We start from the raw sequence: 72,089 nt of genomic DNA, 5'->3' as shown, positions 1-72,089 counted from the left end.
GCGCACTTAAAATCCTTTAATTTTCTCAAAAATCAACAGTGTGCTTTATGTATGAATTCTGGTTGTGCTTACTGACCTCGAACCGATTTTATGTGTAAAAATCAAAAATCTGTCAACAATGTTTTAGTATGACTTTGGTAGCTATGAAGCTGCACCGCTTGATGGATGGTCGGAGCATTACGGCTGCCACAGTCAGGAGCCTCACGGAGTAATCTGGGTCCTAAACTCCGTCGGCTTCAGGTCCCAAGGTCAAACAATCACTGCAGCATCACTGAGAGTTAAAAACTGTCTAAATTCTTTCACCTTTAATAAAATGATCAGTGTTGCTGCTTTACCAGGTGTAACAATTAAGTTTAACATCCAGGCATCCATGAAAACAGAATTTATGACATTTAACAGAGTTAGAAGTTAGCAGGAGGTTAGCTCGCTAGTTTCCACCTAAACATGATATAGCATGTTCTGACTGAGATTTCTAAAAACATTCAAATGTACAGCTCTGCTATCACTTCCAGCATAAATGAAGACAGAAAACTAAAGAGCAGTGATGTTTGTAGGGTTACTGAAGTTTGGCTAGCTGCTATATAATGATGTGCTACGTGATCGCTAGCAACACAGCTATGTTAGCATAACATAAACAGTGAAGCTGGAGAATGAATGCTAACTTTTTTCACTCACTAATGTGAGGATTCCCGATGGTGCAATCGCAGGATGCTGTAAACGGACCAAACTTCAGTCAGGAGAACAACTGAGATAATCCATCCACAATACGAGGTTAGTCATTAATATACTGCTGCAACATGGGAATAGAGCAGCTGCAGAGAATTCAACATTAATGAATCAATGGTACAGAAGTGGAGGAAGCAAGAAGAATGAGTTGAGTAAAGTTTGACTTATCTGACTGTTTTGTTTCACTTAATGAACCTTATGGTCTGAAAAATTCGGTACAAGATTACCTGCTTCGCTGCACAGAGATTTATCCATCCCAGAATTCAATTCATATTTTTTATACAGCGTCAAATCACAACAACAGTCGCCTCAAGGTGCTTTATATTGTAAGGTAGATCCTACAATAATACATACAGAGAAAAACCCAACAATCATATGAGCAGCACTTTGGCAACAGTGGGAAGGAAAAACTCCCTTTTATGATTGTATAGTCATTTAATTTCATGGTCCACTGAACATTTTAAAATATTTCTTGTTCATGTTACTAAGAAGGTCAATGTTGTTAATTTAGCAAATCCTTTTTCATTGTTATTGTTTTCATCTGTGGTATCTTCCATAGTATGACATTGGATTTGGAATTTGGATGTATGAGTGTATGCGTCTGTCAAGAGACACGAGAGAAAAGTTGACAGGAACGTCTGACTTTCCTAAAATTAAATCGGTTCAAATTCTTTAAAGTTACTGAGCAGATCTTGGCCTCTGTCCATGGTGCTGAACCTCCACATGGAGGGAGCCAGCTGTCAAGCCTGTGTTCCATTACCTTCAGCCTGTCAATGCTCCATTACTCACTGTTATAATTATCCCTTCAGATAAGAGGCACCTTTGTTTCAGAAGTTGTAATTATTTCAGAGGGTTGTGAAATGTAATCTGGAGTTTTTGCTTTGGCCTGACAGAATAACCTTGAACTATATAGAACATATAATTAATGTCTTTTGCTCACTTCCAAAAGTTTTCCGCTTTAAAAAAGTTGACCTGATTTCCAGGGTAATAGAGCCACTTCATGCTTAGGTGGCAGAAAAGTTTTCTTTAAAAAGGCAGGCCTGTATAGGACAGTGTGTTATATGTTGGTGTCCAGTTCATTCAGCTTTGCAGGGGAGGACAAGTGAGTTTAATGTAGAACGTTGGGATGTTAGTCCATGAGTGTCTATAAACTCAGGTCCTCTCTTTCTAAAAGTCGCACTGAACCACATGAGAGTTCTGTGTGTGCTCAACAGCTGCTGAATGCAGATGAATGTAAAATAAATGTTTAAACAAAAGCATCTGAAAGCCTAAGATTCTCCTGGCAGGCAGACAGAATTCAGAGAGACTACGAGAAAAGAAAATGACAGGAGTCTGACAGATGTAAGACGGAGCATGGTCCAGAAAGACAGGACATGGACAGAGGCAAGGAAAAAGATCGACAGGGAAGCAAATAGGTAAAGAAATACACGAGGTTTTGTCAGGAATACATTTATGGATGCAGAAAAGGAGATGTCCTAGAAAGAAAGGCAAATAAACAGTATGTATATAAACAGGTAAATGGGCAGATATGTAGACTGAGCCCCCGTGTGGTGTCACCCATGTCCAGCAAAAGGCAGACAATAAACTGACCCTAGTGTAACATCATATTTCATGAAATTCCACGGATTTGTAGCAAATAAGCAAATAATCTGTTTTGTCTTTTTTGGCTCCTTAAGCAAAAAGTCTACTTACCTTGTTAAAAAAAAAGTAGAAACTGTGGGGATAAATTTAAAGGTCTAAATGACAGGCAAATATTTCAGATCCAGAGAAATCCATTATTTGTAAGGATGGAGCGGCACCACTGCATACGGCGCTTCTGGGAAAAAATGCTTCTTAGAAAGACCTTTTCCTGAATCGTGACCATAACGATTTCTCCGTTCATCTAACATTTTAAACACAATAACGAGGGCTTTCATATTTGACATGCAATGAATCCAGCGAGTAGACAGGACAAGAAACAATAAGCCAGTCAGTGCTATGTATGGTACCAACACTTGTTAGCAGGAAAAAGGTGCTGTCACTATAGCTAAGACTGCTGTTTGTGTTTGGACTCCTTTGCTTCACAGCCCAGTCAGTCTGCTTGGACCGCTGCACGTTTCCCTTTTGATCCAGGTGGGATATGTTTCTCTCCGGGCCGTCCCTAACAGACGGAGCAAAGTCAAGTACAAAGAACCCTAAAAATCCTGTCAGATATCAGGCAAAGAGCATTCAGCACCAACACTGAAGCTGTTCTGGAGGCTAACCTTTAACCTTCAGTCAAGATCACCCTACTTATTAAAACAGGATCCTTTGATTGAAAAGATGCAACATTCCTGTAGCTTCTCCTGCCTTTATAAGATAACTCTTACACTGAGACGGGTGAGGAAGTGGCACTGTGCACGTCCTTCATCTTCATCCAGCAACAGGTTAAATAGTCCAGATCATTTAATACAACTTTGTTTAAACTTCATTAAATAGAAATGTGAAAAATAAATGGATACAAGCTTAAGTTGAAGACTTGTTAAGTTGTAACGAAGCATCATGCTAATTTGATACTTCAGTATTTCACTTCATCTCGATTTCCTCTCCTTGAAATGGTCACACAGACGTTTGCTAATCTTGAGTTACTTCTTAAAACTGGATTTTAAATGGAGGGAATGTAAGATGTCAATGAAAGTCATTGTTTTTTAAAGGTTTCATTGGCAGAAAGGTAGACATAGACAGACAGAGACACTGGCTCTGGGGGAGGGACAACAGGAAGCATAAGAACTGATCGGGCAGTTGCCATAAAGGTTGAGGATCAGGTATTGTTGTAGTCAAAGCACTCAACAAAAACCAACACTGACGAGACGTTTTGATGGTATGGTTTTTGTCAGTTACAAAGACAGAATTATGACATTGCCTGTTGAATTGTTCCGTTGCTTTATTGGACAAGGTCTCCTTTTTGCTGCCATTTTGCCGAATTACCAACAAGAGCCTCAGGTCACCAGAGAACATTTTACAACGTTTGTCTGTGGAACAAACAAACAGAAAACACAACACAGTGCTTGATGTGAACTGTAAAAGCTCAGAAACAGTCAGAACCTTTTTCTGTATCCTAGCTATGCAGAAGAAGTAAACAGGGCAGCTTTTCTCCCACAATGGCATCAAAAATCAGTTTGGTTGACAGCATCAAGATGCACACATTCTGCATGTGCAAAGTTCCTGGCATCACACTGAGATGTTGAAGTCTTTCAGCTCTGACAGTTACCTGTGACAGTCAAAGGTACGAGGATAATCTTCCTACAGCCTGAAAGAGCGTGATGCTAAAGTAGCTGTTGCCTTTTTCACTTGCGACTGCCTGATTAGTGTCTGACTCTGACACAAACTAATCCAGACTGGAGGGCTGAGGTTAAAGTCAGGCTGGTTTTGACTAATGACACCAAACAACAGAAACAGCAGGCTAGCAAATCGAGCAAATCCACATCCAGTCAGTTTTCTTTCTATTTAATTTGTATCATAGCTTCCAAATGTGCCACAGTTCCCAGGCCTGTAACTTCTTATGATATCATGCTATCTAGGAATCCAGTGCCCTTTAAAGCAGATTACATGTATCTGTGAAAATCAAACCTTTGCTGTAGCCATAGTTTTTCCAAGTATGACAGCGTTTTAGATAAATTACACTTTGGTAGTTTGGTAAATAGCAGCTCGCTTTTTATTAAATTGACTGTTTTTCCTGTGTGGATGACAGAAAAACATTGTTTTACTGGTGTTGTGACTCTGGGCACAGTTTCCACACATTTCCACAGAATGCTCGTTCCACTTGATTTAAAGGATAAATATCCCCGTGCTAAAAACTTTGATATGTGGTGTATATGAATAAAAGCTCGTAACATCCAGCAGATAATATCTTTAGGCACGTTTATCAAAGAGAGGATGTTTATTAATGACCAACAAACTCCAGCAGTGATGTAGTAAGGAGTTAATTCACTGTTGGACGTCCTCGTCATTCATTAAGAATTATCTGTAATTTCTGAAGTGTATAAAAAACCAAAAACAGCACTGATAGGATGTTGGTGGTAAAGATACTCAAACTTGGGTTTTGATCCAACCTCCAGCTTTCTAGAAATCCACATTCTGTCCGTACATTTGCTACAGCCTCACATCATTTAAATGCCACGAATGCCGGAGAGATTCATCGGTTTTCAGCAGATTTTGAAAACTGGCTTCATGAGTAAATCGAGGATAACGTGACAGACGTGGCACTCCTTATTAATAATAACAAATTGGAATGTGACATTTTCCTGTCACTGTGTGTTCTGTGGATGTGTTCAGTCTCTCAGCATCGTGGATCTGCATTGAGTTTGGTTAAAATCTGCACCGCTGTCCATCTAGGCTGAAGAGCTGCATCGCCTCTGGGTCCGTGTAGGCAGGAGGAGCAGGAAACTGCCTTTGGGTGTGCTGTAGATGTCTTAGGACGTCTTGTGTGTTTAAAGCGTATATGAATATACATATCTGAGAAAGCCAGAGGGAGTTACTGGATGTGGCTGAAACAGCCGAGGGCGTCGGATTCAGATTCTGCATTATGAATGACAACTTTACAGGGAGTGCAGAATTATTAGGCAAATGAGTATTTTGTCCACATCATCCTCTTCATGCATGTTGTCTTACTCCAAGCTGTATAGGCTCGAAAGCCTACTACCAATTAAGCATATTAGGTGATGTGCATCTCTGTAATGAGAAGGGGTGTGGTCTAATGACATCAACACCCTATATCAGGTGTGCATAATTATTAGGCAACGTCCTTTCCTTTGGCAAAATGGGTCAAAAGAAGGACTTGACAGGCTCAGAAAAGTCAAAAATAGTGAGATATCTTGCAGAGGGATGCAGCAGTCTCAAAATTGCAAAGCTTCTGAAGCGTGATCATCGAACAATCAAGCGTTTCATTCAAAATAGTCAACAGGGTCGCAAGAAGCGTGTGGAAAAACCAAGGCGCAAAATAACTGCCCATGAACTGAGAAAAGTCAAGCGTGCAGCTGCCAAGATGCCACTTGCCACCAGTTTGGCCATATTTCAGAGCTGCAACATCACTGGAGTGCCCAAAAGCACAAGGTGTGCAATACTCAGAGACATGGCCAAGGTAAGAAAGGCTGAAAGACGACCACCACTGAACAAGACACACAAGCTGAAACGTCAAGACTGGGCCAAGAAATATCTCAAGACTGGTTTTTCTAAGGTTTTATGGACTGATGAAATGAGAGTGAGTCTTGATGGGACAGATGGATGGGCCCGTGGCTGGATTGGTAAAGGGCAGAGAGCTCCAGTCCGACTCAGACGCCAGCAAGGTGGAGGTGGAGTACTGGTTTGGGCTGGTATCATCAAAGATGAGCTTGTGGGGCCTTTTCGGGTTGAGGATGGAGTCAAGCTCAACTCCCAGTCCTACTGCCAGTTTCTGGAAGACACCTTCTTCAAGCAGTGGTACAGGAAGAAGTCTGCATCCTTCAAGAAAAACATGATTTTCATGCAGGACAATGCTCCATCACACGCGTCCAAGTACTCCACAGCGTGGCTGGCAAGAAAGAGTATAAAAGAAGAAAAACTAATGACATGGCCTCCTTGTTCACCTGATCTGAACCCCATTGAGAACCTGTGGTCCATCATCAAATGTGACATTTACAAGGAGGGAAAACAGTAGGGCTGCTCGATTATGGCAAAAATGATAATCACGATTATTTTCACTGAAATTGAGATCACGATTATTTGACGATATTTATTTAACCCTTTAAGACCTACTATAGAACCAAGTCCACCAGAGCTTATATTATTTTTTTTTACATGCTGTAGTGCCATTTGTGGGAGCATTTCAAGTTGCTATACATCAATGCAACTGTTATAGCCCATATTTTAATAATATGTATGCATTAAGTCCATAGTAATTACATAAATTGCAAAAAAGTGCAATAAAATACAAAAAAAATTGAAAATCGCTTTTGTTTTGTTTACATATATTTCTACTTGGAGAAATTTAAGAGGTTTATCCCTCAAAACTTTAAATACAATAAAGTTGCAAAAAATAGTTTACAACAACAGGAAATTTATTTTGAGTGTCTTCATAGTTTTATTTTGGAGATACAGCAATTTTTATATACTGCAGGAAAAACAAAAAACAATCCTATGATGCAAATTTGCAAAGAAAACAGCATGTGCATCATTTCACTGTGGGAAGTGTTATGAACAGCTGATCGGATCGGCAAAGCGTGTTTCTGGAATATTATGTTTTTGTTCCTGCAAGCGCTTTTTATGCAATTTTTGCAAAGCTATATGTGGAACGAAACCGTGACCGAGGACAAGCTGATGGCATCAGATGTAAGTACAGCTCCTCCGGTTTCATATGCAAAACAAATTATTGCGCTAGCTTACACGGTTCAGGTTCTACAGGGATTTAAAAATAGTTACGCAAAACGGAGCGTGCTGCTCTGACCGGCTTTAAAGGGTTAACAATGACTTTAAAAATTAATATAAAATAGTGTGCAACACCACTGAAGTTTTTTTTTTTTTAAACTCTCTTTTCAACCAACGGCAGTCACTCTCCAAATAACTTCTGCTTAGCTTTCCGAGCTTCCCTCGGGTCCTCTTAATCAGCGGTCTCCAACCTTTTTTGCGCCACGGACGGTTTATGCCCGACAATATTTTCACGGACCGGCCTTTAAGGTGTCGCGGATAAATTAGGGAGGGGCTAATAATCGGCTCAGTCATTTTTAATGATCGTTGAAAGCCCAGATCGTAATCGTGATTAAAATTCGATTAATTGAGCAGCCCTAGAAAACAGTACACCTCTCTGAACAGTGTCTGGGAGGCTGTGGTTGCTGCTGCACGCAATGTTGATGGTGAACAGATCAAAACACTGACAGAATCCATGGATGGCAGGCTTTTGAGTGTCCTTGCAAAGAAAGGTGGCTATATTGGTCGCTGATTTGTTTTTGTTTTGTTTTTGAATGTCAGAAATGTATATTTGTGAATGTGGAGATGTTATATTGGTGTCACTGGTAAAAATAAATAATTGAAATGGGTATATATTTGTTTTTTGTTAAGTTGCCTAATAATTATGCACAGTAATAGTCACCTGCACACACAGATATCCCCCTAAAATAGCTAAAACTAAAAACAAACTAAAAACTACTTCCAGAAACATTCAGCTTTGATATTAATGAGTTTTTTGGGTTCATTGAGAACATGGTTGTTGTTCAATAATAAAATTATTCCTCAAAAATACAACTTGCCTAATCATTCTGCACTCCCTGTAGATCAGACACTTAGAGCTGCTTCATGAGTTGCAGGGCCGCTGGTTATGTTGGTACTTAATAAATAGGAATGAAACGCGCTGTCTCTTATGTGCTGTTTAGGGACATTTTCAAAATTGTCCTTTTTTAGATCATTAAGTATTGAGACAAACTTTGAACAGTTACCTGAAGCGTACAGCCTGGTGTAACACGATGGGCTAATTTTAATACAGAAACCCTTTGACAGCTTTTATTAATCAAAGCTTTGCTGTTATATCAGCATCTTTACCACCAATAGTTTAGTATAATTTTATTTATTGGGAGCAGTGAAACATGGAGTAATGATTAGGATTGAGCTTGTACACTACCGGTATTATCTTTCATTTGAGACAGAATTGATTTTTCATGGACGTCTATGTCACAGTCCTCATTGGTTTCATGGAGCCAAAGTGATAAGTTCAAAAACAAAAACACCTCATTTAGGCATTGAACAAACTTCATACAGCACTGTCCTGTAGCTCATACTAATCCAGCTGTGCACAAGTATTATTACTTATTATGGACAGTTCAGGAGATGATGTGTACTTACAGTGATCAGTCAGCGCATTAAAACCAACATAGTGTGGCGGGGCGTGGTCTGCAGGGCGTGGTCTGCGGTGCCGCTGCAGGGGAGGCATCCGTAATCACGCCTCGCCAGCGTAAAGAATGAGCCAGCTCCCGAATTGTTGTTGTCGTTGGAGTGTGTGGCTGTGAGCTGCAAAGCTGCAGCCGACTGTGTGTAAAATCAACAGGGTAATAATAAAAGAAGTATGCAGCAAAGCATGTACGTGTGGGCGGGTCTGTCGGGGATCATTTACACCCTGTTTCCACCAAAACAGCTTTGGTCTTTTCTGGCTTTGGCATAGGACGAGTGAGCGTCCCACACCAGAGATCCTTGATTAGAGTGGCATCTGTGGCATTTTCAGGTAGGCTAGCAGCTCCACCTTTCAGATTTTCAGTGCAGCTCTTGTATAATTTGGCACATCTCAGCCTTTTCTTTCTCTTCCCTGTCTTTAAGAATGGCTTCCTGACAGCCACTCCAGACCATTTCTGACTTCAGTGAACAGTAGATGGATGCATCCATGGATTTTGTTGATACTTTTAATCTGCTGTAGTTTTTTTAGGCCTGCACACATCCTGATATGTTATCTTTTTGGCTAATAGATCTCGTTTGTACTACTTTAGAGTCAGCTGATTAAATTGGAACAAACTGGAACCAATTGCTCTGAAACTGATCAGGTAAAAGCACTGAACTAAAATGAGTGAAAATTCATCAAATGTCCAAATAAACACTTTGAAAGAGCTTCAAAGAGTCTGGAGGACTATTACACTTTAAAAATTACAAAAGGGTTTGGCTCCTTTGGATGTGAGATTTAAAGGAATGAGGGGTGGCTCGATTCAGATTTTACCCAGTGTCACAAATAAGTCTTCACACTGTCGGTCACAGTTCTGAGAAGAAGAAGAAACGACTATAATCCCCTTAAACAGCGAAACAAAGGACATATTCCCATGTTTTCAGAGCAGTCGGATTTTGCCTGATGCCTGTGATTAATACCAAGACACTGACTGATCTGTTTAACCTGCAGCAACAGGCACAGAAGATTAGTGGAGTGGAGTTCCTTCCCCGTGGTTTCCAGAATATTAATAACGTCCCCCTCCTCGTGCAGACGCACTGTCTTTCACTGCCGTCATCCTCCCTCCATCAGCCCCTGGCTCACCACCATCACTACCAAACACTCCCCCAAACCATTTCTGCCCCAACCCCCCGCTTGGCTGGAGCCAGCAGGCTGATGAAGAAGCCAGTTGCTATAGAAACAAGAGTCAGTTGCTTTGGTGACTAATGTGAAGAAGGGCTACCGAGGAAACAATAGATGTTTAGTGAGAGTCTGGCTGTTGTGATGGGCTGGGAAGGAAATGCGATTGAGCTATAAATAAACTGGACTAAAGACTGTCTCCTTGCATCATCACCGTCTTCACCGACGCCCTGCTGAGATTATTCTCCTCTTCCTCATTATCTGTCATCATCATTCCATCTTTGTATTGCAGTCTGTCAGAGGGGAATTAGCTTACAGAAAATTCCTGGCATATTCAGGTGACTTGAATCCTGCTAATTTCACACAACAGCTCATGACTAACTTGCATAAAAAGCCATATGTAAAAAAACAAGGCTTTTTGCTTGGAAGTAAACTATATTGTCAAAAGTGTTAGCTCATCTGCTTCAAATGCAAATTAACTTGAGTGACGGTCCATTCCCATCCAACCAAACATTTTTGACCATTTGTGAGATCAGACACCGATGTTGGACGAGGCGATGTTGGACGAGGCGATGTTGGACGAGGCGATGTTGGACGAGGCGATGTTGGACGAGGCGATGTCGGCGACCTTTCAGTTCAATGTTATTTACACAGCGCCAAATCACAGCAAGTCGCCTCAAGGTGCTTTATATTGTAAGGTAGAGCCTACAATAATAAATACAGAGGCAACCCCAACAATCACATGACCCCCTATGAGCAAGACCTTTGGTGACAGTGGGAGGGAAAAACCGGTCTCAGGGAGGGGCGGGGCCATCTGCTGCGACCGGTGGGGGAGCACTGTGCACCTCAGCATCTGCTGACCCCAGTCTGGGATTTTTATCTGGCCTACTGCTTCGTGGCAGAGTGGCTGTTGTTCCCAGTCACTTCCACTCTGTTATAATGCAACTAACACTTGACTGTGGAATATTTCCTAGTGAGGAAATTTCATGACTGGACTTGTTGCACACCTGGTATCCTATAAAGGTACCAGGCTTGAATTCACTGAGAGCCGCCCATTCATTCACAAATGTTGGTAGAAGCAGTCTGCATATGTAGGTGCTTGGTTTTATACCTGTGGCCATGGGCGTGATTGGAACAGGCAATACAGTGTATCTATCATCCACCATGCTACCTGCTAATGTGTCTTTTTTGTAATCACTCCTTAAAGAGTAACTCCATGGTTCAGCCAATGACACTAAAGGGGAGACGTTGCATTAAAATAACAAGAAGAGCTTCCAGCTGAAGTGTCGGTATTAGGAGGGAAAACGTACCTCATATGTGACTGGACAGGTGTTAAACGTGAAAAACAGATATATTCAGTGATACTTTGTACCACCTTTCTCTCTGTGGGGTTTCTGTTGCTTCGAAACCTATTTCTACAGAAAAGTTTCATCACTTTTTATCCAGCTTTTAATTTCCTGGTACATCCACAGCAGACCAGCCTGTGTTAATGTCTGTAATCATCAGATACTGCTACAACACGGAGAACTTCCAACGTCTGGTGTCTAAACACCTGCTGGAGTAGATATATGATTTTAGGTTGCCACTGGTTACCAGGCTTCTAGTCCTCTATATGGCCTGAGGGGACAAACGTAAGAGTTGTGCAAGGAAGCAGAACACAAGTGCCGAATGACAGAAACAATATCCTGAATCATACCTCCTGCATGCAGGGCTGTTCGATATAACGATATATATCAGCTGACGATATAAAAACGTCTATCGTTTCATTTTACGCTGTCGTTTGTTTCGTGGTGTCGCAAAATAAACTGTTTACGGGAATATTTGTTCATGGTTCTGATGGTCACTGTAGTGGCTATATTAATTTATTAAAGTTCTCTCTTTCTCTTATATTTAATATAACCACACTACGGACGGACAAGCGCTTGTTTTTATGCGTTGTCGTTAGCAACAACGACGGTAAAACCACCGCCTGTCCGCTTGTTCCACATAAACCTTTCACAATAAAGCTCAAGATCCTGTTGAGACTTTTCAAAATAAACTGAATCACGTGAAAGATGCAGATTATTTACGGATGAGAAGTAAAAATGAGCCGCCAGGTGCTAAAAAATAAACCTTAGAACAGGTTAGAACAGGCTTTTCCCCGCAACACGCCGTGTAATAAATACTCACAAAGAAAACAGCGTACGTTACAACTTATGTCTAAAAATGTATCGTTTCATGCATCGGCTAAAACACTCGACTCCGGACGCCCAGCTGGAAACACTTCACGCAAGTCGAAATTCACAGAATTTACAGAAAATGTTTGTGATTTATATCGTTATCAGGACGATAGATGTCTTATATCGGGATATGAGATTTTGGTCGTATCGCACAGCCCTACCTGCATGTATAACTTACTGCTGCGTCTTCAGGTGCAAAGCTTTGTTACGAAACTGAATTGATCCTGTTTTCTGTTGGTCATTTTTATTTTTGCAATGAAACAACGCCCACATGCCGTCTGGCTTGCTGCTGGTAAATTTATTAAACTAGAATGTTTGGATCATCCAACTTTTCTTATGTTTTCAACTAAAAATGTGAGAAGTTTGACCTTTTAACCTGCTTAAGGCCTCATCAGCTAAGCTTCTAGCTAGCACCGCTCTGAGGCTGTTGTCCAGTGTTGACAGATTTGTGGTGCAGATCCAATACTGGTACCATAGTCACAGCAAGAGGACTGTAAGGCACATTGGGATGTTTGCACGTATATGCAGAAAATCTTGAATTGGTGTTTTATTGATCAATCAAAGCTGTTTTCTGTCACTTTCAGTCTGCGTCACTAAAGCCATTCAAACATGCCACTGAGCTGTTTTCCTGGCCACAGCTTTTGTCCTGTCTGTATGCCATCCTAGTGGCCTGCACGGGTTATTAGGCACAGCCTCTCTGTCACCCAGTGGGATTATATAACACTGTATAGTGAGTGTGTCTGCGTATCTTTGTCAGCCAACCAGTCAGACAGGGTGAGGTCATCAGTTTGTTGGTGTGTGTGTGTCGTTGTCCCCATGGGACTCTGGCATCAGTGTTGTACTTCAAGAGGCAAGCAGGCAGGGAGAGAAGAATTGTGCCCAAAGCAAACATGACACATGTGATGCACAGAGGCAGTGACGGTCCGTCAGCCTCGAGCAAGTCTGTCTACCTGCCTGTCTGTCTTATTTTCCAGGTGCGATGTGGAAAAGGCGACAGAGGCGCCGACTGTGGTGACATTTTGGGATGCAGAAACAGAGGCAGGCTGTGTCTGACGTTCCCGTAACGCGACGGAGGTCGTTGGCATTCTGGTGGAGACGTGCTTTCTCGGTTTGGCGGCAGGCTGCTTTTTAATGGAGGAGCCATTTTAGTTAATTGACGGGTAGACCGAAGGAAGGAGGCAAACTCGGATCGCTTGTGATCCCATTAACCACATAATGCGTCAGACATACGCTAGACAAACAGGGCAGGAGAGGGGCTGCAGTTGGAAGGCATTCTGGTATCTCTTTATTATTGACCGATCCCCTGAAGTGACCAGAAGTCACAATGAATTGAGTTCTCGCCCTGGGTAGACTCATGCATGATGTAACCTCCTAAGCAATGAAAGGATACGTCAGTCATTGCAGTATTCAAGCATATTTATGCATTTGGCGATGAAACGAATAAAAATCATGCGTCATAAACGATGTATTTGAACTAAAACTGCTAACTAACGAGGAAGGTGTAGCTCAACGCTGCCCACACTCCTCTGAACTCTGGTTTTTCCTCTGTGTTTCCTCTGCTTTTGTGCTGGTAAGGTTTAGTTTTTCATTGAAGGAGGAAGGTCTGCATACCTCTCTGTTCCACATGCCAGCTTGGCACGAATCCTTTTTCCAGTGAGTGGAAACAAAGCTCTCATTCATTTACTGTTTTATGAAGCGGCGCTTCCTCTGGCTATGGAACTATTTGCAGTTGTGCTTTTGTTTAGTAAACCATTGCAGCTCCATCATTTCACTTAATCCTCTCTATTGTTGTGAGACCCACTTGAAGCGGAACATTCAGAGATGACGCTGAGTAGCTGATCGTTAAAGTCACGTTGTTTTAGATGCACTGCCCTCCCAGAAACACCGGGAGGACTGCATTGTTGTACCATCCATTAAGCTAACAGGCAGCTGGTCACAAACTGAGGCAGAGGTGCTTCTTCTTGGCTGGTCGATGGTAAATGCATTGGTTCTTAAATAGCTCTTTTCTGCTCTATCTGAGCGCTGTGCTCAGTATCCTTTCCACATTTCCTTTTCCTCTGTGTTGTTTTCCTTCACTTTTCCAATTCTGATTCCCTTTTCCTGCTCTTGTCTGTCTGCATACTCCTCATCTTCAGCCCTGCCACCTCGCTCTGTCCCCGTGTGCCTGTCTGCTTGTTATAAATCATGGTTTCCTGCTGACACTCAGCCCTCAGTCCAAACCGGCAGCCGCGGGAATGAGTGTAACCGCCGGCTGTTTTGACTGGCACTGGACACACACATATCAAACTAAAACCATCACACTCTCCCTCCAGTCCACCGTTACTTTTGCACCACATTGTGACCTTTACCTCAGATTATCTGTTTACGCACGATAAACTTCATTGTTTTGTCAGGCGATACTAAATAAAGGCGTGCTACCAAAAAAGGCCTAGAGACAAAAACGCTGAAGGGAGCACCGTCTTTGTCACCTGCCGTCTTGTTTTGATCCATGAAGCTGTGGGACATGTTTCAGAGGGATCTATTTATCCAGCACAGGCCGGATTCTTCTGTAGCTGAGGACAGATTTGTGCTATTTTGGATGTTCTTGACATTTTGCTGTGAAGTTGTCACTGTACTGTAAAATAAAACGATAAATGTGATGAATCCTGTCCATTTGTTCAGCCCCAACAGCTCCAGTAACACTGTGCCACGTTTAGTGGAAATTGCAGTTTTTGTGCGATGATGATGATGAAGCGAAATGGAGCTGAAAGTGTTTGCATGCAAGAAGCCAACGCTTACAGGCTCGACTGTTTGTGCGCGTTAGCCTGAAAGTGTGTAACTGTATTTGCATGGCATGTCTGTCTTTAATGACTCCTACATCTGCTGTGACACAAAGCTTACACAGAAGAATGCACTTTTTCTGTAAGTGTGTGTAAAATCATCTTTTTAGAGGGTTGAAAATCTACATGCTTAATGACATGTGACGCGCACGTGTGTGTGTGTGTGTGTGTGTGTGTGTGTGTGTGTGTGTGTGTGTGTGTGTGTGTGTGTGTGTGTGTGTGTGTGTGTGTGTGTGTGTGTGTGTGTGTGTGTGTGTGTGTGTGTGTGTGTGTGTGTGAGGGATAGAAGTGTGGGAGCAGATACACTGTGACAGCCGTGAAGGCCTCTGTACCACAGGCTCGCCTCTCCATCCTGACTCATTTCCCATCTCCTCTTCTTTCACACTGAGCTCAGAGTTGCGATATGCTTGCGCTTATTTCACGCACACACATGCTTGGATAGCTTCCCGCACACATTCTCACACGTTTTTGTTCCTTTAGCTCTTCTGTTGTCACTATCTTACAACTTTCTAATTTTATCCCCCTGCAACTCTTCAAGAACCGTGTGCTTGTTTGTTACCAGGAGGGTTTCACAGCTCAGCCGCAGGGACTGAAAATAGACCCCAAACTTTACATGGATGCTGTCTGCTGAGAGACGTGAGGGGATTTGAACAGGTCATACAGATGGACACTCATTAATAGCAGTGCTCTAGAGAAGTGTGTGTGTGTTCCTGTCTAGCTATCTTTGTGAGGACCGAAACCTGCCTTCTACTATACTTGTGAGAACCAGCAGTCACGTGTGAGGACACAACACGGTCCTCACTAGTTTGATGGCTCAAAATGTGGTTTTAGTGTCAGGGTTACAATTAGGTTAGGGTTAGACATTCATTTTTAAGGGCTATGGTAAGGGGCTAGGGAAACCATTATGTCAATGAGGGTCCTCACTAAGAAGAACGTGTGTGTGTGTGTGTGTGTGTGTGTGTGTGTGTGTGTGTGTGTGTGTGTGTGTGTGTGTGTGTGTGTGTGTGTGTGTGTGTGTGTGTGTGTGTGTGTGTGTGTGTGTGTGTACACGTTGTACTTTTTGCCAAGAGACAGAATAACAGAGAGGGGTCTAGAGGGGGAAAAGAGTGAAAAAGAAAAGTAGATGGGAGGGGGCTTACTCACTCCACCACAGTGGGCGGGTTCCGGGAGCTGGCTATAGCCAATTGACTTCCACAACTGGGTCACATGACAGCTCCAATAATGAGTGAGAGAACCAGAGAGAGAGAGAGGGAGCAGGGGAGAGAGCGGCACATCCAGTTCAGCCTCAGTGTGTGTTTGACTTCAGTGTGGAGACACACAGACACACACCTGGAGTTGCAGAGCGCAAAACGGCAACAGCACAAGACAACAAAGGAAAGAGAGCGAGACAGGCGGAGTGGTAGAGATTACCTCTTAGACACCTGAGACAGCTGCAGGCTTGGAAACAAAGAAAGGGGAGAGAATAGAGAGACAGCATGTCTTCTCTCTCTGATCAGCAGCCTGGCTCTCCTTTCTCAGAGTACAGTGAGCTGTGCAAGGTGCCGTCCCTGTCGCCCAGCGTGCCAGCTCAGAGCTGGGATTGGCAGCACCCCACAGCCAAGGACACGGGTACCCCGAGGGGCTTGGTGGTAGGCGACAGACCTATGGCTTCAGACGGACTCACAGATGAAGACAAGCTTTGCTTCTTTGAGCGTCCAGACAGAGGTGGCATGGACGCAGAGCTGAAGGTGCCGGTCAGAGTTGGGGGCATGTCGGGAAGCACTTCGATGGGCAATGCTTCCCTGGGCAGTGCAGGGGACAGCCCGGACAGCCCTCTTTCCTCCTCGCCATCCCCCTCCCCAGCCTCCCCAGGAAGAATGCCCTCTGCCATGGGATCTGGTGGCAGGGTCCCTCTACCACCAGTTCCTGGATCTCCAGCCAGGTGTATGGAGCTGCCATCGCCTACTAGTGCAGTGCCTCCCCACTCAGTGGGAGCCTCATTGACAGAGGCTTCTCCAGTAGATGGAGACTCTCCATCCGAACACTGGAACAGCTCATGTTTTGCCGAATCAAGCACAAAAGTTGCCATGCCCCAGGTGGCCCCCAACTACTGCGTCATAGGAGTAGTCAGTGACAACCACTTGGAGAGGGCGGATGAGAATGTGGCTGGAGCCGGTGTAGCCTCGGGAGCTCAACAGCTGTCAAAGGGCTCCTCAGTGGACAACAGTGAGGAGGAGATGGAAGAAGAGGAGGAGGAGGAGTTGGCGCCCTGTTTTATTGGGCGAGCTGAGCAGCAGAGGAAGGCCATGAGGCGAGCAATGTCTGAATGTTCCCACCTGTCGGTACCCACCAGTCTACAGCTCCCTGATAAATACCCCTGTGGCGACGAGGCAGGGCTGGACCAGGTGGCGTCACCTTTAAGCGGTCTTCGTCGCTCACCGCACTCCATGAAACGCTCGCTAACTGTTGCCGAAGATCAGCCCCCTCCCCCCACGCTCTCAGCAGCTGGTGCCACACATATCGACCTACGGCAATCCCCACCCGAACCCCGCCTCTGCCTCTCCCCATTTCCTCCTTTGAGGGATGGCAGCGCTGGCTTCCCACTCTCTCCATTAGAAGCCCCAGTGGAGGGTTTTGGGATGGAGAAAGAGGCAGGGGGCATTGTGCTTCCAGTGCCTCTCAGTCCCAAGGGGTTCAGCAGCTTGAACGCTGGATCTGCTGAAGCTCTAAGCTCACACAGTGATGAGAAAGCTGCTAATTCTAACAAGACTGTAGAGTTTGATGGGAGTAAAGAGGATGCTGAACTGAACACTGGTGCAGATTTAACCTTTAGAGTTGGAAACATATCAACAAAGGCACAGGACATTGATGACGATGATGACCTTGACACTGGTGTCTATAGCAGCCTCTGCCTGAACTCCAGCACTAACCCCTTCATGACAGTGGATGGTAGGTGGACACCAGTCTTGTCTTTTAATACCAGTTTTAAAAGACCAGTGGCAGATCTGTCAAATGAGGAAACTTAGTTCTGTTAAACTGGTGCTATGTTAATACAGTGTCATGGATGTAAACGTCTAATATATAGCTATGTAGGTTTTTATGGCTATCTGTTCATTGTTGTCATTTTCAAAGAGGTAAAGTATGCATGGCTGGAGAATGCAGCAGCTGAAATGGAGAGTAGAAAACAAGCAAGAAAATTAGCAGGTTGACATCTTGATTAAGTTGTCTTCTGTCAGACTGCCGTGAATCAGACAGCATGGCTTCCTTGAATGTTACTGTAGTAGAAGGATCTGAGCTCGTGAATGGCTCCGGGGGAAGCTGCCGAGCCAGACGAATAGGGAGAGTGCCAGACGGGAAAGAGATGGGGAGCAACAAAAGAGAACGAAAAGCTGAGAAAAGTCGACAGCAGTGGGAGCAGCTACCCCTCGCACCCCACATGGGCTCATTAAAATTCCACGATGGTAGCATCTGTCTGGTTGTGTTGGTCTAGCACACAGTGTGTATTTTAGCTACAATTGTTGTGCGTGGAGTGAGTGAAGAAAACAAATGAGTGTGTCCGTGCTTGAAACAACAGGTATGGAGCTTTGAATTTCCCCCGTCTGGCTACCTGTACGTGTAAGTGGATGTGCTCGTGCTAATGCAGCACAATGAGCTTGCAGGGAGAGGTTGTGTAGCATCGTTCCCTCCGGCTGACACTGGGATTCGGGGTCGGGATATAGCACAGCTTGTTAAAACTGATGGTTGTTCTGTCTTTGTCCAGACTCATTTCCTCTCGTTCTCTGTGCTTCCATCACGCTCTCCATCTCGTTCTAGCGCTTTCTCCTCTGTTCCTGTTACTTTGAATGCTCATTAGATTCCCGGTGAGGGCCGGCACAGCCAAGATGGCTGAAAACGGGTCACCGTCATATCCAAAGATGACCGTCACCAAAACGGGGTCACAAACTTTGAAACTTGGACCATCAGGGTGGGGCGTTTAACAAGTCTCTCCTTTGCTTTGTCTGCTTTTTCTCTCTGTGGCTTCTTCTGCTCTCTGCTGCTGCTGGCCCAGAGAGTGGCAGAGGCTTCCAGCCAGGCCAATGTAGGCCAGTAATGTTTATTTCTCTGCACCCCCTGAAGTCCAGAGTCATTTAGCTACAGGTTGTGTGTTGTATGCATCTGTTTGTTTTGGTTTACCAAGGTCATGGAGATATCTAAACTTAGAAAAATCGCTTTACTTTCAAAGATTCTTTTTGTTTTTTGTGATACTGTATTTCAGGGAAGTGCATGAATCTCTATTGTATTAACCACAAATCTGCATTGAGCTGCAGCTTGGTCATAGCTCCATCTCTCTGGAGGGGTCATCGGGGTGACGATGAGCAGATTTCATACAGAAAAAGATGAAAGGGGGTTGGGAAAGGGAACAGGCAACAAGGCAAAATGCATGGTGACAGTGATACAAACGAGTGAGTACAGCCCTGACGAAGAGCAGGAAGTGAAGGATTTAGACAGTAAGGTCTGGGATGTGAGTATGGGGAAGATGTATAGAATATGAAGATGGGAAGGAATTTAAAAAGAAGAAAGATTTGTTTTTTGATCCGCTTGTGGCAGAAATATGGCCCCAAGCATCGAGCAAATGGTTCCATGGAGTCTCCAGTGCAACTCGACCCGATCATGTTAAAAGCATGGCGCTGAAAGCATTTACAGGAAAAGCACGTCTTTGATAACACAGACTCACACCCCTCCCCCAGAGATCAGATAGTGCAGCTTTTATTATGTCATTTTTATTAGTAGTTGTTATTGTTGCTGCTTTTGGACAACCTCAGAAGCTTAGTGTCCAAAGAAACTGAGCTCAGTCTTACAGCATCTCAGTTCGGAAAATCAATCATGCAGTTCAAAATACATAACTACGATTTTAACTTGAACCAATTAGTGGTGCTAAGTGCTGGAGGCGCAAACATGGCCACATTTATATATACGGTTGCATTGAACATTACAATTCAATTTTATTTATACAGCACCAAATCACAGCAACGCCTCAAGGTGCTTTATATTGTGAGGTAGACCCTACAATAATACATACAGAGAAAAACCCAACAAGCACTTTGGCGACAGTGGGAAGGAAAAACTCCCTTTTAACAGGAAGAAACCTCCAGCAGAACCAGGCTCAGGGAGGGGCGGGGCCATCTGCTGCCACCGGTTGGGGTGGTTGTTACATAATGATGTCAGCTGGCAGTGAGCTAAAAGCTCTGAATGATGTCAGTGAGAGTACAGAAGCCCCTCCTACTTCCTGTTCAAATGTTCTTTTGTAAGGGGCATCCAATCTGGAGAAAGCTGTCGCAACTCAGTCAAAACACAAACATTGTATCCACATTTAGTATAATTTTTTTCTTTTACCAGGATAAAAAAGAAACAACAACAAAGAAACCCGTTTTCACATTTAGTAATACCGTCGTGACCGTAGTGTTGTTGCTACCATGTGCTTTTTGTTTAGTTTGGTTATTTTACCCCTGCTTTTAATGTCAGTGACCCAGACCTCGATGCAATAACTGAAGAAGGAAGTAATCTAAGATTTTCAAATTAATACCCCAATATGGAAAATATATATATATAAATCTTATAAAGTTTGTATCTGTCTTGCGTGAAACTTATATGAAAAGCACACAAGAGTGAAAACAGATATAAGATCCCTAGAAAAATGATATAAATGAAACTTGTATGTTTTGGATAAGCCTTCTATGATTCACTATATGAAGCAAGCTAAAGCTGATGCAAGTCTTTCACAAGCTTTTTCTGTTTCTTTTCCATATGGGCCAGGAGGCTGGGGGTAGCACAGGTGGCCACCAGCATTTATTTATTTATTTATTGTTAAATGAGGCAGTAGTAACGATATTTAGACCAGAGGATGGAGTGCTAAATTCTTTATTAGCATTAGCATTGACTCCACTTTCACAGGTGGTGGTTAGAGGAACTGCAGTTGTTCCTCTTCCGTGTCATATTTGCATATACAAGCAAACTTTTGTATGCCATAAGAAATGATTTCAAACAGGTCCTTGACTGCAAGTGACAGGATGTGAGAGCAACCTCATTTATGCCAACAGTTAACCTACGCTAATGTAACACGCAGCGGTTATGCCGCAAGCCTGTAAAGGAGTTAAAGCCAAGTGCACACAGTGTTCATTGATTAAGTGGTGTTAGCCTGGACTCTTGTGAGGCCCAAATGTTGCAGAGTAACACAGAGGACAGTAAATCACAAAGTCTGTTTTCTGTGCTGCTACAACTCCACAGCGTGTTTTCTACCAAAAGGCCGAACACAACACTAAAACCATTGTTGACGATCTCTCAGCCACTGAGCTTGTGCTGAGTAGTGAGGTGGAGCGGGGAGTTTTAATGAGGTGGCATCTGAAAGAGCTGATTTACATAATCCACTTGAGGAGCAAAAGGACGGCTTTACACATTAATCCTGAATCGTTTATTAATGGCTGAAGCCTCGGTTATTAACACAATTTCATCTTGAGCGATTCATTGGCTAAAGATTGATTACAGAGTGTAAAATCGAAAGCGTCTTATCTTTAACATCTGAAGGTAAGAAACCTTCATGAACCTTCATGAACCTTCATGAACCGTGCATGTTAGGTCAGTATCCAAAGTCCAAAGAGCCCGGTGGAAATTTTCCCAGTAAGGCAATTTGTGCATAAAAATGCAGAGAAATCCCAGTTATTGCTTTCCACGTGTCAGACGTTTCTGTTTTTACTCTTCTCTTTGAAATTCAGACACTGACTCGTTTTAAGAGACTGGAGTGGGCATATTTTATCATATTAATAAGGCCAGAGGAAAAAGGTTTGAGTCGAGTCAGTTCCTTTCAGGAGAGTCTAAGCTTAACGGCTCTTAATGAGCTGTAAGTGTTATCATTATGTTAATGAAACCTTCAGATAAATTGGCTCACTGCACCCAGATGCTCATTGTTCTGTTGTCCTGAGCCGTGGTTCATACACTTGCAACAACCTGCTAATAAAGCAGGTTGTTGCAAGTCGGGGCCGTGCAACGTAGGAAAAACTCACTGTTCTACTGCAGGAGCAGGGCCTGATACACAATGCAGCGTCCTACCATACAGCACGCATCGGTGAAACCGAAACAAGAACAGCAGTTAAAGGAGCCAAAATGGCCGCCCCGTTACCGTTGTTTTTTTTGTTTTGGTTTGTTTTTCCTCATTTTTCAGGTCAGTTCAGTTTTATCGAGCTAAATCACGACAACAGTCTGCGCGAGCAGAGAAAAGAACGAGAACACTTCGGGTACTGAAGTAGACTGAAATCCTACAACCATGCTTTCCTGTGCCCTGTCAGCACCTCTGTCTGTGCCTACAGTCATATTTGTATCCAGCAGTGTTCTGTCTGCTGTGGCGACAACAGTGAAATAGTGACTAACTATGGCACAATCAGCAGAAATAAATGAAATCGACTGAGGCCTCCTGTGGGAGAGTCTCACACAGTGGGCTGTGGGAGTGTGGGCTGGGAGTCACCTCCTGCTGGCTGATTAAATGAAGCCATTTTCACCACAGCTGTGAGACGGATCACATTTCTGCTCTAATTAGGGGCTCGGGTTGATCTCCTGAGTTGCTCGTTGTTTGCTGTATAGAAAATAGACTTTGGTTTGTTCTTCTCTTGTTATCATAGCTCAGCTTTCAGTTGTGTATAATCACCTCTTTATGTTCACTGGCTCTGCTGTGTGCAGTCCCAGGCCTGAGTAGTTGCGTGTCGTGTGAACTTTCCCTGTCAGTCTGTTCACCCCAAAGCTGAACAGCCTGTGTTTGTTGAGTGCACTATGTGTCCTTAATTTAAGTCCATATTTTGGGGTTTTCCCTTTTTTTGAGGAGACTATTTTGCTTTTCCGGCACCAAAACTCTTTCTTGGACTCCACTAGATTACATCGCCTAGCTTTGCATGATTCCCAGGCTATGTCCACACGTACCCGGGTATTTTTGAAAACGCAGATTTTTCTATGTGTTCGCACCTTTCGTCCACACGTAAACGCAGTTTTTGGTCACTGAAAACGGAGATTTTTAAAAACTCCGGCCAGGGTGGAGATTTTTGAAAACTCCGTTTTTGCGTTTACGTGTGGACGAGGAAAACGGAGAAAACGCAGAAAACGCAGCGTCAAAGATGTGCGCCTTTTTTGACGTCACACTGTGCGCCACGTTATTGTTTCGGTGAAATGAATTTCTACAATACTGTTAATTCTACTCTCTGCAGTGTTTAAATGCTTACATATACACACAGTTACTGTCCCTCCACACATACGACTCGGTTCTGCTTCTATGCCCCAGCTTTGTTTACTTTTTCCCACCGAGGCTTCTAGACTTCTGATTGGCCAACATTTCTGCACGGTTAGGAATCTAGCGCCACCTGCTGCTTTGGCATGTTCATAGCAGCGTTTTCCTTCATTTCTGCCTTTACGTGTGGACGGGATTATTTTTTAAAACGGAAAATCTCCGTTTTCAAAAATACCCGTGTACGTGTGGACGTAGCCCCAGTTTAATATATTCCTTATGTTTCCTTTCCTGGGTGTCAGTGCAGCCTCGTTTCATCCTGTCTGAAACAAGCTCCTCCCCCTGTAAGCCCATCGTCTCTGTAGGCCAACCGTCTGCCACTTGGCTGTCCCATAAAATCCCACTGGTGACCTTACTCTGTGCCAGCTCCTGTCCTGTCAGAGATAGACACAGATCAGGCCTAGTCCCACCACACTCAGGTCTCTACATGCTGACAAATGAGCTACTTATGGCTCCTGAATAATCAAGATGACTCATTATCTCCCCATTAGCCTAAATGATGTGACATTTCTTCATGAATTGCCTATAAAACACAAGCGCGCTCCATCTGACAACCATCTGTGGCTGAAATTCAGTCACAATGGCTTCAGCATGACGGCTGCTCTTTATGCTGCTCATGGATGACTGTGGCCTGTTAAAGGATTAATGCATTTACATGAGAAAACACATTTTATATCAAGCTTCATTCCTTTCTGGTGTCAACACTGATTGTGAGCATATAAAATAATAATTAAACAGTCATTTTGTGAGTACAGGGCACTGATATAATATGCAATATTCTTTAATGGATCGTGACGTCTGCACAGCATCGCTTCTGTCCTCCACAGGAGGTTGGAGGGCAGGACTGAATCAGTTATGTCATGTTCATTTCATAAATGTGGACATGAAGGGATCCAGCTCCTTAGCTGGGACACAGAGTGAGCGGCTCTGATGGGACTCGGTTCACCCCACTGTTGGGTCATCATCACTGGAGGACAAATGATGCACATGTTTCATTGTAGCGAGTGAGCGTGAGGGAAAGCAACATCTCCAGATCTGCAGTCTGCTCCACGTTCACAAGTTCAGTTTGAAAGTTTTCAGTTCATAAGTTTTCCTGTTGCCTTTAAAGTTTGGCTGGGGTTAATTTTGTCTGTCGAACGCTTAAACAAAAATAACATATCAAACAAACAGACCTAAGATTTAGTTTTTTAACCAAACCAAAGAGATCTGTCTTTAAAACAAAAACCAAACAGCTTCCGTTTATGAACCTTTTCAAAATGTTCATTTGCTGGTGGTGGACTGTGAAGGACTGGCACAACAGGTGGGAAGGTGTAAAACTGGAAATTCTACATATATTAGCTTTTTGAAAAAGTCACTTCCCAATGAAAATTCCCTTTAAAGGTGAATCCACTGGAAGCTGATAGGAGGGAAACGCAGGACAGGTTGGATAAGCTGACACAATGATAGAGCACAGAGCAGAGTAACAGACGAGACAATCACAAGGGCAGGAAAAGAGCAAAGACAGGAAGTGAAACAGAATGCACAATTAAAGGTTACTGTCAAAATAAAACAGGAAGTTACTATAACCCGTGAAACACACATAAACAGACAGGGAAGCTCAAGACGGAGAAATACAGAGAGACTGAAAAACCAACTACAGAGTGCTTCAAAAATCTAAACCCGTGAATGAGTTTGTTTTTACTGCTCAGTGAAGTCGGTTTTCAGATGCATGTTTGCTTCTCTTTTCATGTTTTGTTCATAAGCACAGTAACTTCCTCACCAGTGAACTTAAAAGCTGGAGTTCAGTTTTTATTTTAACTTGTGTAAGAGGCTCACTTCCCTCAGAGCTTGTGTCGTGGAATCAAATCACATATTTTTGTGCTTTCGTCCAGTTTGTCCAGTAAAAGTAAACCAGCACGAAAGTTAAAAACAGATTTCTTTTGTTCTACAGTATTTACTGTGATCTCTGTGTTGGTGTGGCCGGAGGATTCAGTGAGAAGCTGCAGCTTTGAACCAACAGCAGAGATGTTTGTTGGTTTTCTTTATGCGCTGTGGACAGATTTACATGAGCCTGAAGTCTGTGGTGAATTCCTGGTTTCTGTCCTGAGCCGGAGCTTGTTCTTGTGGGACTGCGTAACTGTCTGAATGAACTCTGCTATTATTGACTCTCATTTTATTTAAAAAAACATTTTTGTCATTTTTCTTTTCAGTAAAATCAGAAATGACAGAGAAGAAGGAGGAGAAGAAGGAGGAGAAGAAGGTGGAGAAGAAGGTGGAGAAGAAGGAGGAGAAGAAGGAGGAGAGTGTGAAGAAGGTGGACCTGTTTGACCCTGTGGATAAAGTCGAGCAGAAGAGTGTAAAGGTTGAGTTCACGAGCAGTGAGAGTCCGGTTAAGGTGGAGGAAGAGGGAGAAAAAGACAAAATGAAGGAGGCAGGGAAACGGGAAGAGAAGGTGGATAGAAATCAAAAGGAGGCAGAAAATCTGATAGAAAAGGTGGATGAAAAACAAAGGGAGCCTGAAAAAGAGATGGAAACAGAGAAAGTGCCGCCTGTGCAACAAAAGCCCGAGAAAGAGGATGAAGTGAAAGCAGAAGAATTGTCAGACAAATCAGAGATAAATAAAGCAGAGAAGACAGAGAAAGAAGAAAAAGTGGAGGCTACAGAAAAGCTGGAGGCTGACGTCGAGAAAGCACAGAATGTGGGCAAAATCGCACAAAATGACAAGTCCAAAGTGTCCAAAGTGGAGGACAAAGCAGAGAACAAGACCACAGAGAAGCCCGAGATCACAGAAATGAAGGACGGCAAAGAGCAGCACATCAACAAAGTGGAAAAGACCCCAGAGCAACAGCCGACATCCGTCAAGCTCGAGACCAGCTGTGACCAGACAGAGGCCGACACGGAGACAAAGGCGACAGCGGAGCTGGAAGACGCCAAGACAGAAAAGGCTGACGCAGGCGAGGCCAAGAAGACGGAGAAAGACGGTGAGGCGGTGAAGCCGTCTGAGAAGCCGGTGGAAAAAACAACACAGAAGGAAGAGAAGCCGGACAAAACCCAGGAAGACAAAAAGACGGTTGAGAAGAAAGACGAGAAGAAGGACAAGGCTGCAAAGGCAGACGGAGACAAGGCGAAGAAACCTACCAAACCCTCAGCCAATGGAAGCATTTCAACACCAAGCAAAGAGCTGGCAGACAGGAAGACCAAGGTAGGGATCAGTGGAAGGTGTAAGAGTGAAATGTTGCTTTGACGTATGCTTAGGATCATTCTGATAAAACACTGTTTTAGTATCACAGCGAGGGTAACGCCCCACTCAGGGTGGAATTTCAAATGTAATACCCAAATGTTGGCACGCTACAGTAATGCGGTAACAAGTCGAAATGATAGCAGTGTACGATTTCACGGCAGTTTGCATCTTACATCATAAATCATCCAAACTGCTAATAAATATCAGGCTGAATACGGACATGATGGCTGAAAGCATCTGAGACGTGCAGCGTGGGAGCGGACAGGATGGCATGAGCGCATTTTAAAAACCGAGCGTGCATGCTGCCTAAGCGTCTGTCCTGGTTGTGTTTGTTTACTGCCTTGAAGCGACAGAGTAAATGCTAAGTGTTAGTTGTTTTTGTTTTCTGTTTTTTGTTCTCACTTTTTGTGACTTTGTGATGTAATTGCTGCTTGTGCTGCTTGACCCTGCTCCTGTTACCACCCATTTTTGTTAATTTTATCCATTTTCCTTGGTTTCCTTGGTTTTACCCTCCATCCATCATCCATCCATCTCCTGCGTGTCGGTCCTGCATCGCAGCCTGCTGCCGGGGCAACCAAACCAAGCGCAGCTGCCAAAATGCGCCCGAGCACTGCAGGTGCTGCTGGTCCTGCTCCAGGCCTGACTAAGCGTCCCGTATCCTCTGTCGCCACCTCCACCCCCCACACTACAGACAAAAAAACAACCACAGCTAAAGCACCTTCCACAACAGCTGCAGGGTCTAAGCGACCCTCCACCACTTCTGCCAGCCGCCTCACATCATCCTCCACCAGCACGACACGTGAGCTTAAACCCAAGGTAAGTTTTAGCTAACAGGAAGCGGTCAGCGGCAGCAGCCTGCTCAGTTACACAGAGCTGCACGATTGACGTCATCACAATGAGTCCTTCTTATGTTTTGAAGTGATTTCATTAAACCTCATCCACATCGATCAGGACAACAGATTTCTTACTTCTTCGGCTTTTTCTAACTAAAGTTAGGATCAGCGGAGTTTCTAACAACCGTCTGTTTCCCCCGTGGTCATGAATCTTTGCCATCTGGTCTGTTTGCGTGCACAGGCTCACAGAGACGGTGAAAATGTAAATGCATGTAAAGTTTGTGAGCTGGAAATGCAGGAAAAAGCCAAGAGGGTTAAACACGCTGAAACATTTAGCTGTGCCTCTCGTTTGAATGAACAGGAGTGTGTTACTGTAGCCGTGTGTGTTATATGAAAATGTGTTGAATTCAGACAAACACACGAGTGGTTTTTATAATAACTATGCAGATATTGGTTTTTATCCACCGCAGGAGCTGCAAACATGCAGTTATAAGAATTCGTTTGTCTGTATATGGAACTGATATTATGTCAGGACGAAGCTGTGACACTAACCTTTCATGGCTAATGGCCCCGCCCCTCCCTGAGCCTGGGACTGCTGGAGGGTTCTTCCTGTTAAAAGGGAGTTTTTCCTTCCCACTGTCACCAAGTGCTTGTTCATAGGGGCTCATATGATTGTTGGCCTTTTGTATTATTGTAGGGTCTTTACCTTACAATATAAAGCACCTCGGGTCAAATGTTGTTGTGAGTTGGCAATAAAATAGAATAAAAAGTTCCATTTATTAATTGGCTTGTCCACTTTAATGCCTTGTTCCCCAAAAAGAGCAGTCAACCTTCTGTCAGCCTCTTCTGCTGAGCTCCTTAAAGGTAAACACTGTTGCACCAACAACATATTAACAGCCCTGATGGAGCTGCAGGGGTGCAGGGTGACTCATGTTGCAGGACGGCTCGGCTGAATGTGAAGGTTAGCCTGCTCTGAGGGTTACAAGAGGCAAACACGCTGCTGAGTGAAATGTGTAACCATCGTTGAGGGCTTTGGGTCCATATCTTCCGCCAATTGGGGCAAAATCTTTGACCTGAATATCTCAGTGAGGCCAGCGAACATTTGCTGGACTGATCACAACATCCAGGCACACTGAAGATGCTTTGTGACCTAATTTGCTGCTGTCTGTTTTGTTGATTTGATATCCCTCCGCAGATGCTTGCCCATATTCATTCGTTTCTTCTCTCTCTTCCTGGATGACATATTACCTCGCCCAGATTTATTTTTCTCTTTCTTTTCAGACAACAACAGAGAAGCGCCCCCTAGTGACAAAGTCCAGCACTGCTGCCTCAAATCAAACAGGTTCAGCCAGCAGAAACACGTCTGCTGCCACAGCAGCCAGTAAAACCACTGCACCAGTGCGCACGGCAGGATCTGCTCGCACCACTACCACTGCTGCAGCCAGAAAGCCTCTGGGTATGTGTGTGGCTTTCTTTACACTCGGTTTATTTATTGTGTTGATAAATTACACGACTGACAAAGGTTTAAACATTTTCTTTTTAGCCTCTAAGACAGACAGCAAACCAGGAGAGGAGAAGAAACCCAGCGCCCCGAGGACTTCGACAGGTAGAAACCACTACAGTGTCCGACCTTATTAGACTTTGACTTTGTCGTTAGTACGAGCAGAGCAGTTTCATTAGGCCTCGCTCAGAGTATTAGTTATATTCTCTCGGGCTGGCTCAGACGCCTGTGTGTAGTCTCTTTATTTTCCTTTGTTAGTACATGTGTAAGCACATGTTTGTGGCTCGGTCATTCTAAGACTTGCAGATAATACATTTAATAATAATAATACAGTTTATTTATAGGCACATTTAAAGACCCTCAAGGTCACCTTACATTAGTGCAACAAACAAAAGAAGGTAAAAAATAGACTAAGACGGAGTCACAATGAAGTGCATGCAGTTAGAACTGTTGGAGAAAATAAAGCATGAGGACTCAGGTGTGATGGGGTTGAGCAGAACTATCCGTGGCCACACTTATATATACAGTATGGGTGCAGTGAGAGTCTGCCTGTGCCACCTTAGAGCTACCGAGTCTTCTGACACGTGGCACAGACGAGTAAAACACGCCCACTAATCAGCTGAGTGCAGCGAGTACGGGTTCTGTTTGGGTTACAGCACTGCTTTAACTCTTTATGGCACAGATTCAACAAGGTTCAGCTGGAAACGCTCCTCAGAGGGCTTTGTCCTTTTTTAGATGACAGCATCACACAGATCTCCTGCTCCACATCCAGCTCAGAAAGCTAATGCTAAGAGCAGAATGTGCTTCAGCTGTGAACCGCTGATACGTATGGATCCGACCTTTGATGCTGTGTACACCTGTAGTTTAATCCTGACCCTTCTCAGGCTCATCACACCAGGTTGTTGTACAGTCTGTTTGTGAGCTCGTGTGAACTGTAGCCTGTTTTGTGTTCGTTGCTGACATGAGGTGTGGTCTTCTGCATTTTTCAGACCGGTCTCTATAAAGGCCAACCCATCTGGCACCGACAGCCAGGTTCAAGGTCACAGTCGATCATTTTTCTCCACATTCAGATCCTCAGTTTAAACTTCAGCTGGTCATCTTGACCATACCTGCTTGGCTAAGTGCTTTCAGTTAGTTATCTGCATTAACAAGCTGTTGAACTGAAGCCACTGTGTACAGCTCGTCCGCTCGGGGGTCGACACTGTGGTGCATGTTCTGTTCTCAAGATGGGACAATACTTTAGTTAGAGTGCTGCACAGTCCAGTGTAGATACAGACAGTTGTATTGCAGTTGATGTGATGAGGGAAAGGATCCCGTGGTACTCCGCAGTGCTCCTTCCATCTGTGCCGTCTCTTTGCATATGTTTCTCTCCTGTTTCTTCTTCTCTGTAATCCTCTCCTCACTTCGCCTCAGTCTGCCTCTTCTGTGCGTTTGTGGCTTTTCTCCTGCTGTTGACAGAGTAGTTTGTTTTGGCACCAGGAGAGCTGTCAGCAGGACTGCGGCACCAGAACGCACTCATTGTGTCCGACCGTGACAATGCTGGGCAGGCTTATGCAGAGGGAGGCTTTACTGCTGAAAGGCTCTGGAGAGTTAAAAACCTTCACCGCAGCAGCCTGTGGATTACTGTCCTCTTGCTGTTGACAGGAGTTTGCAGCTCTTTGCTGATGCAGCCTCAGCTCGTCTAAGCTGCCAGGGTTCATGCAGAAAGTCAAATTACTCTTTAGAAACATGAAGGCGAGGGGGAGGATTTCCTCCGTTAAATATGTCTTAACGGGAGCCGGAGATATCCGACAGGCTCTCGGGGAGGACTGACAGCAGGACACGTGGTCCAGGATGCCTCAGCGCTCTGAAAGAAGAGTTGGCATACAGTCCAGCCCAAAGTGTGTGAACTGACAGATTTGAATTGGTGCAAATGTTGCACTGCATCAGTGCAGGCTGGCTTAGGATGCTGGAGCTAAAGTGTCTTTACTCAGAGAGGATTACAGCACTGAAAATCAATGGTGTTTGAATATCTCCCCTTTAAAAGATACGTGTGGTGACTGTACCAGAGAAAAGGATGCAGACGGGGTTTTTGCACCGCTGTATATTTTTCTGTAATGTTAATTTTAGGTTTTTATGCTAAGGTTGATAACGGGCAGCGTTGTGTGTTCGTTATTAGCCCTCATGCGTCTTTGAGAAGACGCGGCGCAATAATGTCGGAACTCTTAGTCTTCCTGAAAACGCGTCTTTAAGATGCTTAACAGAGAGTTTAACATCATTGGAAATAACCGAGCTTTACATTAAGAGCTGTGCATTAAATATAAAGCCAGAGGTGATTATCCTAGCTTACAATAAAGACAGGAAGTCGGCTTGTAGCAGTATTTATACACTGCTGCTCAGAAATTCAGGGTCAGATGCTCGAACCACCTCAACTGGCTCCTTTCCAGTTGAGCCCTCCCAGATGGTTGAACTTCTCACCCTCTCACCCATCTGTAAGGGAGAGTACCCGCGATCTCATCCTTCCGGTCACTACCCACAGCTGGTGACCGTAGGTGAGGGTAGGGCTGTAGATCGACAGGTAAAGTGGGAGCTTTGCTTTCACTCTCAGCTCTCTCTTCACCACCTCAGACTGGTATAGCGTCCGTGAATCGCTACCTAACGTGGTGGAGTGGTTTGTGTGTCCGGGGGCTCCTGCCTTGGATATGCATGCCCACCATATTTTATTTTGCTGTTTTACCCTCTTTTTTTTTTTCTAAGTCTGGTTTGAAAAAGCTGCGATCATAACTCCAGTTTGGCAGAGAGATCTATAAAGCTCTGTATAATTATTTTCTCCCTTTAGCTGACTCAAGCAAGCCTAAGACCACCACCACCCGCAGCACTGCCTCCACCACCACCACCACTGCCTCCCGCACACGAACCACAGCAGCCAAACCAGCAACGCCATCCTCCGCCGCAGGGACGGGGCCAGAGAAGAAGCCCCCGGTGCCCCGCGCCCCGCGGGCCGCCTCTTCAACCACAGCGACCACCGCTTCCCGGAGCACAGCTCGCCCCGCCACAGCTCCCGATGTCCGCAACGTCCGCTCCAAGATCGGCTCTACGGACAACATGAAGCACCAGCCCGGAGGAGGGAAGGTAGGTCTTCACCGCTGTAAGAGTGTGGCATGTGCTCTCTGACACCGACTGCACATGGACTAACAGGAAGTGGACTGTGCAACTCTGATTTCACGTCTGACGCTGACCTCTTGTGGGTTCCTACCTGTCCAACCCACTAAAGCCTATCAGCTCACTCACTGAAGTAAAATGGTCCCCATAGTTCTGCTTCTTCTCTTTTTTGCGTGGGATTTCCTCTGCATGTACATCTACTGTCATTGTAGACACACAACTTCCATCAAGGCTCTTTAGAAAGAGGATGGATGTTGAAAAGGTTTACGACACTGGTCTCGTGTAGTTTTCTGTGAATGTCAACAAAATAACAGCTAAGATATGAGATCAGGCGGTCGTTGCTACAGGAAGTCCAACATTTACTTGATGGACAAAAGCTGATTAATTTGCAGTAACACAGAAAATTAACCTTAAATGATCATTTTAAAAATGCCATTTCATTCATTGGTTCTGTTGTTGCCCTGGTTTCACAGTCCGATGGTGTAAACAGCAGAGCACTGAGTACTGTGGAGTCGATGGGGTTGATCGGGTTCTGCTTGTGCATGCACTCTCCACTCTTCCTCGCTCCCCTCCTTCTTTTGTCCCCTCACTCCTTACCTTCACCGCTGTGCTTCCAAACAATCTCTGCACTCTGACCTCGTCCTCCTGTGTTTTTTAACGAGGTGTTGTTGTTGACCCTGTGTGGACTTGTCTCCCCAGGTGCCTCCTTCCTCTCAGAGCAGGGGTTTCACCTCCAAAGAGAGCAGCCAGGGCAAAGTGAGTTCCCTCTCCATCCTCCCACCATGACCCTCTTTTCTGTTGATATATTTTCCGGTTGCCTTTCTCTGCTTCTCATTTCTGTTGTTTTTTTATTAACTCGACCCAGTGAGAGCACAAGAGCAGGCTAGCCAGTATACTGGAGGCTCTTGAAATTGCACACGCCTCCTGTTCTCTCAGTTTCTCCCAACACGGGCATCAGACGTGTCTGTGGGGAAATTAGTTATCGGATTATTTATGGTCAATTTGTAATTAAATTTGAACCCTCTGCTCATTAATTAACCAAGATAATTAACCTTGGCCTGGGGTTTGAAGCAGCTTGTGAGTTAACACAATGTAGAGAAGCTGTTTGAAGCAAGCCGCTGCTCTCCCAGTCTAAATCTGTAGTTTGTGGACAAAGATAAAACGTTCGATTCCAAACGTGTTACGATCCATACACCATCCAGGGAGTCTAAATGCATTTTTCTCAGGTTCATTGCATTACAAAAGTGACAGAAGCACACGAATTATTCTTTGACCTTAACTCATTTAAATGTTAACTGTTAACGGGCGTCCGAGTCACTGAAGTCCAGATAAAGATCAGTCACACATGGACACAGTCACCTGCACATGATTGGTACGTGTGATCATTACCTTAGGCTGTATATAAAAGATGGGCATGGCCAGTGTGGGTCCACCCACTGATCATAATTTACACATGAACACCATGCTGTGTTTAGTGGGACTTTAAAAATAGACGTTTACAGCATAAATTCATCAGGAACGTGCTTACTGAGCTCACAGACTGCAGTGCAACCAAACTATGTTCTGGACCCAGACAGCTACAGACGTCATCTATGGACCTTTCAACTTTTCAGCTTGTTGCTCTTCTTCTTTTGTCTCCGTCTTATTGTAGGTCAGGGTGACAAAACAAATAGAAAAACACCAAAAAACACAAGTTGAATAAAAAACAACAATTGTAGGAAAAACTGCAGCAAAAGCTTAAAATTAAATCAGAAACAAAACACGAGTGTTTCTGGGACACAAAACTAAATGAACTGCACTCATTACAAGTAACATTCAAACATGCTGAATAGAAGCAGAGGACTCATCGGTGCTGTGAGGGAGGTGCAGGTGTGTTTTATCGATGTGTTTCATATAATACTGTAGATACATGTTGACCTTTAGCCTGTTAGCCTGTTAGCTTGTTAGCTTGTCACTTCTCGTGTCCCCAGAAACGCTTCTGTTTTCCTTTGTGATTTAGTTTTTAGCTATTTCTGCATTTCTTCTATTTTTCACGTGTTTTATTCGACGTCTGCTGTGTTTCATGAGCTTTTGCATTTTTCTGTCTACTGTTGTTTTGTTAAGGTGTGTTTGACCTCTCAGGGCCACCGTACTAAACTCATTTGGATGCAGAATGTGTGTGTTGGGTCTAGCAGTCTAACCTGACGTATTGTAAATAATATGTGTGTTTTAATTCTTGGTGTATGTTTAGTTCAGCTAACCAACGTGTGCGGCGGCGTCTCCGTTTAAAGAGTTTAATGAGGGTCCGAGACGTTCACGTCTGTATGCTGTGCTGCATGTGTGCGCTTCATAAAGCAGGTTCGGTGTGCTCTTTGGGGCCTTCAGCTGTCCTTTTCTCCTGGTGCTCTGTTTCCATCTTATTTAAACAGCAGCGATGCTGAACGACCGGCTATGTTTAGTTAAAGAGAACCTCGCTCCGCCTTCTATCCTTTCCTTTCTAACCCTACCTGTGATGGTGACTTCTTCCTCCCTGCACTTTCTCTTCTTGTTTCTGCTTCTGTTCTACCTCACTTCTCCTCTATCATCTCCTCCCCTCTTTTCCCTCGCTCTTCTCTGCTCCCCTCTTGCTGCTATGCTGTGTCCATATAGGTTCAGATAGTCTCCAAAAAGCTGGACTTCAGCCACGTCACATCTCGCTTGGGCTCCAAGGACAATATGAAGCATGTTCCTGGTGGAGGGAATGTAAGTACTGTCTGGCCCACAACCAGAGCCCACATGTCCCGGCCAGTTAGTCTGATATTTAGAGCCCATTAAAATGGCTCGAATGAAGGGAAGGCCACAGATGAAATGCTGTAAGAGAGGCACAGTGTAAAGAAGAGAACTGTAAGACGATGTTCGTAACGTAAATGCTGCTCTTGGCTGGAAAATGGAGCTTTGTAGTTGTTGGCATGCTGGCCAAGCTTAGGTACAAGCCCCTCCCCAGAACCTGCTTCACACTCCCGCTCGCTTCCTTAAAGTTGTCTTGTGTTGTCCCGCCCTCCCACTAACCTACTAAACCCTACTCAACCCAACAGGAGCCTCTGCCCTCTGATTGGCTGTCTTGGTTCTGTAAGGACAAAATCACTGAGAGAAATCTGGGGTTTCTGGTTTCCTGCAATGATGCTGTGCCAAGCTCCTCCCTTTAGTCTCTGTCGTGGGTTCAGCACAAACATATTTCACAAAAAAACATTTTTCTACAACACGGACGAAGAAACTAGAAGATGCGGTTTGTTCAGCGTGCTGTTTGTCCTGATGCTGGTAACTCAAAGTATAATCAGGACGTTGGGTTTCTTTTTTCTGATTGGTCCTTTTATTCAACCACAGTCGAGCATTTTTACACGAATCTGTGGATTAAAGAAGGAACATTTGTGACATTCAACAGGTGCAGATTCTCAACAAGAAGGTGGACGTCAGTAAGGTGACGTCAAAGCTGGGCTCCAAGGACAACCTTAAGCACAAGCCTGGTGAGCTAAACCTGTGTGCTCTGAGTTTGCAGTCATAAAACAATAACAATGAATCAATACATCAGCACTACAGGCTGTCTGTGACTGCACGAGCTTGCATCTGCGTACATGTGTGTGTTGCAGGAGGCGGCGATGTGAAGATCGAGTCTCACAAAGTGAACTTTAGGGAAAAGGCTCAGTCCAAAGTGGGCTCCATGGACAATGTGAGCCATTCACCTGGAGGAGGAAACATCAAGGTGAGATCGCGAGCCACAGCCATGCACGCTGTGTTTACGTCCCTCTGAATCCACTGAACTGTTTCTGATCAGTCAACAAACTAAAGAGTGAAAACGATGAGCGCCAGCTGCAGCTGGGGTGACTCGCTTTCATGAATAAAGAAAGTAGCGCTGTAACAACAGTTACAGTTAATATGAAGGACAACTGGTGAGTCAGGGTTTGGTACAACACGACAGAAAAAACAAAGAAACGTTTTTTTAAATTTATGTCCACAAATGGCGATAATGGCCTTTATCCTTACATTACAGCACTAACACACTCTCATCCTCCCAGTACGGACATCCACTGTACAGTGCTCATATTAAACAAAGTAACAAAAGTGCTTCTGGATGTCAGCGACAGGGTACATGACCTCGTCATGGTCATCCCTGACTGGAAGCAGAGAAGCCCCGCCCACCTGCTATTCACTAGTGTTACAACCCAAAGCAGACCTTCAGTACAGAACGCTGCGGCACCAACAGCTCACACATTACTCCAGTTTTGGCTTCTCTTCATTGGTTGTCAGTAAATTTTAGCTTTCATTTTAAAATAGTAGTTTTATCTGTTAGAGCTCTGCACGGTGAGGCTCCCCAGTTTATCTCTGACCTGCTGAGCACTTAGGTCGTCAGGTCAGAGGTCACTGTTGGTCCCACGTACAGGCACCAAAGCTGTGGAGCTCTGTTGTCTTTAGGCTGTACAGACTCCATCGACTCTTTGAAAGAGCAGCTGAAGACATTTCTATACAAACAAGCTTTTAATTAATGTTTTATATTATTATTTATATTTCTGGTTGTATTGTGAAGCACTTTGTGATTTGTATCTGTGAAAAGTGCCATTTAACTTACCGATGAACTGGGTTTGGTTAAAATCACAACCTCCGATTTACCCTCTCAAGGCCCAAAATAAAGAGAATATTTCAATCATGCAACCTGACACACAGTTTTCTGCTGATTTCATCCATATTTAACGGTGAAAAAAAAACGCTCTTGGTATTAAAATGAAGTGACTGCACCCGTGTTTCTAAATCCCTCATGAGACTAACGACACTTATGATAAATGAATAAAATAAGAACAATATAGATTTTTTTAACCTTATGTATGAAAGCTGCAGTTTCACAGCTTTTTGTGCGAGCTGTCCACTGTCAGCAGGGCACAAGATCCAGGCAGATATGAATCCAGAAGTGAGACTTGAGGCAGGAGCATCAGCCCTGGTCTCAAGGCTAACTTTGCTTGTAGCTTGTAGACAACAACTGTTGTGGAGTTTATGTTCTGGGAGCTCGAGTCGACATAAATCAACTTCTCCTCACAGGGTGAAGCAAGGACATTTCAATAAACAGTCACAACTGAATTTAAGTTTAAAAAAGACCGAACCTGCTTCTTCAGGATTGTCTTGGCTTCATTCTCACAGACGTAGGATCATTTCATCAGAAGAATAATCAGAATAAAATAATAATTTATGAAAAAATCCCGTCCTGAAAATCACTGACACGTGACATCAGAACCTTCTAAAACTGCTTTGCATCTGATGTCTCGCAGCATCGCCCTCTAACCCTGACCTCTGTCTGAAGGACACTGTTGTGAATTCAGTTCCTTCCGGTCTGCATGCGTCTGCATGTTAGTATTTAAAAATGTGTTACATCGTGGGATTACTTGTGTATCGGGGCAAAAAATGAAGACTCTGGCTTTTTCCGTTGGTCTTGTTCGGCCTCTGTGTTGGTAATGACATGTAAGGTGGGATGGCCTCACACACCGGCCTCGAACCCTCCTCCCTGCAGCCAGCTTCCTGTCTCCTGAGCTTGCTGTTGTGAAAGCGTCTGGATGCTCCCCCAGCACATTCAGAGACACAGAAAGCAGCCGTGACAGATAAAGGGCCCATTTTTTGGTTTTGGTTTTTTAATAAAAACTGAAAACGTTCAAAATGTTCATGTTACATAAAAGAATGGATATAAATTCACCAGTTCATCAAATGATAATGATGTCACCTGTCCCCTCAGCCTATGGCAGCCTGTCTGTTTCATGGTCACCACATCGTCACATCTTCATCCTCATTCACTAGTTTGCTTGCCCGGTCATCGTGATCTTCGTGATCATTGCTACGAATAGAACAAACATCAAAATAAGAGAGCCTATTTTTAGCACTGATTTGCACAGCTTTGTAAAATGTATCTTTATTTTGGAAGCAATGAAAGGATACAGTTTCCCCTTTTTCCATTCTGCAGAATCCAGATTTATGCAGAACCTGAACCTTTGCAACCGTTGCACAATCCCATGTTTAGTGTCTATTACTGCTCCTTCATTACAATGCACACACACACACACACACACACACACACACACAGTCTCTTAGGCGTCTTGCCTGTGGTCGTTCCGTGGAAGGGAAACTGTTTCCTGGCTCATTTCTCAGTGTGTTCCCAGCTGTTCAGGCATCTTTGGTTCATTCTGACAGGTTTTGATTTTTGCTTTTGGAGAAATTGTTACAGTGACATTAAATTCGTCCAAGATAGAATAATGTTCAATTCAATTCAGTTTTATTATGTAGCTCCAAATCAGCAGTCAGCAACAGTCTGCTCATGGATCCAAACTGGGAGCAGAAGAGGAAAGCTGAGAGCTCGACTTCAAAAACTGTAGGACCCACGACTAAGGCTGCAGTGTGAGAGTGAAATGCTCTGTTGGGTTGACCTTTAACCTTATTATTAAAGAACTTGTGTGTGAGGAGAAGGGTTTTAAAGTGGGTTTAACTGGGAGAAGCTAATGTTGGCACTTTGTAGAGACGTGTCCTTCACATTACATCAGCTTTGTTCGGTGATGAGTTTGACTTTCAGTTATATTTCTATCATTGCATTCATTGGGCATGCTCAGATGTTATTTGTAATATTGTATTCTTAAGTTGTTGTTTTTTGGGTCTTTTGTATTTCCATCTCTTTTCCACTATGAAAGCTCTGAGTTCCCAACCAAAGGGGAAAGGATCCACTTTCCATTACTGATCCAGTAGTTTTACCTCAGAGTGCAGCACTGGGGAACAGGTGGAACAAGGATTTTGCCGAGATCATTCCTAAAGCTGTTTGCACACATTAACTCAGGACACTGCAGTGGAGTCCTCACTGACAGTCTGACCATCAGGGACAATTTCAGGTTCGTAACCTGGTGAATCTTTGGGGAAAGGACGAGCACACTTCTGGTTCCACTCCTGAATTAATTCCCTTTTGGACGCTTCATCTGAAAATAAGTCACCTGCTGGGGAGACCCAGTTCTCATCACCAGCGCTGATCCTTCACTGAAGATGCTAACCTGTACAAGTCTGAGGACTATTTTACAGAATATCCTGGCAAAATCTGTTATTTCCACCTGTTTTTAAGTCGTAAGACAGCAATGTAGGTTAAGTCGTTTTTCTCGCTGAACCTTTCAGAGCTTCCATACCTCACCTCAGTCTGGCTCCACATCCTTCTAGCTGCATTAATCAAATTCTTGTCATCCAAAAATGTCTAAATAAATTACTCATAAACTGCTGTTTGAAGAACTTCATGTTGCTGTTCACAAAAAAGTTATAATAATAATTAAAACTTATAGTTTTACGTCTCAGCCATGATGATGGAGATTTGGAGCCAGGTTGTTCCATCCCCACCAATTGACACATCCTGCTATGTGTTTCTAGGCTGAGGGGGCACAGGAGGCAACAGAAGGGAGTGGGGACCCCCTGAGTGGCAGCCCTGCCCCGGCCCCAGGCTCCGAGCCAGGGCAGGCTGGGGGCCCCGCTGCCCTGAAGAATGGGTTGAAGGACGGGGCTCCCTGTCATAGTGAGGGCCTCCAGGAGCCCCAGGCTCTGGACTCACACATCCCAGAGACAAGTAAGTATGTGTTGGTGTGTTAGTTTGGGTGGGATCCCCACATAGTGAACCAGGAGGAGGCAGGAAAGGTTTGATGTACTTGTCCTGCTGAGCCGAGTGTCTGATTGTTGTGCTGTCTGCAGTCCAAAGCTCCTGATCACATCACCATCTTTTATCTTACAGGCATCTAATTCTGCTGTCCCTCTGCCCTCCTCATTTCAACTCCCCCCCTCAACGTCACCGCCTCCCCCTCTCCCACCTTGTCTTTCCTGTTTTCCTTCTTTGTTCTTGTTCTCTCCCCCTCTCCCTACCTGTCCTCCCCTCCTCCCCCCAAACGTTTCTGCTTTAGATTGAGTCTTTCAAGCTCAACTTCCGCGAGAATGCTCGCTCTCGCACGGACCACGGCGCTGACATCGTCACCTGGCTAGCCCCACAGGACAACAACAGTAACAGACCCCACCCACACGGCTCCTCTTATTCCCTACATACCAGCTACCACCAACAACAACAGCAACCGACAACTCGTAGTGTCTCCCTCATCGAGTCGCTGGCTTCGGTCGGCTGCGTCAGCTCCCCCTTCGCCCCCTCCTCGCTGCAGCTCCAGGTGGAGGTCCAGGGGGTCGACCGCAGCAGCTCCTTAAAGGGATCGTGACCGTTGTGACCCCTCTCAATATCTCTAACCTGCTATTGCTACATTTTGACCCATCGAGTAGTTCCATCATGCTTTTCCTCTCACACTGATTGTGCGCCGTCACCCTCGCCCTGCTAGATTTGGCTGAGTGACTGTGTAGACTGTGCCTGGTGAGAGGCGAAGGGGAAACGAGGGCACAGTAAGGTTTTCTCACATTCTGGGTTTTTGCTTGGATCCTCTTCACCCCACAGCCTTGTGGCAGACTGTGCTCTCCATCACCCTCCCCCAGTAGCATCCGCACCCACAGCAGCGTCAGCAGCAAGTCACTTCACTCATCTACTAAACAGCATGGAAACCCTGGCTTCTCTTTCCTTTGTGACTCTAGGGGCTGTTTGTTACCTGCATCCACTTACTCTCTGCTTCAGTGACATCATAGTAACTCATCTCACCGTCTCCTCCTCTCTCTTCAGCAACACTTACCATAAACGCGCTGACAAACAAAATAAAGCTAGACAACATGTAGGCTGTTTAACTCTTTATTCTCTGTGTTTGTGATGATGTGTTTGAGTGACACAAATCGTGTAAAAATGAGCTTCGGTGTTCTGCTCATCTTATTTCTTGCGTCTTTCTTTTTTTCCTTTCCTCCTCCTTCATTGATTTTTAAAACAAAGTTGTATTTATTTATAGTGTCTTCCTGCATAAGCAATACAACGGGCGGTCGTTTTTTTTTTTGTCTGATCAGAAAATCTTGGAAACACGCACAGGTTTTTCTAAACCAAGACACACAGTGACGAAAGAGATTCAGAGGGAGAGAGGACGTTGAAAAAGCAGGCGTGGCTAGAAGCGTGAAAAGGGTTGTTTTTTTATTAATGGCAAAATAGCAGGAAGCCTGTAACCTGAACGTTTCTGAAACGTAATAGAGGAAGTTGAAGTTCAGTCTGCAGCCCAAATGTGGATGAGGAAATATGAAATATGTCTGAAGTCGAAGGAGCTGTGTGTATCGTATGTGCCTCCTGTCATTTTGAAGTACAGCGAATGAGGCTGACCCAGGCTCTGACCTAAAACTGCTCAGAGGGAGTGAAAAGAAATGCCAGGAGAAATCTGGTGCTGCTGTTAAAAGGAAATCCTGTAAGTGACCCTTTCCTGATAGTGCTTCTTGTCCCATTCAGGTGTGTGAGGATCATGGTAGCATGTTATTTGGCTAAAGCTTCAGCTGACACTCCTGTGTCCTGTTGGAACAGCAGCAGGGACGATGTGGCTTTATCCTCTTCTATTGTAGCAATGTAATCAAATGTTGCCTTTGTAATGCATGGCCAGATAATATGACTCTAGGTTAAAGGCTGATGTCCATTATGAAAGTGTTGTGGTTTGGTCAATTAGTGTCGAGATTAGCTGATTTATGTTTTAAAGGAAACAGAGAGGAAGAACCAGTTTGTAATCTTTGTTTCCCCTTTTTAAAATCATGATTGAATTTCACAGCTGACCACAGATTTGTATGCACCAACTCCGTGGCTCAAACACACACACAGGTCAGCCACTGTCAGGATTTAAAGAGGGTTTCTTTTGTTTGTTTGTTTGCTCTTTTGGCTTTGTCAAACTGATTCTGTCAGCAGTCATTAAAGTAATATAACAAGGGCTGGGTATCATCTGAAACTGATACCATACATCTAACTGACTGGCAAATGAAAATATGATAGATCAAAACATTATCTCATAAAGTTAGGATGGGGAACGTGTTAGCAAACATAGCATGCCCTTTTCAGTCCATGTAATACGTCTTAGCTTAATAAAAGAACAGCATTTTCTTTTTATCTTCGACTCAACCAACTCTTTAGCTGCTACATGCTACAGTTAATGGCTAGCTTTTTTCACCACTCAGCTGCTAACTGTACTTGCCTCCCATCTGGTGCTTTTTTTAAAACTGCAAACAGCTGTCTGCTGTTATGTCTGAAAACAGGGTTCATGACAATGAAGTAAAACAGCAAAGTTCCAAATTATAAAACCAAAACAATGCGTTGAAAGAAGCTAACAAGCTTCTGGTAGCTAGCAGTAGCTACCATGTTTGAAAATGTTACCTCACTAGCATGAGAGGTTTGTTTGTAATTTTCTGTTGATATCACAATAAGAAATAGTGCTGTTAATCCTTTTGGCCACAATAATCTAAGCTAACATTGTGATGCCGCGAGGTGAAACTCATCGTGTAACTGCCAAAATGTTTGAGGTATACCCGACAGTTTTCTGAAGAACAGTACTTACGTTTGAACTACTCACACAGTTGTTTCCAGTCTGTGTTTGCAAAGTCATTGTTTTTGTCAAATGTAGCAAAATTCCCAAAAAGCAAAATGCAAATTCAGCTTCATTAGGCTCTTCCTAGCAATAGCATCCAACTACAGAAACACAGAGGTTTTCAGTGCAAGCTGACACTAAAATCAGTGATTTGTAGAAAAGCTCTGATGACATTCTTTAGCACCTTAAAGCTTGAGTGTATCAGCGAGGGTTGACTGTTATGGAGTGGAAATAATGAGGAATAACTGATCCTTCATTCTGAGTGAGCTTTTGCAGTAGTGTGAATGCCCATGCCCTCTCTCTTCTTCTTCAGCTGTTAATTGATTTAGTCATCGGTAATTTTTAACAGAAGTACAGGGACGGGAAGTCAACCAATGTCTTTGGAATTGTCTTTGGGAATATTTCACATGCAGATGGTGGCGCGTTAATAAAAGCTGTCATCAAGCAGTTGAATTGCTTTGTTTGCGCCGCAGCAGCTGTCTTCTAGCAAAAAGCTTCCTTGTGCCTGTCCCAACTTCTTCTAGCTTTGCTTTTCTCCCAGAGTTTCTACTTACCAGTACACGGGTGTACAGATGTGCTCTGTAGTCCTCTTCATGGCCCCTAAAATATAAGAAGTAAGCAAAGTAGATACCAAGCAGGGTTGGTTGGTGGGGAGTTTTCCAAGTACCCTTAAGGAAGCATCATAACTATTATGGCTGTTTTTAAGAACTGCAAAAATAAAAAGGTCTACCTGTTTTTATTGAAAGGGGCCACCGAAGTAAAGAATGTCTTTTGAGATATAAGTGCAGTAAAGACACAACGTATGCACTCCTGTAGCTCTGTGGGGGGCGTGCTCATCTGATTGGAGGGTGTAAAATATCAAATTTGTCACAGCCACTTTTACAGACTGCATCTCGCCCAGAATTGAGACTCCCAGTGCAGCACTTCTTCAAGTCTTTCAAATATTATAGCAGATGATTTTATTTTGAGTTGTCGCAGCAGCTCGATTTAGAAACATTGACGTATATATGCTTAATTATTTAATTAACTGCAGCCTTTTTAACAAAATGTATAGTGCACGCACATGTATGTCTGCACACTATGAAATTATGCTTGCAAGCCCAGTCCTAAGAGGTGAGAAACGTTTCTGTAAGCATACAGTGACCTCTGCAGGTTCATATAATAAAAGAATAAAGCTAAATGGGAATGAAGCTAATGCACCTGAATCACATGCCACTGCATAACAGTGGGCACAGAGGTCCACATACAGGCCTGTCATTTGGACATTCTGCATATCAAAGCCTATTAGCCGCTCTGTTACGGCACTCAGAGGGCAGAGACCCTAAAACGTTCTTATTTGAGGCTGAGAAAATGAACCGTAGCTAACATTTTGGCTTATTTAATAAAAGCTCCTCTGAAATCTGTCCAAGGAGCCTCGTAGTACTTCATCGAACGCTGCCACACTCACATCTGACATGCAAGTGTAACACTAGCTAACGAACACCTACTGTACCTGCAGAGCATGCTGAAAAACTATGGGATGTGTTAGGTAGACTTACTCTGTCATTTGAAGAACCTCCTTGTTTTTGTTTTGTTTTTTGCGTGTGTGTGTTTGTTTTTCATAATTTGAATTTTATTTTTCGGTTTGGAAAAAAATGTATTGTGATTACTTGTTAATTAGTGATGTGATAATTAAACAAATAAATTGGACTAAAACTCACATTTGATTTGATGTGTTTTGTGTGTATTTCATTCCTCTCAAGCAGGTACGCCAAAATTAAAACAACAGAATATGCAGAAAGTTTAAAACATGAGACACATCCAGACCATTAAAGTAAAAGTATGTTGCTAGTGTGAATTGTAGGCTTTGTGTGAAATGCTAAACGAAACAACAGCTCACAGTGGACCTTGTTGTGTGGTTGTACCAGGACAGGTAAGCAGACAGCTTATTCTAGTAAAGTAATGAAGATCAATCTGTCACTGGATGGGAAAAGCCAGATCGACGTGAGCAATGTGTTCAAGGGGTTAAAGCCACGATGAGAGACGCCTGCTTATCCACACTGGAGAGAAGCCACACTGATGTCAGCGATGTGGGAAAAGTTTCAAACACACAAAGTGTTCCTGCCTGTCCCCACAGGACAGAAGCCATACCAGCACTTCCACAGTCCTGTGGAAACAGTCCATTGACTCGAGCGCATAAATCAGACATTTGTAGCGGCCTCCACGACTAAGTATACACATCGCTTTAGGAGAGATCGTTGTTGTCGGTCGAGTTCAAGATTTCAAGATTCAAAGATTCAAAGCGTTTATTGTCATGTGCACAAAGAAAAAACATTTCTCTGTACAATTAAATTCTTTCTCTGCTGTCCACACACTGATACTGGTTACTATGTACAAATAAGATAAAATACAAATAGCATGAATAAATAAAATTGAAGTGTTAAACAGATTTATGTGCAAAGAGGTATGAACTTAACATGCTGGTTTGATATGTGAGATGACCTGATGTGCAAAAATGATTACTGTTAAAATCGGTCAGCTGTTCCAGTGTCTGATGGCAGTGTCTGGATTTCACACGTCTGAACCTTCGTTTTGAGGGCAGAAGTGTGAACAGTGTGTTGAGGGTGTGTGGGGTCTTTGAGGATGGGAATGAGAATCTAGCCTGCCCTGTGGCATGACATGCCTTCAAAATGTTCAATGGCTTCTTGCAACAGTGTGTGTGTTGTTCTGTGTATCAGCATGAGCACTTTTTAGCAAAGCATTCTTCATTGTGTCAGCATGTGTCTGTGTGTGTTTTTGCATCAAGGAACTGATGCAAAAACACACACAGACAGCCTGAAGCGTCTCCTGGAGTCCTGCCCCACTCCCCTCAGTCTGCTGCTGGTCATCGCGTTGTCCACCTTGGGTCTGGTCTCAGTTAGGGCAGTTCTTGTGCCAGCGTCCGTGCCGGCCGCAGGTGATACATGCATCTTGACGATTTGGCTTTTGACCTCAAGTGCCCCTTCTGCCGCCGCCACACCCTTTCCCTCTGTCACTCCACGCTGGTGTGTTACGGTCTTGTACATTGTTAATGCAGCATTATGCAGGACGGTGCTCTGTTTCTCCTCTTTTCTGCCTTTCTTTTCATCCAGGCAGTTTTGGGCATGATGGGCATCACGTCGCAGCTCTGCCAGGCGAGGCTCCTCTTGTCCTCCCACTTATGAGTGTTTCACTTCAGTTATTATAATTCTGATCATTTATCAGTACTGATACATGTGAGACTTCATCAGAATTGTGAACATCACAGCAGAGGCCTTTGTGTGAAAGTAACTGAGAATAAAACACAGAAAAACATGAAGGAGATTTTTATGGCCTGACTTTTCATAGCAGATAACCTTAAAAATATTCTGCAATGTTCTGCATAATTTTAAAAAGTTTACATTTCTTCAGTATTGAACAACAGAAAAAAATACTTTGTCCGAGGTCATTTAAGTGAAAAAAGAAAAGAAAAAGACAGCGGCCGACAGCGCTGTAAACAACGGTAGACTGGTGGGTAATAAGCGAATGAATAATGCAGAAAACAGAGACGGGAAACTGTTCTTGAAGTACAGAGAGAGAGAGAGCTGTGCAGGAAGTGTGATTTTTATCGTGGTGGAAGCAAAACAGCAAAACTAAGAGGGAATTCATGACGACATTGATCAAATGTGAAGCGTAGTTTGCTGCTTCCTTTGCTGTTGGCTCTGTGAATTTTGGTTGGAGAGAGACAAAACCTGCAGCTCAGAATCAGCGCAAAAAGACGTAAACACAGAACGGACCCGACGCATCAAATTGGTCGCACTCTAGAGCCCTGCACGACTGTTACGTCCCCTGGCTAGTCTAGGGGGTTGAAGGGACGAACATAAAGGTGGATAGTGAAGGAGGAGCCAAGATGGTAACTTTAAAAAGGTTTATTTAATGCTGGTGATGAGATTTGGGTTCAAACTGAGGTATAACTTCAGGGAGAGCCAAGGCCAACACAACAAACAAAACATCCCTGATGTAAAAATAAAAGAAACTTACCTAACTCCAAAGAAAACAATACACAACCTATAACCATAACCTACCTAACAACACATAAACAGGAGAAAACGGGATGTCAAAACAAAAGCCAGCTCTCCCCTACAAGCAGTCTGAACATGAAAACAACAACGCACATACAAATCACAAAGGCATGCAAGCCTGTACCAGTATGGCAACCAAAATGGCCAGAGGGCACAGAGGCACAGCGCCACAGGCCTTAAGTAGTGCTCTGCTGATTAACAATTAGCCGGACTCTGAGCAGCATCCAATCAGGACAGAGGAGGTGGAGCCTAGACAAAACAAAGAGTTAGTAGGGAGAAGAGACATCCTCCTGGGGGATGTAACAACGACCTTTAACTCGGCTGTGCCGACCGTTTTGGAGGATCCAAATCCCATGTTACTCGCTTATAGTGATGTGTTGATCGCGAACAAAACGGCTCTTACGGTGTGTTCACACTGAATGCGATAGAGGCGGCCAGAGCGTCAGGTTTACATGTAAAGTCAATGGAAAAGCGCGATGACACGCAATTGCAGGTCCCGCGAAAATTCGGAAGCAGATTTGCGTCACGAAAACGCTAAAACGCGAATCAGTGTAGAGTGTCTGGTGCGTTTGACTCGCGAAAAAAAACATTCGCGTCTACCGCTCGAGTTGGAAAAATCTGAACTCCAGCGTCCAATCGCGCCACGACAACCAATCAGGAGCCTGGTGACGTGGCTCTGACCTAGGTCAAAGGGGCAGATCCAGCCAAAGCCCATCATACTTCATTCAATATGGAGGGAAGGCTAATCAACGCAGTTGCAAACCACCCGAGCTGTACGACACCAGCTGCTTTCTGTACCGAGACAGGAATATAAAGGACCGAGCTTGGAGGAAGATATGTGAAGAGATCGGGCAACCTGGTAAGTTCATTCATTTCTCTTTTGAAAGTTTTCGCTGACCTGGGGAAGCCGCACAAAAGCTAGCAAGCCACCGCTATTTTCCCACTGATGTACAAATACCGTTCTGCTTTTATGCATGTTGTCATATAGGAATATATTTTGTTTATTAATAAACAGCACACAGTGGTCCCGCTCATCTGTCACTGCTTCGCTTTTTCGCTGATTTTCTATTGCACCATACAGCACTGCATTCTGCAGCCTGATTGACAAATCTGCTCCGTGTCGTGTCTCCTGCGCTTGCCAAATTTATGTTTGGTTTTGATAACCATCACGTCCAATAGAAAAAACAGCACAAAAACACCCATAACTATGAGCCTCATTCGGAAATAGACACGGAAAGGCGCACGAAAGTGGCAGGCAGACGAAGACAAAACGCAGCATAATAATACTTTTATGATTTGTTATCTACAAAGGTTTGCACTTTGAGAATCAATTGTGAGAACTGTGACCAATGTTCATGTGTGTGGGGAAAACAGTGTATAAAGTGCGTGGCCAGGGGCTAGTTATTCTGAGAACCCCTGCTGCAATAAATGAGGGACCACTGTCTACTCTACGATTATTATATTCAACCTGTTAACATTTAATACTGTATTGATAGAACCAACTGATTCTGCAGCAGAGCATCCCCAGTCCCTGAGCTCCTGCTGCTGCACCCACAGGTATGTAATTGTAGCATCAGATGTACAGAAAGCACTGATAGCTTTTTACTCTGTGGGATTGCCTTGTGATCACCTTTACTAAAAAATCTACAACCAATCTGATTATATCCTGTTTTTTTTTTTTGTTTCAATGTTGAAATTAAAATCTAGTAGCAGCCTTCTCATTTCTTTGTGTTTTGTGCTGTTTTACAGGCCCACAGGGGAGGACGGCTCCGAGGCAGATGAGGAACGGGTCCCAGGACGGTCCATCGGTGGTGGAGCTGGCCATCCTGGTGTCCCTGAAGAGGCCACACCAGTCTCCAATGGAGCATTTCCTCCTCAGCCTGGTTCCTACTCTGGAGAGCAGCTGGTCCTTTTTATTCCTGTCTCTCTGTAAATACTTATATTTTATATATTTATGTTTAATGTATTTCTGTGTGAGAATTTTAATATTATTTCAAATAAATTTTTATAATGACTAATGTCTCAGTTCTACTACACAGCAAATGTTGGCACACGACTTGACACATGTAGAATTTATTTCATATTATACTAATGACAAAATATACTAATACAGTGGGATGCAAAAGTTTGGGCAACCTTGTTAATAGACATCATTTTCCTGTATAAATCGTTGGTTGTTACAATAAAAAATGTCAGTTAAATATCATACAGGAGACTCACACAGTGATATTTGAGAAGTGAAAAGAAGTTTACTGGATTTACAGAAAGTGTGCAATAATTGTTTAAACAAAATCAAGCAGGTGCATCAATTTGGGCACCACAAAAAAGAAATGAAATGAATATTTAGTGTATATCAATGTGTGTGTCTCCTATATGATATATGGGGTGCCTTTGTCTGGACGTGCTTCCCATCCAGAGCTGCACAGCACAGAGGGAAGTTCCAGCGCTCCTGGAATCCCTCTGTGATGGACCGCCAGTCTCCAGGTGAAGTCGCAGCCATGGAGTCGTCCACTAGACAGTCCCAGATGGCCGTCGCTGCCTGGGGGGTGATCTGGCTCACCGTGGACACACTGACTCTGTAACTGAATGCTTGGTCGTGAAGGAGTCCCCGGTGGCAAGGAACCTGGACAAAATAGTTCAAAATCAGTATTATGTGTCCTGCAGTTACAAAATACATTAGTCAAATTCCAAAATACTTTTGTGATGTCAGATTTAAATCACAAAACATAAATCTTACATAAAACATTTTGTAATTATAAGGATAATTACATCTCCATCTCCGTACCACAGTTTGCTATCATTAAACACCGACAGCATTCATTGACGGCATACACTGTTCCAAAAAATAGTAATGTCAAAGTATCCATCCATCCATCTTCATCCGCTTTATCCGGGGCCGGGTCGCGGGGGCAGCAGCCTAAGCAAAGAGGCCCAGACCTCCCTCTCCCCAGCCACCTCCTCCAGCTTATCTGGGGGAATACCAAGGCGTTCCCAGGCCAGCCGAGAGATATAATCTCTCCAGCGTGTCCTGGGTCTGCCCCGGGGCCTCCTCCCGGTGGGACATGCCTGGAACACCTCACCCAGGAGGCGCCCAGGGGGCATCCTTGTCAGATGCCCGAACCACCTCAGCTGGCTCCTTTCGATGTGGAGCAGCAGCTGCTCTACTCTGAGCCCCTCCCGGATGGCCGAACTTCTCACCCTATCTCTAAGGGAGAGGCCAGCCACCCTTCGGAGGAAGCTCATTTCTGCCGCTTGTATCCGTGATCTCGTTCTTTCGGTCACTACCCACAGCTCGTGGCCATAGGTGAGGGTAGGGACATAGATCGACCGGTAAATTGAGAGCTTCGCTTTTACACTCAGCTCCCTCTTCACCACGACGGACCGGTGCAGCGTCTGCATTACTGCAGCTGCAGCCCCAATCCGTCTGTCGATCTCCGGCTCCCTTCTCCCATCACTCGCGAACAAGACCCCGAGATACTTGAACTCCTCCACTTGGGGCAGGAACTCATCCCCGACCCGGAGTGGGCACTCCACCCTTTTCCGGCTGAGAACCATGGCCTCAGATTTGGAGGTGCTGATCCTCATTCCCGCTGCTTGACACTCGGCTGCGAACCGTTCCAGTGCGAGCTGGAGGCCCTCACCCGATGAAGCCAACAGAACCACATCATCTGCAAAAATCAGAGATGAGATTCTGAGGCACCCAAGGCGAAAGCCCTCCGCCACTTGGCTGCGCCTAGAAATCCTGTCCATAAAAATTATGAACAGAACCGGAGACAAAGGGCAGCCCTGGCGGAGCCCATCACCCACCGGGAACGAGTCCGACTTATTGCCGGCAATGCGAACCAAGCTCTTGCAACGGTTGTATAGGGATCGAATGGCCCGTAGCAATGGGCCAGACACCCCATATTCCCGCAACACCTCCCACAGGACACCCCGAGGGACACGGTCGAATGCCTTCTCCAAGTCCACAAAACACATGTAGAGTGGTTGGGCAAACTCCCATGCACCCTCAAGTATCCTGGAGAGGATAAAGAGCTGGTCCAGTGTTCCGCGACCAGGACGAAAACCGCATTGTTCCTCCTGTATCCGAGGTTCGATTAACGGACGAACTCTCCTTTCCAGCACCCTGGCATAGACTTTCCCAGGGAGGCTGAGGAGTGTGATCCCCCTGTAGTTGGAACACACCCTCCGGTCCCCTTTCTTAAAGATGGGGACCACCACCCCGGTCTGCCAGTCCACAGGTACTGCCCCTGATCTCCACGCAACATTGCAGAGGCGTGTCAACCAGGACAGCCCTACAACGTCCAGAGCCTTCAGGAACTCGGGGCGGACCTCATCAACACCAGGGGCTCTGCCACCAAGGAGTTGTTTAACTGCCTCAGTGACCTCGCCCCCGGAAATTGGCGGGTCATTCCCCTCATCCCCAGACTCTGCTTCCTCCTCGGAAGACGTGTCAGTGGGATTAAGGAGGTCCTCGAAGTATTCCTTCCACCGCCTGACAATTTTCTCAGTCGACGTCAGCAGCGCTCCGCCAGCACTATACACAGTGCAGGTAGAGCACCGCTTTCCCCTCCTGAGACGCCTGACGGTTTGCCAGAATCTCTTCGAGGCAGTCCGAAAGTCTTTTTCCATGGCCTCTCCAAACTCCTCCCACACCCGAGTTTTTGTTTCAGCCACTGCCCGAGGCGCATTCCGCTTGGCTTGTCGATACCTGTCGGCTGCCTCCGGAGTCCCACAGGCTAACCAAGCCTGATAGGACTCCTTCAGCCTGGTGGCTCCCTTCACCTCTGGTGTCCACCATTTGGTTCGGGGATTACCACCACGGCAGGCACCAACCACCTTGCGGCCGCAGCTCAATGCAGCAGCTTCGGCAATGGAGACGCTGAACATGGTCCATTCGGACTCAATGTCCCCAGTCTCCCTCGGAATGCTGTTGAAGCTCTGCCAGAGGTGTGCGTTGAAGATCTCGCGGACTGGGGCCTCTGCTAGACGTTCCCAGCACACCCTCACTACGCGTTTAGGTGCACCAGGTCTGTCCAGCGTCCTCCCCCGCCACCTGATCCAACTCACCACCAGGTGGTGATCAGTTGACAGCTCAGCCCCTCTCTTTACCCAAGTGTCCAGAACATATGGTCGCAGGTCTGCTGATACGATTACAAAATCGATCATCGACCTACGGCCTAGAGCGTCCTGGTGCCACGTGCACTTATGGACACTCTTATGTTCGAACAGGGTGTTCGTTATGGCCAAACTGTGATTAGCACAGAAGTCCAATAACAAAGCACCGCTCGGGTTCAGATCAGGGAGGCCGTTCCTCCCACTCGGCGCATAAGCGCAGATGACAGTCAGGACCCGTTCCCCGACCCTAAGGCGCAGGGAACAAACCCTCTCGTCCACCGGGAAAAACCCCAACGTACTGGCAGCAAGCCGAGGGGATATTAGGATACCCACCCCAGCCCGCCGCCTCTCACCAGGGGCAACTCCAGACTGAGACAGAGTCCAGCCCCTCTCCAGGAGACTGGTTCCAGAGCCCAAGCCATGCGTAGAGGTGAGCCCGACTATATCTAGCCGGTCACGCACTAACTCAGGCTCCTTCCCCACCAGAGAGGTGACATTCCATGTCCCTATTGCCAGTCTTGGCAGCCGGGGGTCAGTCCGCCAGGGCCTCCACTCCTGGCCGCCACCAGGCACACAATGCACCTGACCCCTATGGCGCCTCCTGCGGGTGGTGGGCCTGCGGGAGGATGGGCCCATGTCTCCTCTTCGGGCTGTGCCCGGCCGGGCCCTATGGACTAAGGCCCGGCCACCAGACGCTCGCCCTCGGGCACCCTCCCCGGGCCTGGCTCCAGGGCGGGGCCCCGGTAACCCTATCCCGGGCAGGGTAAACTGTTCCCTCAGTGTCCTTTTCATAAGGGTCTTATGAATCGCTCTTTGTGTGGTCCCTCACCCAGGGTCAGTTTGCCATGGGAGACCCTACCAGGGGGCAAAAGCCCCCAGACAACATAGCCCCTGGGATCCCTGTGACACACAAACCCCTCCACCACGATAAGGTAGCGATTCAAGGAGGAGTCTGTTCCCATCTTGTTGCAGTATATTAATAACTAACCTCGTATTGTGGATGAATGATTTCAGTTGTTCTCCTGACTGAAGTTTGGCCCGTGTATAGCATCCTGCTATGCGATTGCATTTGTTCATACAGAATCCCTCACGCTAACTTTTATCGAGTGGAAAAAAAGTTGGCGTTCATCCTCCAGCTTCACTGTGCTAATGTTATGCTAACATAGCTGTGTCGCTAGCAATCACGTAGCACAACATTATATACCAGGTAGTCCAACTTCAGTAACCCTGCAAACGCCACTGCTGTTTAATTTCCTGTCTTCATTTATGTTGGAAGTGGTAGCAGAGCTGTACGTTTGAATTAGTTTCAAAAATCTCTCAGTCAGAACATGGTATGAAATGTTTAGGTGGAAACTAGCGAGCTAACTTCCTCCTAACTTCTAACTCCGTTAAATTTAATAAATTCTGTTTTCATGGATGCCTGGATGTTAAACTTAATTGTTACACCTGCTAAAGCAGCAACGCTGATGATTTTATTAAAGATGAAAGAATTTAGACCGTTTTTAACTTTGACTTTGGGACCTGAAGCAGACGGAGTTTTGGACCCAGATTACTCCGCGAAGCTCCTCACTACGGCAGCCGTAATGCTCTGACAATCCATCAAGCAGTGCGGCTTACCAAAGTTGTACTAAAACATTTTTGACAGATTTCTGCAGCCAAAATCGGTTCGAGGTCAGTAAGCACAAACAGAATTCATACATAAGGCACTCTCTCAATTTTTGAGAAAATTAAAGGATTTTAAGTGTGCCTTATAGTGTGGAAAATACGTTATACAGAAGAAAATAATATATCACAATATATATCGTGACCACACATGCTTCAAATTATATTGTGATATGGATTTTAGGCCATATCGCCCAGCCCTAGTGTTGGTGTTATACAAATAGTGTTGCCCATCATGCTGTTTATGTAGTCAGAAAACTTCAGCTCGAGTAATAATACCACAAATCACATGCAAAGGAAATTCAGAGGAAGTTCTTTCAACAGAAACTCCCACATTAGTTAACAAAATCTTACTTTAATCTCTGGATTATAAAAAGATTATTATCCTGTTTATGAATCTTCCAGTGTCTCCTTTGTTTTTGTTAGTGTTCTTCTTCAGCTTATTTCACTGTATATTCTTCATAACTTGCAAAAATGCTCAAGATTTTCTTTGTGCTTTGTAGTGGTGTAAAAAAGGCGCTTGCCTTGACTACACAGTCTTTTTCAAGTCATAAATAAGATGCATTGGCTCCTCTCAGTGAAGTGTGCACTAGTAAAGCAAAGACAATGGATTTCTGTGAATGTGTGCGATCCATCATGGACTCTCAGGCCATAGTTACTACAGTGGCCAGGGACAGTTTATGTGTTGTTTTGCTTTTTACAAACATTACTGATGCTTCACAGTGTTTGCATGAGCTGGAGGTATATATATTGCAGTGAGCCTGTGTCTGTTCCCAGGGCTTTGTTCTATGTTTGTACTGTCTCCTCCTCTGAGATTTGCATTAACTGTGAGAACCATCTATTATCCCAGTTAGACCTGCTAAGCAACAGTACATCTACCTGCACTCTGTGACTTTTGGTACTTTGCTTCGTATATACTTACGTTAAGATTGTTCGCATAAGTACAGTATGTACAATACTGTGGAAAGTTCTGAGCCACAACTCGTATCATTTTATTTATGAGCAAAAAGGGAAATCGGTGCAGCGATTTATTGAAATGTGCAAACATAAATGGAAATGCAGTATATAAGGTCAAAACTACGGAGCCCCGCAGGGGACATGGGAGAAAAAAAAATTAAGACAGACTTTTGCGAGATCTCACAAAACAAACTCTGGATCTCGCTAAACTTTTGCGAGATCTCGCAAAACAAACTCGGGATCTCGCATTCCCGAAGCTCGAAGCTAACGGGAGGTCGAGACCTACTACAGCCGGGAGGAACACCGCGCACATCGTGCCTCGACCTCCCGGTCGGCTTCGAGCCGGCGTCCGAGGAATGCGGCTAAAACTTTTGCGAGATCTCGCAAAAGTTTTGCGAGATCCCAAGTTTGTTTTGCGAGATCTCACAAAACTTTTGCGAGATCTCGCAAAAGTCCGTCTTAATTTTTTTTTCTCCCATGTCCCCTGCGGGGCTCCATACAAAACAGATCTTTACAATTCAAATCAGATTAAAAGTCAGTATTTGATATGAGTAGGGCTGCCATGATTAGTCGATGACTAATTTAATAGTCGACGCGTCGTTGGAAGCTTTGTAAGATCCTGAAAGACGCAGGAATAAGTAGTAGGATTTAAGAGTGTAATAACGGACTGAAATAGAAGATGGCAGCACTGCATGTACATAGGGATGGGTGCCATCATGGTCCGGTGCCATGATGGCACCGGTTCTGACATAAACGGTAGTAACCAGACCGAAAAGCAGCGCACATTTCAGTGCTTTATTTCGGTGCTTTTTTTTCCTGAGCTGTGATACACTTTAGATTCGAGCCAATCATTTTACGTTTCCGAGGATAGTAGGCGGGGCCAGGTACGTACGTTCTGTTAGAGCAGAGCTACAGATTGAAAATGTCCAAGGCGAAGCGGTCAAAAGTCTGGCTGTACTTCATAGCAAAATATGCAAACTCAGCAGCCTGCAACAAGTGCTTTAAGCTGATACTGTGATACTGTCAAAGGAGGTAACACCTCAAATCCGATGAAACACCTGGCGACGCATAGCGTTTTTTTTAAAAGCCCAGAAATGCGCCGTATTTGATAGCTTGCTGCGAGACCTCACACCGAGCACATCTACTGCGGGTGGGTTGCCTGTTATGCAACATCCCCCAAAAACACGAAGAGGAGAGTCCTGGCCCCTAGCCCTGCCAGTGTAGCAGAAATGATGACGGATGATGGTGGCAGCAGCAGCCGTTCTTCTCTGCGTGAGTAGCTAATTTACGTTGAGTAGGCTAACCACGTTATTACATTAATGCATGTAAGGTGAACTAGCAAACATCATCATAGCTACATGCGGCTGTCCTCTTGTTTGATGGCAGATACTCCCTTCACCCTGGCCAAAAAGACTAAAATGACCAAAGAAAAAGTGGAAAACAGTTAAACATGAGAGGTTTAGGACAAAGTTTGTGTTTTTTCCATTGTTTAAGCACTGCTTCCAGCCAAGAGTGATACCATATATGCCCCATAGCTGCAGAAAAGGCTAACATTGTTATCTTTTTACAAAAAACAGCTGAACATGAGAGGTTTTTGGACCAATTTTGTGTTCTCCATTCTTTAAGCACCGGTTTGAGCACCGTTTGAGCACCGGCACCATTTCAAAAGTACCGATTTGGCACCGGTATCGGATAAAACCTAAACGATACCCATCCCTACATGTACATGTACCAGCTGCTGTTAAACCCCGAAGGGCGCATTTGAAGGCCGATTACATCACGATGCGACGAAGGCTGTCCAAATTTGAAGACTCCTCCAAGATTTGAAGGATGGGTCGGGTGTACCCTCCGTGGCCCAACCTATCCCAGAATTCATAGCGTGGCCCAGCCAATTCCAGTTTTATTCCAGTTTTCCTACTCCAACAATGGCGGCAGCTACTTAGTGTTAATATTACACTTATTACTCTTTCTGGGTCACAAAATAAACTTTTAAGATCTTTTCAGGGGAGAATGTAGCTGTGTAAACTTCAAATATCTGCTCGGTTTATCAAGACATCACATATTTGCAAAAGTGCTCCAACGTATTTGGAGACATCTGTTACCCACCAGCTCGATAGCTAGCCGGGAGGTCAAGGTTCACTAGAACCAGCGAGAACAGCGAACTCCTGGCACATTGTTCCACATTGTTCACAACTCCTGGCGGTCTTTCACTACTCAGGTTAAACATGATATATAAGTTACTTAGATAACTTAAAAATGTTATTGTTTGGTTTTTTTCAGTGTTTTATTAGTTCGTGAGTAAATCGGTTTGGCTGAGATTAAAGTTATAGTTTTTACACAGCTGAATAAACTTCAAACAGAAAACTGATTAAACAGAAGTGTGAGATGCTCGAGAATTTACTCCGGTGTCCTGTTATATTTTAGATAGCAAGGAGCAGACGGCTGAGTTAATTAAACTCCACCTAAACAATCTGCAAATTTCATTCAAAGTTTAATAAACTATCATCCTGTCTTTATTTTTAGTTAGCACATACCTTAAACACTTCAAGCTGTAAGCTAATGATAGTTATATAAGAGCAGATGCTGCTGGTGCAATAAGCTGTACATTTTACGTCCAATGGATGCATGATCTGATTGGTCGACTAATTGCAAAAATAATCGGTGACTAGTCGACCTAGATATGACCAACACAGTCTGGACTCTCATAGTTTTCTTTCAACTTCTACATATAGTCTCAAAATTGGTCCTTCAAGTTTCTTGAAGGACATTCAGTGATCTTTTGTGGCTGTCTCTGTTTTCTCACACTGCTTCGGGAATGTTGAAATCTGGGCTCCTCGTTACGGAGGCTCCGCTGTGTTATGCAGATGGATGCATAAGCTCACTGTTGTACTGCTCACTTGACTTTTTCACACATATTCACAACAATTTGTACCAAAATTTTCAAATTTGGACTATTGATCTTTCACTCTGCTTTTTGTGGAATTTGGTATAGCTCAGTGTTTTCTCCCTGTTTCACTTCCTAAAGAATGGCTGGATCAACAGAAGGGTCAGATGCATCTGTCAGATCCTGTGTCAGGTCTTTGCTGGATTTTTCCTGTTTCTTTAAGGGTATGACTTTCAGATAATTGTCAGTTTGCTGCGGATCGTTTGTTAGGTCTGCCGAATTTTTTGTCCTCCACTTGTCCAGCTACCAAAAGTAGTTCTTGCTGAGTTTTCTCTTATATGTTGAAACACCAGCAGCACGGTGGCACGGTGGTTAGCACTGTTGCCGCACAGCAAGAAGGTCCTGAGTTCAATTCCACCATCAGGCCGGGGTCTTTCTGTGTGGAGTTTGCATGTTCTCCCCTTGTTTGCGTGGGTTCTCTCCGGGTACTCCGGCTTCCTCCCACCGTCCAAAGACATGCAACTTGTGGGGATAGTTTAATTGGATAATCCAAATTGCCACTAGGTGTGAATGTGCGAGTGAATGTGAGTGCGAATGGTTGTCTGTCCCTGTGTGTTGGCCCTGCGACAGACTGGCGACCTGTCCAGGGTGTACCCCGCCTCTCGCCCTATGACAGCTGGGATAGGCTCCAGCGCCCCCCGCGACCCTGAAAAGGATAAGCGAATGGATGGATGTTGAAACACCGTTCATCCATGGAGTTAAATGTCTTTTCTATGCTTGAATCATTAATACACCAGTGTTTGGCAAAACAAAGACCACATCCTCTGAAAATGGTCAGGTATAAGGACCGAACTGAAAATGTATGTGAGAAAAGCAAGCAGTGTGCGCAGAAAAGCTGTTGCTCGTTTTAAATAGTACTGCGCTACATACAAACTGTGAGCAGTTAGGCACTGACAGATTGTATTTGTGCATTTTTTTGAACGTTCTTTAAATTCATAAAATGAGTGCAACATGTAACAGGTCCTTCTTATTTGTAAATGGCCTGTATTAGTATAGCGCTTTACACATTCAGTCATCCACCCATTCACACACACTGGTGATGGCAGCTACATTGTAGCCCCTGGGATCCCTGGGACACACAAACCCCTCCACCACGATAAGGTAGCGATTCAGGGAGGGGGTCAAAGTATCTTACTGTATATTTTACAGTTTTGTACTGTCTTTCTAGAATATCATTAAATTTACATAAGTAGACTATGATTTTACATGTCAAAGGTAAAATAACATAACGTCACTGTAAATATAGTAAAACACAATTTACTTTTTTTTAATATATGTTTTTGTACATATGCATATTTAGATTGTAAAAATACATTCAGAAATGTATCATAATTTCACAAATATTTATCTGTTATGTGAGAGAATGATCTGTTAAATTCAAATGTAATACTATGGAAAAATATATAAAATGATCGAAAATTAATGAGAATAATGAATAATTAGAGTATTTGAATTAGAATTTGCTGAAAATTTCATGTCATCCAGGTCTGATTCAATAATTCAGAGGTAACAAGTGAAAATATAATTATCCATCCATCCATTCGCTTCCGCTTCTCCTTTTCAGGGTCGCGGGGGGTGCTGGAGCCTATCCCAGCGTCATAGGGCGAAAGGCGGGGTACACCCTGGACAGGTCGCCAGTCTGTCGCAGGGGAAAATATAATTAATAGGAATAAAAACTAAAAAAACATATAAAACATTGCACGGCTACGCTGTGCTAATTATATATTTTAAAAAATAAATGTAGAGGTAGGAATTGCAATTAATATAAATTTCCAAGTATTCACAACATTCCTGAACAGAAATAGGCCTCTGCACCTGGGGTGAGGGTGTGGCCATGAAAACAATGTGACATGCCATTGGATGTTGGGACACATAATAAGATGACGCTAAGTATCAGCCAATGTGAACTAACAACCACAAGATCGTGGGTATGGACTGTGATTTCACATTTCAAATGTAAATTAACGTTAAATCACTGTAATGTAATAAAACATAATTGTCATGAGTATTAAATGTATCTGTCTGTACTTATACATATTTAGATTGTTAAAATACATTCACAAATGTATCATGATTTCACAAATATCTGTCTGTTATTTGAAAGATTGAACTGTTGAATTCAAATGTAATGCCAGTGGTTCCCAAACTTTTTTCGCTGGGCCCCCCTTTGTTTTACAGAAAAATGGTCGTGCCCCCCCCCCCCCCTCGCGCGCGCACACGCACGCACTAACACATCCTCCAAACATACACGCCCATATTTGCTCAATTGCAGTTTATTTCACACCTCAAACTTTTAGTAAACAATTAAGCAAATACAAGTAATCTGCAATAAATTACAGGTAGTAATAAAATAAACTACTAACTCTTTTACGCTACGTCCGCACCTACACGGGTGATTTTGAAAACACAGCTGTTTCGTCCACACGTTAACGGCGTTTCGAATCACCGAAAACTGAGACTTTTTAAAACTCCTTTTTTGCGTTCACGTGTGGACGAGGAATACAGAGTTCATCACGCAGCGTCAAAGGTATGTGCCTTTTTTCACGTCAGCTGTGCGCCACGTTATTGTTTACATGAGATGAATTGCAGAATGGCAGATAGTCAGATTAACAGTATTTTGTCTCTATCTTCAGGTTTTACACGCTTACATATAAACATGCAGTTACTGTCCCTCCATTTACAAAGGCAGAGGCGTCACAGTGTGACTATTTTACATTTAGTTGTTTTTTCCTGTGTAATAATATTCAACATTGCTGTCAATAAATTAAAAAAAAAAAAAGCCTCTCTGTGCAAAATGGGTCTAAAAACATAAACAGCTGTGGGATCCTGTTTGTCCGTGATTTAGACAGGGGGGACAAATCGTGGCAGGATCAGCCTGATGTTATTTGTATCCCGCTGTAACTTTACTGTATAAAGAGCCAACATCTCCAACATGTCAGGAGTAGTTAGTCATTACAACAAGTGTTTGTGAACTAAAAATCAAGAATGTAGGATACTGTTTGTCTGTGATTTGAAGAGCCCAGCGCTGCTCCCGACGAAGGGAAAACCAACCCTGCAGGGAGACCTACCTCAGCACTTGTGCAGGTGAAGCCAAAGGGAAGATTTGCTTTGGCTTTGGCTTAGAATGAAGTTGGTTTGGAAACATATTCAGCGATGCTTCATCTCCTGCTTTGCGTTTCTGTGGGCGCCCCGTGCTAGCAGTGTACAAGCGTTGTTGTTTTTTTCCCCCTTTTCATGCCGGGCCCCCCCTGCAATGGCTCTGGGCCCCACACTTTGGGAAGGTCTGTGTAATGCTATGGAAAAGTATATAACATGATTCCTATAAGCTTGTGTTACATCACATAAGTATTATTCACCTACTGCCTACTGGTGATGGCCAGAGGGGCCGATGGTGCGATATGGCAGCCTCGCCTCAGTCAGTCTGTCCCAGGGCATGCAATCCATTATTATTTAAACCAACTGTTAACTGTATATTGCTGTACATTTACGTATTATGATTCATATTGCCACATTCATTCACCTTGTTTATAGGTAATTTCATTGTTTGATCACGTTAAAATGTTCCTGATTTAATGTTTAAAATCACTTGAAATGGCAAGATCCCATGTAAAATTAGCACAACAAGCTGTATTGTCATTAGAGATGGACCGATCCGATATTACGTATCGGTATCGGTCCGATACTGACCTAAATTACTGGATCGGATATCGGAGAAAAATAAAAAATGTAATCCGATCCATTAAATATCACGAAAGCACCTCACAAAACTTGCAACACGCCGTAACTCACCTCAGAACGTTACACCATCTCTCCTTCCTGTAATCACTGTAAATGTGAGATCGGTCCCTGATATGATTGAGGAGCTAATGACGCTAACCCGGTCACAGTGGCAGTACCCTGGCACTGCCCGGTACTCCCTCTGTGAGTAGGCTGCCCGGCTTCCAGCTGCTGCGGGCGGACAAGACGAGAGACAGCGGTGAGAGGAAAAGAGGGGGACTGGCAGTGTTTGTTAAAGACAGTTGTGGTATCCCTGGGCACATCGCTGTGAAAGAACAACTCTGCAACAGAGACATTGAGCTATTAGCCGTTAGCATCCGTGGAGGCAGCTTGTGACTCTCTGTGGTCCGCAGACTGCAAACGAAATCTCCGAGAGCTCTTCTTCTAATATCAGGGGACTTTAATCATGTCTCGCTGGACTCCACACTGCCCACCTTCACCCAGTATGTGACCTGCCCCACCGTAGGCAATAAATCATTGTACTTAATGTATGCCAATGAAAAGGTGGCATACAGTCCATCACCTCTCCCTGCCCAAGGAAGATCTGATCGTAACCTAGTGCACCTTGTCCCTGTGTGCAGCCCTTAGTGTGCAGGGAGCCACCAATCACCCACGCAGTGCAGAGATGGTCTGCGGAGGGCATATAAATAAATAATAAAAGCAAATAAATGACAGTATGCTTTTACTGAAACAAACGGAGACCTTAACTTTTATCAAAATACCGTTTTACTCAGTTTAAAGTAATACCACTGTATAATAGCCTTCAAATTTAATAATGTTAATAGTATCTCAGGAATATTTTTGCCCTTTCAACATGCATTAAAAAAAAAATAGATATGCAGTTTTGAATCAGACCTGTATATACGTTTTCTGAAAAGTGATGTAAACAAGTAATCTCAAGAACATGAAATAATTGTTTCCCATGTAAACTGGAGATGTCCTTGTTAATGTCATCAGAGTACTCTGGATGTCTTACACGAATTTGAAACATAAAACCAGAGAGTGGCACATGACAGTGTTGCAAATAAAATAACTAGTTTACCTGTATGACATGAAGTTATAAAAAAAAGAATCCATGTAACTTGGTTATGGCTTCTTTCTGATAACTGTAGATATTAGGGGTGCAACAATACTCGTATCGATATTGAACCGTTCGATACATTGCTTTCGGTTCGGTACGCATATGTATCGAACAATACAAAATTTGTAATTTATTTATCAACTTTTCTTCTGACGATGCTGTCTGTGTTGAGCGCTCAGTGGATCTGCGTTCGACTACTCCGCCTAGGCTGCACTGTCGAGTGCAGATCCACTGAGCGCAGCGCAAGCTAGCAAGACAGAAGCTAAGCTCGTTGCAACATGGCAACTGCCTCAACGCTACCCAAACCTCCCCCACCCTCATTCAGATCTGGCTTTTGGAACTATCTTGGTTTTCATGTGAAGCATGACCCTGAAGGTAAGCGCGTCATGGACTAAAGTAAAACAGTATGTCGGATGTGCCACGCAATGCTCAATTTGTGGGAACTAGTGCGTTAGTACAGTTAGCTTGTTAACGCCGTCCAGCCCCATGCACAGGGCGATCCGCGGTAGCTTGTTAACGGAGATTTGCCGCGTTATGGTGTTAATGTCATTTTAATGAGATTAACGCTGATAGCACTAGTGGGAACACAACGAATATGACTGCACATTTACGCCGACATCATCCTAGTGCAAAGACAAGTGGAAGCAGACAAAAACAATAAGCACGCATGCTACAAACTTTAGCCGAGTCATTTAGACAGCCGTTAGCACATGATTCTCCTTATGGGGACCTGATATGTTTAATATGCTGCTGAGAATATAGCCCAGAAGAAGCGTATAGTAGAGCTTTTATTTTGGAAAGAGCCATTTCTCTGTAATAAACTCTTTTCCAAAGATGAGTGATTTCTCGATCATAGATTTATTTTTTTTAATTATTTTGTTGTTTCAGCAACATTAAATTTAAAAACTGTACTTTTGAGTTAAAATATATATTTATAATTTTAATAAATGACAAATTAAAAAGGCATGAACATTTATTTGTATCGAAAGAATATCGAACAGTGACACCAAAGTATCAAACCAAACCGTGAATTTTGTGTATCGTTGCACCCCTAGTAGATACCAATCAGCTGCAGTGTGCATGATCTTGACAAAAGTATAAGATACTGAACCCGCTGATACGATGTGGTGGAGTACGAATACCTGGACACCCACATATATACATTTGCTGAACTGGAAGATCAAAACAGAAGCTGTACACAAGCAGTGGATGGCTGTTTTTTGTGAGCAAGCTTGTGCAGTGCACTTTGATGTGTTCTTCTTGGATCAGGAGAGCAAGCTCTGTGATTGGCTGCGTTTCGGAAGCTGTGGTGGAGAGGAAGTGAGTGAACAAACTGCCATGCATCATGGATATTCCTCTCAATCCACCTCACCAGGTACTTCTCTAAAAGTGTGACTCAGGTCTGTTGCCCCAAAGGATACAGGAAATGCACTGATTTCCATGACAGAATCATGTCTGTTTAACCCTTGTGCGGCCTGGACCAAAAAAAAAAAGAAGGGGGGAGGGGGGGGGGTTCATGCAGACCCCGACAGCGCGGACCCAGGTCTCGTCGCGAAACAGGGCTCCGGTTTGCGGTGGGGGCAGATGGGGGTCAGGCGGATCCCCGGCTATAGCGGGTCTCGTCACAGCGTCGGACAAAGGCACCTAATTGGCTGTAACCCTCCATCGATCGCGTAAGTTACGATGGCAAACCTTGGGGTCTGAAGGGACCCCAAAGCGCCACGGCAACGACTCTCAACTTCACATCATCATCATCATCGTCTCCTTCTCGAGAGTGTTCGCGTAAACCGGCCTCAGTGAGGACCTCGGACTCTCCGTTCCTCCTCGACCTCCTTCCTCCTTCTCCCCGTTCTCCTGCTCCCCGCAGGCGAGCGCTTAGCCGGATGGGCCCCGGGTTACGCGTAAACCGGCCTAATTGGGGACCGCGGGCGCTCCGTGGGTACTCTGTGACCCCTTAGTGATCATGATGGGATATTTCGCCACCCCACACCACATTCGTAAGTTACGATGGCAAATACTGGGGTCTCAAGGGATCCCGAACCACCGGAGCAAACATCTCTCAACTACACATCATCATCATCATCGTCTCCTTCCTGCTTCTCCTTGGTCCTTCTACCCTGCGCTTGCAAACGCTCAGCTTTACAGAGGGTAGTCTTCACGTAAACCGGCCCTCTCCTCAGTTCTCCTGGGCCTTGCTGTTGGACACTTGGCTTTACAGAGGGCAGAGTTCGTGTAAACCGCCCTCCTTGAGGGCCTCAGACTCTCCCTGCCGCCTTCCTACCTCCTTCTGCTCCATTCTCCTGCTCCTCGCAGGCAAGTGCTTAGCCGGGTGGGCCCCAAGTTACGCGTAAACCAGCCTTCGCAAGGACTGGGGGTGCTCTCTACTCCGTGGGTACACTGTGACCCCTTAGTAATGGCGATGGGGTATTTCGCAACCGCAATGCACATTCGTAAGTTATGATGACAAACACTGGGGTCTGGAGGGACCCCGAAACGTCGGAGGAAACAACTCTCAATTTCAGATCATCATCATCGTCTCCTTCTTGGCAGTGTTCGCGTAAACCGGCCTAAGTAAGGACCTCGGACACTCCCTGACTCCTAGTCCTCCTTCCTCCTTCTCCTCGGTTCTCCTGTGCCTCGCTGTCGGACGCTTAGCTTTGCAGAGGGCAGTGTTCGCGTAAACCGGCCTCTATGACGACCTTGGACGCCCCCTGCATCCTAGTCCTCCTACCTCCTGCTCCTCGGTTCTCCTGCTCCTCGCAGGGGAGGGCTTAGCCGGACGGGCCCAGGTTACACGTAAACCGGCCTAAGTGAGGACCTCGGACTCTCCCTGCCTCCTAGTCCTCCTTCCTCCTTCTGCTCCATTCTCTTGCTCCTCGAAGGTGAGCACCTTGCCGGATCAGCCCCGGGTTACGCATAAACCGGCCTAAGCGAGGACCTCGGACTCTCTCTTACTCCCTGTCCTCTTTCCTCCTTCTGCTCCGTTCTCCTGCGCCTTGCAGGTGAGCGCTTTGTCGGATGGGCCCCGAGTTACGTGTAAACAGGCCTAACTCGGGACCTCGGGCGCTCTGTGTTCCGTGGGTACACAGTGACCCCTTTGTAATCGCGATGGGGTAATTCGCAACCCCAATCCACATTCGTAAGTTACGATGGCAAACACTGGGGTCTGGAGGGACCCTGAACCGCCGGAGCAAACAACTCTCAACTTCACATCATCATCAATGTCTCCTTCTCGGCAGTGTTCGCGTAAACCGGCCTAAGTGTGGACTTCAGACTCTTCCTGCCTCCCCGTCCTGCGACCTCCTTCTGCTCCGTTCTCCTGCTCCTCACAGGTGAGCACTTTGCCGGATGGGCCTTGGGTTACGCGTAAATGGGCCTAAGTGAGGACCACGGGCTCTCCGTTGCTCCTCGTCCTCCTTGCTCCTTCTCTACCGTTGTCATGCGCCTCGCTAGTGAAAGAGAAGCTGTTTGGCCTTCCTATTACGCGAACACCATCCTCCATTTATGCTCCTCGCTAGTGTATGCTTAGGTCTGTGGAGGGCCGGTTTCGCGAACACCCCCTTCGGTGAGGACCACGGGCTCTCCGTTGCTCCTCGTCCTCCTTGCTCCTTCTCTACCGTTGTCATGCGCCTCGCTGGTGAAAGCGAAGCTGTTTGGCCTTCCTATTTACGCGAACACCGCCCTCCAGTTGGATCTCGGGCTCTGCGTTGCTTCTCGTACTCCTTGCTCCCTCTACATCGTTCTCAAGGGCCTCACTAGTGAAAGCGCAGCTGTTTGGCCTGCCCAGTAGGCGAACACTGCCCTCCGTTTATGCTCCTCGCTAGCGTACGCTTAGGTCTGCGGAGGGCCGGTTTCGCGAACACCCCCTTCGGTGAGGCCATCAGGCTCTCGGTTGCTCCTCGTCCTCCTTGCTCCTTCTCTACCGTTGTCATGTACTTTGCTAGTGAAAGAGAAGCTGTTTGGCCTTCCTATTACGCGAACACCGCCCTCCAGTTGGATCTCGGGCTGTGCGTTGCTTCTCGTACTCCTTGCTCCCTCTACATCGTTCTCAAGGGCCTCACTAGTGAAAGCGCAGCTGTTTGGCCTGCCCATTACGCGAGCACCGCCCTCCGTTTATGCTCCTCACTAGCGTACGCTTAGGTCTGCAGAGGGCCGGTTTCGTGAACACCCCCTTCGGTGAGGACCTCGCGATCTCTGTTGCTCCTCGTCCTCCTTGCTCCTTCTCCTTCGTTCTCATGCGCCTCGCTAGTGAAAGAGCAGCTGTGTGGCCTGCCTATTATGTGAACACCACCCTCCATTTGGACCTCGGGCTCTCCATGCCTCCTCGTCCTCCTTGCTCCCTCTTCATCACTCCCATGCTCCTCGCTAGTGAAAGAGCAGCCGTTTGGCCTGCCCATTATGTGAACACGGCCCTCCGTTTATGCTCTTCGCGAGCGTACGCTTAGGTCTGCGGATGGCCGGTTTCGTGAACACCACCCTCTAGTTGGAACTCGGGCTCTCCGTTGCTCCTTGTACTCCTTACTCCCTCTACATCGTTCTCAAGCGCCTCGCTAGTGAAAGAGCAGCTGCTTGGCCTGCCTATTATGTGAACACCGCCCTCCAGTTGGACCTGGGGCTCTCCATGCCCCTCGTCCTTCTCGCTCCTTCTCCTTCGTTCTCATCTGCCTCGCTAGTGAAAGAGTAGCTGTGTGGCCTGCCTATTACGTGAACACCGCCCTCCGTTTGGACTTCAGACACTCCTTGCCTCCTCCTCATCCATGCACCTTTACATCGTTCTCAAGAGCCTCACTGGCATACGCTTAGGGCTGCGGAGGGCGGGTTACCTGAACACAGCCTTCCGTTTAGACCTCGGACCCTCAGTGTCTTCTCATCCTCCTTTCCCTTTTTTAAAACATTTTCCTTGCTCTTACACACCTCGCTGGCAAGCCCTTAGCTTTGCGGAGGGCGGGTTTCGCAAACACCACTGTCTGTGAGGACCCCAGTACCTCCTACACACACACACACACACACATATACAGGAGGCAGTGAGGAGTAGAAGGAGGTTGTTGCTACGCCTGCGTCGCAAAACCAGGGCTCATTGTGTGTGCGCCCGGAGCAGCTACGGGGGGAAACACATGGGACAACTGACCAGTTTGGGGCCATGGTTTATTCAACGTGTATTTTCAGTGTGGTTTAACTTGCTACTCAGATCTGAAATACTTTCCTTGAATGTGCCTTAATTTCACCTCTTTTTTCTTTCTTCTTTTCTTAGCTTACTGAAAATGTTGGCGACCAAAGGCCGGATCCAGGGATGTGTGCTGCTTGTGCTACTGGCGTTATGTGGGCAAACTGCTTGCTGTCAACATCAATACAAAGATAACAAAAGAATAGCCTAGTGTAACGTAGTGTTTTATGTTTTGTTTTTTTTCTAGAATGATTCAAATGTTACCATCATTTCCCCAACCCCGCAGGCTCTGCGACCCGTGAAGAACTGAGACTCCTTCTGGTCGGTAAAACAGGATCGGGAAAGAGTGCATCCGGAAACACCATCGATGGTGTTTCCAGATGCACTCTTTCCCGATCCTGGAAACACCATCCAAGGGGATGCGAACGCTTTCAAAGAAGACGTTTCGCCTGAGTCTGTCACCGACGGCTGTCTCAGAAAAGAGGCAGAGGGCGAAGACGGAAGAAATATCGCTGTGATCGACACTCTGGGGCTGTCTTTTGGATGAAATAGATGAAATGGTGGATTTCAATGGAGGAAACCACTACACCTCTCTGAACTCCTCCCAGACCCGAGTTTTTGTTTCAGCCACTGCCCGAGCCGCATTCTGCTTGGCCTGTCGATACCTGTCGGCTGCCTCCGGAGTCCCACAGGCTAACCAAGCCCGATAGGACTCCTTCTTCAGCCTAGTGGCTCCCTTCACCTCTGGTGTCCACCATTTGGTTCGGGGATTACCACCACGGCAGGCACCAACCACCTTGCGGCCGCAGCTCAATGCAGCAGCTTCGGCAATGGAGACGCTGAACATGGTCCATTCGGACTCAATGTCCCCAGTCTCCCTTGGAAAGCTGTTGAAGCTCTGCCGGAGGTGTGCATTGAAGATCTCGCGGACTGGGGCCTCTGCTAGACGTTCCCAGCACACCCTCACTACGCGTTTAGGTGCACCGGGTCTCTCCAGCGTCCTCCCCCGCCATGTCTCCACTCTAATTCTGTTGTTTTCATTCTAATTCTGTTCTTTTCATTCAAATTCTGTTCTTTTCATTCAAATTCCTGTGTTTTCATTCAAGTTCCGTTCTTGTCATTCTAATTCTGTTGTTTTCATTCAAAATCCGTTGTTTTCCTTCTAATCCAGTTCTTTTTATTCAAATTCCATTCTTGTCATTCTAATTCTGTTGTTTTCATTCAAATTATGTTGATTTCATTCTATTTCTGTTATTTTCATTCAAATTCTGTTCTTGTCATTCTAATTCTGTTGTTTTCTTTCAAATTCTGTCGTTTTCATTCAAATTTTGTTGTTTTCTTTCAACTTCAGGTGTTTTCATTCAAATTCCATTCTTGTCATTCTAATTCTGTTGTTCTCATTCAAGTTCTGTTCTCTTTTTTCTAATACTGTATTTTCATTCAAATTTTTTGTTTTCATTCAAATTTTGTTGTTTTCATTCAAATTCCGTTCTTGTCTTTCTAATTCTGTTGTTTTCTTTCAATTTCCGGTGTTTTCATTCTGATTCTGTTGTTTTCATTCTAATTCTGTTGTTGTTTTTTTCAAATTCTGTTGTTTTCATTCTAATTCAGTTCTTTACATTCTAATTCTGTTGATTTCATTCAAATTCCATTCTCGTCATTCTAATTTTGTTGTTTTCTTTAAAATTTTGTTGTTTTCTTTCAACTTCCGGTGTTTTCATTCAAATTCTATTCTCTTCATTCTACTACTGTTTTTTTTTATTAAAATTCTGTTGTTTTCATTCTAATTCTGTTGTTTTCATTCAAATTATGTTGTTTTCATTCTATTTTTGTTATTTTAATTCAAATTCCGTTCTTTACATTCTAATTCTGTTGTTTTCTTTCAAATTCTGTTGTTCTCTTTCAACTTCCGTTGTTTTCATTCAAATTTTGTTGTTTTCTTTCAACTTCCGGTGTTTTCATTCAAATTCCATTCTTGTCATTCTAATTCTGTTCTCATTCAAATTCTGTTCTCTTTTTTCTAATACTGTATTTTTATTCAAATTTTTTGTTTTCATTCAAATTATGTTGTTTTCATTCAAATTATGTTGTTTTCATTCTATTTCTGTTGTTTTCATTCAAATTCTGTTCTTGTCATTCAAATTCTGTTGTTTTCATTCTAATTCTGTTTTTTTCATTCAAATTTTGTTGTTTTCTTTTAACTTCCGGTGTTTTCATTCAAATTCCATTCTTGTCATTCTAATTCAGTTCTTTTCATTGTAATTCGGTTCTTGTCATCCTAATTCTGTTGTTTTCGTTCGAAATCCATTGTTTTCCTTCTAATCCAGTTCTTTTCATTCTAATTCTGTTCTTTTCATTCTAATTCAGTTCTTGTCATTCTAATTCAGTTCTTTTCATTCTATCCATCCATCCGCTTTATCCGAGGCTGGGTTGCGGGGGCAGCAGCCTAAGCAGAGAGGCCCAGACCTCCCTCTCCCCAGCATATCTGGGGGAACACCAAGGCGTTCCCAGGCCAGCCGAGAGATATAATCTCTCCAGCATGTCCTGGGTCTGCCCCAGGGCCTACTCCCGGTGGGACATGCCCGGAACACCTCACCCAGGAGGCATCTTTGTCAGATGCCCGAACCACCTCAGCTGGTTCCTTTCGATGTGGAGCAGCAGCGGCTCTACTCTGAGCCCCTCCCAGATGGCCAAACTTCTCACCCTATCTCTAAGGGAGAGGCCAGCCACCCTTCGGGGGAACCTCATTTCTGCCGCTTGTATCCGCGATCTCGTTCTTTCGGTCACTACCCACAGCTCGTGGCCATAGGTGAGGGTAGGGACGTAGATCGAACGGTAAATTGAGAGCTTCGCTTTTACACTCAGCTCCCTCTTCACCACGACGGACCGGTGCAGCGTCTGCATTACTGCAGCTGCAGCCCCAATCCGTCTGTCGATCTCCGGCTCCCTTCTCCCATCACTCGCGAACAAGACCCCGAGATACTTGAACTCCTCCACTTGGGGCAGGAACTCATCCCCGACCCGGAGTGGGCACTCCACCCTTTTCCGGCTGAGAACCATGGCCTCAGATTTGGAGGTGCTGATCCTCATTCCCGCTGCTTGACACTCGGCTGCGAACCGTTCCAGTGCGAGCTGGAGGCCCTCACCCGATGAAGCCAACAGAACCACATCATCTGCAAAAATCAGAGATGAGATTCTGAGGCACCCAAGGCGAAAGCCCTCCGCCACTTGGCTGCGCCTAGAAATTCTGTCCATAAAAATGATGAACAGAACCGGAGACAAAGGGCAGCCCTGGCGGAGCCCATCACCCACCGGGAACGAGTCCGACTTATTGCCGGCAATGCGAACCAAGCTCTTGCAACGGTTGTATAGGGATCGAATGGCCCGTAGCAATGGGCCAGACACCCCATATTCCCGCAACACCTCCCACAGGACACCCCGAGGGACACGGTCGAATGCCTTCTCCAAGTCCACAAAACACATGTAGAGTGGTTGGGCAAACTCCCATGCACCCTCAAGTATCCTGGAGAGGATAAAGAGCTGGTCCAGTGTTCCGCGACCAGGACGAAAACCGCATTGTTCCTCCTGTATCCGAGGTTCGATTAACGGACCGTTCCAGTGCGAGCTGGAGACCCGATGAAACCAACAGCACCACATCATCAGCAAAAAGCAGAGATGAGATTCTGAGGCCACCAAAGTGAAAGCCCACTCCGCCACTTGGCTGTGCCTAGAAATCCTGTCCATAAAAATTATGAACAGAACCGGTGACAAAGGGCAGCCCTGGCGGAGCCCATCACCCACCGGGAACAAGTCCGACTTATTGCCGGCAATGCGAACCAAGCTCTTGCAACGGTTGTCCGTTGCAAGACATTCTGGCAAACCGTCAAGCGTCTCAGGAGGGGAAAGCGGTGCTCTACCTGCACTGTGTATAGTGCTGGCGGAGCACTGCTGACGTCGACTGACAAAATTGTCAGGCGGTGGAAGGAATACTTCGAGGACCTCCTTAATCCCACTGACATGTCTTCCGAGGAGGAGGAAGAGTCTGGGGATGAGGGGAATGACCCGCCAATTTCCAGGGGCAAGGTCACTGAGGCAGTTAAACAACTCCTTGGTGGCAGATCCCCTGGTGTTGATGAGGTCCGCCCCGAGTTCCTGAAGGCTCTGGACGTTGTAGGGCTGTCCTGGTTGACACGCCTCTACAATGTTGCGTGGAGATCAGGGGCAGTACCCCTGGTTCTGGCAGACTGGGGTGGTGGTCCCCATCTTTAAGAAGGGAGACCGGAGGGTGTGTTCCAACTACAGGGGGATCACACTCCTCAGCCTCCCTGGGAAAGTCTATGCCAGGGTGCTGGAAAGGAGAGTTCGTCCACTAGTCGAACCTCGGATACAGGAGGAACAATGCGGTTTTCGTCCTGGTCGCGGAACACTGGACCAGCTCTTTATCCTCTCCAGGATACTTGAGGGTGCATGGGAGTTTGCCCAACCAGTCTACATGTGTTTTGTGGACTTGGAGAAGGCATTCGACCGTGTCCGAAAGTCTTTTTTCATGGCCTCTCCGAATTCCTCCCACACCCGAGTTTTTGCTTCAGCCACTGCCTGAGCCGCATTCTGCTTGGCCTGTCGATACCTGTCGGCTGCCTCCGGAGTCCCACAGGCTAACCAAGCCCGATAGGACTCCTTCTTCAGCCTAGTGGCTCCCTTCACCTCTGGTGTCCACCATTTGGTTCGGGGATTACCACCACAGCAGGCACCAACCACCTTGCGGCCGCAGCTCAATGCAGCAGCTTCGGCAATGGAGACTCTGAACATGGTCCATTCGGACTCAATGTCCCCAGTCTCCCTCGGAAAGCTGTTGAAGCTCTGCCGGAGGTGTGCATTGAAGATCTCGCGGACTGGGGCCTCTGCTAGACGTTCCCAGCACACCCTCACTACGCGTTTAGGTGCACCGGCCCAGAAGAAACTCGAAGGAGAAAGGCTGAAGAGGAGAAAGGAGGAAGAACAAAGAAAAAGGGAAGAAGAGGAGAGGATCGAATTGAAGGAGCGGTGTAAATTCATCGGCCTCGCTTCCCTGGGATTATT

At 45.1% G+C, this 72,089-nt stretch overlaps 1 protein-coding gene across 1 annotated transcript; it reads left to right on the top strand.

Moving 5' to 3' along the window:
* Positions 1–15,817: 15,817 nt before the first annotated feature.
* LOC113029844 (microtubule-associated protein 4) lies at positions 15,818–43,950 on the top strand. The gene is made up of 12 exons (XM_026180875.1): positions 15,818–17,723; positions 25,266–26,257; positions 26,855–27,112; positions 28,411–28,585; positions 28,673–28,735; positions 31,449–31,741; positions 32,471–32,527; positions 34,400–34,492; positions 35,172–35,253; positions 35,377–35,489; positions 39,161–39,353; positions 39,682–43,950. The coding sequence occupies exons 1-12, from the start codon at positions 16,271–16,273 to the stop codon at positions 39,684–39,686; spliced, it is 3,777 nt and encodes a 1,258-aa protein (XP_026036660.1). The 5' UTR covers positions 15,818–16,270; the 3' UTR covers positions 39,687–43,950.
* The last annotated feature ends 28,139 nt before the right edge of the window (positions 43,951–72,089 follow it).

This window comes from Astatotilapia calliptera, chromosome 9 (assembly GCF_900246225.1).
Source record: "Astatotilapia calliptera chromosome 9, fAstCal1.2, whole genome shotgun sequence".
Lineage (NCBI taxonomy): Eukaryota > Metazoa > Chordata > Actinopteri > Cichliformes > Cichlidae > Astatotilapia > Astatotilapia calliptera.
Note: the sequence above shows the minus strand (reverse complement) of the source record. Positions and strands in the feature narration are given on the sequence as shown.

What these genes read in the sequence shown, in the direction of transcription:
- LOC113029844 (XM_026180875.1), top strand. Translation starts at nt 16,271, where the DNA reads ATGTCTTCTCTCTCTGATCAGCAGCCTGGCTCTCCTTTCTCAGAGTAC. An exon ending in AAGAGAGCAGCCAGGGCAAA is followed by an intron (nt 32,528 to 34,399) that starts GTGAGTTCCCTC and finishes GTGTCCATATAG; the next exon opens with GTTCAGATAGTCTCCAAAAA. An exon ending in ATGTTCCTGGTGGAGGGAAT is followed by an intron (nt 34,493 to 35,171) that starts GTAAGTACTGTC and finishes GACATTCAACAG; the next exon opens with GTGCAGATTCTCAACAAGAA.